Source organism: Euprymna scolopes, chromosome 6, assembly GCF_053919585.1.
Source record: "Euprymna scolopes isolate OS-2025 chromosome 6, ASM5391958v1, whole genome shotgun sequence".
Taxonomy (NCBI): domain Eukaryota; kingdom Metazoa; phylum Mollusca; class Cephalopoda; order Sepiida; family Sepiolidae; genus Euprymna; species Euprymna scolopes.
In genome coordinates, this window is record NC_136487.1 from 58,869,721 (window position 1) to 58,941,809 (window position 72,089).

Genomic DNA, 72,089 nt, shown 5'->3' on the forward strand with positions numbered 1-72,089 from the left:
CTCTACCAGACCAGAAGATCGTGTAGCCCGACTCGCGCTCAACCAGTTGATCTTCACCTGCGAAACGTGTCTCAGAGAGTGCATCAAAATCTATAATGTATCTTTTCAAATCCTAGTCAAAATTGCAGTCTTCCGTTCTAATCTTTTACCATTGTCAATAAGTGTTCTCACATTCCAGCAACAGAGCTGGAGTGGGTGTCGTTTAGCATAATATCTTCGCCAATAGGACAACAAAACAACAAAAACATATATACATACACATTCAGAACATACAGGAGCATATAGACGTACAAACACACACATACGCATAGATTTAGGGACTAAGTAAGTAACCGGAAGTTAGTAAAAGAAAAATACGTGAGTAAGGCGTATTAATAATGGTGCGCTGTATATGCTCGTATAAATGCATAAATAAGTAGTTAAATTGGGTAATATAATCAATTTATGAGTATTCATGAGTATTTAAGGCTATATTTCTAGCAAGTAGGGATGGAGTATGGGTTCTAGATGCTTAAATAGTTGGGTTGGATGGTAGTCATGGGGATCTATGATTATAGAGTTTGGGGAGAGGTCTAAGGTAGTTTGATGGGGGTTAAATATTTCGCTTATATTCCCCATGGTTGATGTATTCGATTTTAAATATATTATAAAATACATTGTAGACTATTCCATGCCCGTACTTATATGGGCATATCTATATAAAATATATACACATGAACATAAATGCAATATTCTCCAACTAACTGAGGAAATTGTATTGGGAATAGGTGTATAAATTTAACTCAAAAGGGCAATGGACGTAGATTACAAGGTAATTGTATGGTAAAAGGTTAAGTGGGGTTTAAAGTGATAATATTCTGAGGTATAGGTTGTTTTGTTGAATTTAAGGGGTTAAAGTGTAGAGTAGGATCTGGTATAGGGAGAATAGGGTAAGGGGGTTTAAGTGTGTAGATGTTATAGTAATTAGTTTATTGTGGTAGATGGTAAAACCTTGTCTGGGGGATGTTTCAGAATGGTGCATAATTGCTAAGGAGGTGGGATTTGTAATGACGACAGTTTATGGGGGTTTCATGTTTCATATTAAGTAATTTACGTCTATCTTTAAAATTAGAGATTAAAAGTTTTTCGTTTAGGCAAAGGAGGCATGGAGAATTTAAAGATTTACATAAGCACAATTTTGAAAATTTCTCAAGTAATGGTTGGTGTACGGTTATTTTGGATTAGATATAGATAGTGGGAAGTTAGTGATGTTTTGTTAAGATAGTTGGGGTTCGTGAAGGAGCATTTATGTACTCTAAATCTGTTTTTAAAAGAGGTTCCGACCAGGCCAATATAGTATTTTTGTCGTTTGGGTTTTCTGTGGAAGCAATTATAGCTTTATATACTACTTATTTAGTAAACATTATTGATTAAGTGGGCGTTTTGATCTGTTGGTGCAATTAAAATTAGTAGATAGGTGATGTCTTTGGCGTATGGTTCATATGAGTTATTCGACAGGGTGAGAGTTATATCGAAAAAGTTTACAGTTTTTAGGTTAAACTTAATATCCACTTTTCTATTCATTTCCTTAATTATTTTTTTTAATTTCTCACATTTAGGGCATTTGATTTTCGACTACGATAAGGTCATCGTCTCTATATAATCCTATGTTTTTGTTATTTAAACTTTTTGTGAGATTGTCCAAAATAAAAAGACCAACTGGATCAGTTGCTTAGCTAATTCTAAGTATCCTATTAACATGTCAAATGATCCGGACTGATTCTTCTTAGTCTATTGTGCGCCTTAGCTGATTAATACTATTTTCCTGTATTTTTTTATTAATTTTTATTTCGGATGGTTGTAAGTCGGAAAGTAGAGAGGCGACATCTAAAACTTCATTAAAAAGTTCCTTTGATATGGAAGGATAACGTCTTTCAATATCCAACTGGATAAAAGGAGCCTTTTTATTTTGGATATTATGCTTAAACATGACGGAGTTATTCGTTTTTCCGATTTTTCGTGATATCTTTTCCATTCGCCTAGCGTTTTTTTTTTTCAGATCGCATATGTATAAAATGACGCCTACAATTTGTTGTAAAACCATATTATTCTCCAGCGCTTTCTATTGGTGTATCCGATTATTATCAGGAGCGATTGTTGTAGTAATCGTTTTATTTTTATTTTCCTTTGACGCCTGGTCTATTTATAGTGTTTTTTATTGGTTATGAAGGTGGGCACAGGATGGTTATGGGCGAATTCTATTTCATTTTTAATTTCGATTTTCTTATTTTATAGTTTATTCATTTAGTTTTTTTGTTAGTTAATAAATATCGTTAGTATATTTGTCCCGGTGTTAAATGAGATCTGGTTAAAATGGGACTCTAATTTTTTGATAAGTATGGCTTTTGATAATTTTATTCGTCGTGTGCAACTCTTAAGGTATCTGATAACCAAAAAAATCTATACATACACTATGCCTCGACAAAATTCATTACGCACTATATGTTGCAGTTTTACAAGAACGTGGTCATAAAAAATAGTTTTTAAATTAAACAATAAATGTCAACACTAAATATAGAAAACGCTTGGGTGTACCACCAACTTAAATATTTAAAAGAACGTCTTTCACTCATCCCTCTTTGACTTGTTTTCTTCTGAAATATTAATCATGATTTAGAATTTTGTATTCCATTGACCGGTGTTGAACGTAAAAAAGTAATTTCCGAATCTAAAATTCTCAATGACCAAGCAGAGAGACTTTCACATTTAAGGATCTAAAAGCAACATTAAACTGCCTTGCTCACAGCTATGCAAGTAAAACAATATCCCCTTCCGAGTTTAAACGGCGCAAAGTATGTTATGCAGTTATTAAAACTCTACCAGAAGGTACACAGTTACTCATTGCTAGACTGGGTAAAAGTTCAGGAGTCGCACTAAATCATCATGATTGTCGACAAAATATCTGTCTAACTGAATGGCACAGAGAAATTCGTAAAATTGGGCCCTGTCACAACTCATTACTCAACAACCATTTTGAAACCAAATTCCCCAAAAAATTAAAGTTGGTTAAAAGTGGAGTACTTCCTTCGAGCACAGCCAGTGCGACTAGATCCTCAGGATCTATGGGCCTATGGTTATACGGCCTACCTAAAACTCACAAAGCAGTTATTCTTTTAAGGATCTTTTTAACTATGGTAGGGTAATCACAGCACAAGGTTGCAAAATGGATCTTTAATATTTTACAACCAGTATTAGAACATTAAAGTAAATACTGCCCTAAAGATTCATTTTATGTTGCGAACTTTATTCAAAAGTTTAAGGCTGTTAATAAATGTATGTGTTCTTGTGACATTAGCAACCTGTTTACATGTTTTCGAATTTTAGAGACTATAGATATCTATACAGATTTTTATATCGCAGCCAGATATCGCCCCCCTCCTCATTTCTGAAATCATATCTATAGGGGCTGATGAAATTTGCCATTACATCTGTTTAATAGTTTCAACGATGTAATCCATCGGCAGGTAGAAAGTGTATCCATGGGCTCAGTCTTGGGACCGACAATGGCGAATATTCTTTTGGGTTTCCATGAAGAATATTTACTGTATAGACCCATAAAACCATTAGCCTATTTCCGATATGTGGACGACACAATTTGTCTTTAACAATATAAACGGAGGCAACGATTTTTCTCCTTACTTAATAGAATGCATCCAGCGTCAAAGTACATTTATGAAAGAGAGGGTAACTCGTCTATAGCTTTCATTGAGGTGCTCATAACAAAAACAGCATCTTGTTACCTTACATCAATATACCTTAAATCCACATCTACAGAACTATATACACGCTGGAATTCATTTTTGCCCTAAAAACGTAGAATTAATTAAACTTGAACTCTAACACATCGTAACCTGATGATTTTTTTCAAATCAAAACTGAATGAGAAATTGAAAATGCTTACCGATCCTTTATCCAAGAATCTTGATATCATTAGATAAGTTATGCAAAGAAAAATTCCTGGGTGTTCCCAAATTAAAGTTAATACGGTGACTAAATATCCAATATATCTTCGTCTACAGCAGTTGAGGACAGTATGATGTACCCCCCCCCGTCGGTTTCGACGTACAAGCTACGCCACAACAATTTAAATTACTCGGAAATCCACACTGACAATTTGTTTATAATGACGAAGGCTTTGTGTAAAACCAACCACATTTTTGATAGAAGTGCCTATCTATGTTGCTATAATGATTGTCACAGGTCAGGGCAGACAGTAGATTTTAAGTTTTACATCAGCGTTTTCCTTCTCCAATGTGCATGTTTTCACAAAGACTGAGTGTGCTTCTCTCCAAATTAAGTAAAAGCCCCTTCAGATACCAATGGTGAGATGCAGAAATATATATATATATATATATATATATATATATATATATATATATATATATATATATATATAACTTCAGGTCTTCGGGCCGAGATCAAAGTGTAGTATCTGTTCCGACAGATACTGCAAGCAAAGACCCTATGTGGGGGCGACCCCACAGATAAGACCTTGGTCAATGTAGGGGAAACCTTTCATACCAATTGTCACTATCCAGCTCCCCTACTCCCCGGGGAGTTGGTCCCCATTTCCCCTTCACTCCTCGCATTAAAAATCAGCCTTGTGCCTAATTTGCTCGGTGGGGGAGCAAATAAATACCATCTGTTCTGCAGATGCTGCACTTAAGGCAATTTGTCCCGATCAATGGAGGGGAAACCCTCTATACTGGGACAATTATTATTTTGGTCACAACCAGAGTGCCCCCCTTTTTACCCTACTTTTATGGGAGCTGGTTTTCACCCCACAGTAAAAACGACCTTGGGTCACATTTGTTTTCGTGGGAAAGCAAATAAATACCTATATATAGTTTCAGGTCTATCTTACTCTACAACAATGCGGGAATATATTCCAGATTATCTTAATATATTTAAATACAATATTAACCAACACAAATTCAAAGGTTTGTTTATTATTAAAATAAGACAATAAGTCGTATGTATTTTTTTTCTTTTTGTTTCTATTGTTTAAATGGCTTTATTCTGTACACGGTCTTTTGTTTTGATACGGTTCGTTTTTGCTTTTGAGAGGTTGATTCTTATACTTCAGATTGCCAATCGTGCAAACTGTATAGACCAATAAAATAATAAGAAAACTATTTTGACTTCTCTGCTTATCTTAATAAATAAAAACAAAACTCTGACTTTATTAATATTGTGCTTAAATGCATTCTTAATTCATTAATATTGTCCTTAAATACATTCAAATGTTGTGGAATATATAAGCACATGTCCGAATATTGATGAACCCTGGCTAGCAGCAACGTTAGAAAATATCTATAATTAACATGGTCTCTTCAAGCATAACTCAATCCCAAAAATTATTAAATATATTTTTGCTTGCATTAAATATTAAGAAAATAATGTTGATGAACTGGCTATTAGTAAAATGATTATTTACACAGGAATCACAACTTATCAAGGCCCGGAAGCCACTGGAGTATAGAGAGATAATGGATTGATAGGAAATAAAATTGTCTACGGTATTTACATTCCCAGTTCAATTTAAAACGGTTCTATAATTTATTATGCACAAATATGGTGACAAAAAGTGTTATCCTCCGATGTTTTAAAGTTTATAGTTTATATTATATCCTTAATAAATTACTCACACTGCATCATTAGTCATAGATATTACAGACCAAACATTAAATAACCTGGCGTGCCTGTGTGCTCAAAATCAGGCAAACCGATAGATCGATATATAGAATACATTAAGAATTAATTTATGTTTAGTTTTATGTTTCCGATTTTTGTTAACGATAATGTATAGTATTTACACGTTTTTGGAATACTACTCTCAACTTGGTTGTTGTTTTGACAACGTTTCAGCCGATGTAACGCCCTATCTTCTTAACGCTGTGTTGTGCTAGCCTTCTAGAGATTGACAATAATATAATAATAAAATAACAGTTCTACCTGGTCATTGATGGTGAAATGAGAATGATATATGTATTTTGATATAAGTAAGGGATCCACTTCGAAAGTGTGTACAGTTTTGCGAGTTCGAAACAAGTTATATGAGAAAAATTTGAGATTATATCGGCTGATACGTTATAGAAATTAGTACCGAAAAATTCAAATTATCGTTTTGTTAAATATAGTTTTTTAATTTAAGTATTCTTTCAGAATTGTATTATCGTAGTGGCTATATTTGAACCTGACATGAGTGTACCATTTCTCTTATTGCAGTATTCTATTTGTTCGTCATATATGAGACATTTTCTTTGGAGTCAATTTATAATAACAAATGGCCTATGATATTAACTATTACTGTATTGACTTTCAAGCAGCCAACGTGTTGTATAATTCTACCAGTTGATCATCTGTTTAATAGTTTCCTGTCTTATGGATCAAATCAACGTAATTGAGTGTTTAAATTACCATTTATTTAACAATCACGCGATCTTGTTCGACAAATCAGGGTCTCGTATTCATTAATCTCCATTACTCTCTAACACATTTGTTAATTGAAACTAAATTTAAAATCGTAATAGAAAGTTACTATTTGTTCTATGAAAGTAGAAAAACACGCTTTATTGAATTGCATTTACATTCTGTCGAAACTCGTGAATATTCAGTATGAACGAACAGAAAGAAATGCTAACCAATGTCCAGTTTTCTTGGCAATGGGAAGAATGTATGCTTGGTTTTGCTAAAGTTCCCCTGAGAAAATTGAAATTTATAGAAACTGCTAATAGAACTTAAGTTATATAAATCGGAGTCCAAATCGTATGACGTTTATTCAATAAACTAAGATTTAATGACCGAACACACATTAAGTGGGCGCGCATACTCTGCACGAATATCAATGGTCATTATTTTTCAGTACTTCGTATTAAGAGAGATATAACACTATCCGAATTTATAAGAAGTAAAAAGAAAACAAGTAACATGTAGAGAGCATAAACAAGTAAAGAAGAAAAGAAGATGAATAATCAAGAGAAGTCGAAGAAAAACAACACAGGAAACGAAGAAGAATAAAAAAGAAAAGGGAATAAAAGTAGAAAAAGAACGAAGAAATAATCATCACGAGGAAAACAAAGACGAAGACTAACAAAGTAACATAAAAAGAAAACAAAGAGGGCGAAACAAGGGGAGGAAGAACAAGGCCAAAAAAATCGATAAGATATAAGAAAATAGACGGAAACATAAAGCGACTAAGTAGTCGTAGAAGGCGAACATAAAGAATATAAGAATAAAACAAGATGAAACAAACGAAGACAAGAAAACAAGAGAAAACGAAAACGAATGATGAGGAAAATAAAGAAAAAGTAGACGACGAAAGAGAAGAAATGAGAAGACGAAGAGGGACAAAATGAAGAGGGATAAAGAACAGAGATGCACGACAATGAAGAAAGAAGAAGTGAAAATAATAGAAAGTAAAAAAAATACCAGCAAAAAAAAGAACGGGAACAAATATCAACACAAAGTCACTTTAAGAATTAAAGCTAACTTATCAAGAAAGATGGAGTTTGTATTCTTGAGAATGTAGTTAGATGAAAAAAGTCCATCCATTAAAATAGTTTGGTAAATTGTATTTTTTTCAGTGTGGAATAATCAAAACAAGATTATCGGCGATCAATATCTTCAATGTCTTATTTGAAATGCAATGGTCTCATTATTATTTTATAGAGTCACATTTTATTTCATTTGTTCTATGTTATCGTTATTTTGACGTGTTTTTCTGTAAGTATTCTGTGGATAAATTTCGTCTTAATGGCGATCGAAAAGATATGTAGATGAAAAGTGCGTATGGGTAAAAAACATTAAAAAAAACATTAAATGACATGAAATCTGATATTCAGATTTTGTCCATATGCTCGTCTGTCAAAATATTTTTTCAGGTAATAAATACATGGCGGAATTTAGATATTATTTAATTGGAATTCATTATTGACATGAATATTATTTATTAATTTATTTATTGCGGACTATTATCCTCATCTTTTTAGTTGTTTTTCACGACGTTTCTGCGAACTATTCCTCTGGTCTTCGTCAGGTGGTAACCGTGACGGGATAGGAATTCCGAATCTCCTAACTGTATTCTCAACAATTACTGCCATCCATAGTTGTTGCCATCTTACCACGTTTTTGGCCAAGTAATCCCTTGGCCGGCTTTGGGTAGGATTGAAACCGCTATCTTCACACAATGCTCACCTGGAACGGTAGAGATTCAACGTCTCTATTCGAGGGGCTATCAAGGTTGAATTTTTTTGATCTTATAAATTCACGTTTATTTATTTTCTGATCTTCCATGGTCGGGTCCGTACCGAATGGTATATATATATATAATATTTAATTGGAATTTATTATTGAGATTAGTATTATTTATTAATTTATTTATTGCGAACTATTATCCTCATCTGTTTTGTTGCTGTTTCACGACGTTTCGGCCAACTATTTCTCTGGTCTTCGTCAGGTGATAACCGCAGCGCTGAGAATGCAGTTAGAAGATTGGGAGTTCCTATCCCGTTACAGTTCTCACCTGTTAGCCGAAACTTCGTGAAACAACAACTAAAAAGATGAGGATAATAGTTCGCAATAAATAAATTAATGGCGAAATTTGTCTCATTTGGAAATATCAGAGATTTTAACTACTTTTAGAAATGGGGAATATGGTATAAATAACAAACCATTAATTTCTAACAAACAGATTGAATACTATAACTGGAAGTTGAAACTTTGTAATTTGAATTCTGAGGCACTACCCATCGACGTATTTAGAGTTACTTATTAATGGAGTGTACAATACTTTAATAAAATACATATGTCTTCCGTATGATTCATGATTTACGTCATGTTTCTAAACGGGAATTCACAACACAAGTAACAACTAAAATATAATAAATCAATGATGAAAAATTACCAACAGCATTAGAAAAAATTAGGATAGTGTAAAGTAAATAATTTAATTAATTTTTATTTATTGCGCACTATTATCCTCATCTTTTCTTAGTTTTTTCACCACGTTTCAGCCAACTATTACTCTGGCCTTCGTCAGGTGGTAACCACGACGGTATAGGACCTCTGAATCTCCTAACTGCATCCACTGTAATTACTGCCTTCCGTAGTTGTTCTCGTCTCACCACGTTTTTGGACAAGTAAGCTTCTTAATTAATAATAATTATAAATTAATTAATTAATAATAATAAAAATAAAAAATATTCATTTCAATAATGAATTCCAATTAAATAATATATATAATTTCTTTTACTTTAACAATTGATTGGTATCAAAAGTCATTTAATTCTTTGTATATAAGAATTAATGAATCGATGCTTTTGTTGTATAAATTCTGAAACAAAAACCAATAATTGTTGCTTTAAGATAAACTAGCAGAATCTGTGGAAATTCCACAAGGGGACTCACTCGTATGTATTATATTAATATTGGCATTCTTTAGATGGTCACCGTAAATCGAGACGCTCTGATAATATTGTAGCTTTTTTGTAAAAACTGCAAAATTATTTATCTTAGCTAGCAGGGTCGCCCGGTGTAGCCCGGTCGTGATATTTTAACTCTTGCAGATTTCGGATACATTATTATAGAGTTTATGTTCTATCGATTTTTATATATTATCAAGTTGCAATTTCAAAAAGAAATATATATATATATATATATATATATATATATATATATATATATATATATATATCCATATGACTTGGGTTCATCAGCTTGAATCGAAACGGAAACTAAAACTTATATGAATATATATATATATATATATATATATATTATTTTTAAAATATAATTATAATAGATTCAGCCGCTCTGATGAGTCGTAGACGACGAAACATGTGTCAGTGGATAATTATATTTTAAAAATAAAAAATATATATGCCGCTCCCCATTTTAGGGGGTATACCAAATTGATCAAAGGGAAAATTATTCCCAACTCGCATTTAGTTAAAAATGCACTTTCATATTAATACTTGAATTCGTTCAAAGAGTATCGCTAACAAAAACAAATAAAAACATACATATATAAATATATATATATATGCATATATACATATATATTTATTTATATATATATATATATATATATATATTTATATATATATTGAGTTCCTTCAGCAATAATCGAAACCTAAACCAAAATTTATGAAGACACTTGATAAAACTATTTATAAAAAAAATAGATTACTGGAGTGCCATCACTTATAATCGAAATCAAAACCAAAATTCATGAAGAATTTTTGGTAAAATTATTTATAAAATAATAATTAACTTTAGTGCCATCAGCTATAATCGAAACCGAAACCAAAACGTATAAAGAATTCTTGGTAAAATTATTTATTACAAGAAATGAAAGCCCATAACAATTAAACGACATTCACTCGGATGAAAGCGTTGCACGCAAAAAAAATACACACACGCTATCCTATTAATATGTAGATAGTTTTGCTATTGACACATTTGATAGTTAATAAGCTTGCGATATTGTAGTCGGCCGGGATGCACGCCAGCGGAACAGTGTTTCACAAGGGTGACAATTCTAGGAAAGAAGCTTTTTCATGGCATTTAGATTTACGTACACATACAGAGTGAGGGACATTGTTGATAGTGGTAGAAGCTAGTCGACTGTTTTTGTGAATATCATGCAAGAGTAAACCAAACAGTGAAGTTTTCACTTGACATGAAAATAACGATAGAGCAGAGCCGGCCTCGCAACGTATCTGTTCCCATTTCATGAGATGCAAGTTTATATATGCAATTTCTATACATGTATGCAGTCTAACTGGTATACACGCGGTCGACTTTTTTAAGGGCCCTTAAGTTGTATTATTGTCTGTAGTTCTTTACTATGCGTGTGTGTCTGTATATATGTAGGCGTTAAGAGTTCACCATAACTTGTATTATCATCTGTCTTTTGGCGTGCGGTTCTTCCCCTCACTAGTCGATGACCTGTAAAGAAGCATTTAAGACAAAAACATGACGCCGATTTTCTAGCCAGAATCTTTTCATCCGTTTATAAGTGGAGCCAGGGGCCTTTTGCATTGCTGACTTAAGCTTTCTTGCGTCTTCGTCGACGCATCTTCGTCTTACTATCCTGGTCTTGAAACTCCAATCAATTTCGACTGATTACGAAGCTTCGACTCCAAATCAATTGGCTACTCCCAGAAATTTCATGTGCGTTTCTATTTATATCAGGGTGTATGTGTGAGGGGTAGTAACACTGCATCCTAAACCCACCGACCCACTTTCTAGCAATTCAAGTGCACGTTGTTTCAATGGAAGTCACTGAGTTTGATATGTGTCACCGGTAATCCCTTTGAACTCTATGCACTTACCCGAGGCTGGGTACAAATTAGTACCGCGTTAACGGCGTTACTAACAGAAACAACATTGGATCAAAGTTTACCATATTAAACCATGAATTTAGTATAAAGCAGTCATTCTAAGGAAACGAGTTATAACTTTTGCATGTTTTAACGGGATAAGATCCAGATAACAAAAATAAGAATAAGAATATGAGGACGAAAGATAAGGGAAAGAAGAATATTAAGAAAAAATAGAATACAGAAATAAAAAGACATTCTTTTGAGTTACGTAAGAATAATGTAATGATGTCATTGAGATTGAATTTCTGAATGAAATCAAAAATAGAATAAATTGTGATTGGGGTTGTGACACACCGCTTACGATACGTTTACTATAATGTATATCGATTATATATCATATTGTTTTTTTTATCGTGAGCAGCTTATTTTTATTGAAGAACAATATTTCTTGTTGTCGTTTTTTGTGGAATTTTAAATCAGAAGCCATTTCTGATCGAACTAAGTGAAAGTGCCATCAACATCAATCTCGTCCAATTTCGTAGATGACGCTTTCATAATAAATTCTTGTAAAAATGTAATTATCTTAGCGAGATGAGTTTTCAGGGCATTTATGGAGCTCTTCTTAAGCGAGAAAAAAAACAAGATTTCCCACGTTTCCCACTGGCTAATTTTCTAGCTGCAAGAAATGTTAACATCATTAGAAAATCGCGTGTTTCAGGTCGTCACGTCAGGACAAATGTTTCCCATGACATTAACGTCAAATAAATTGCATATATAAATAGATTACTTGCTCTGTTCTTATATAGATTTACACTGCCTTTCAAGATATATTTTCCCATTCAAAATTTCACATTCTTAGGTCGAATAAGTGAATAAAGTTTAAGGACACATTTGAACGGACAGATATAATTCAAATCACACAGCAGGTACACACACGCAAACACACACGCACACCTATGACCACACATGTATATAGACATACATATAGTTACACACATAGTCAAACTAGCATACATATCAATTGTATTTTTAGCTGTCTGTTTGTAGCACTTTTTCCGAAAACTATTGCACCGATCTGGCTGAAACTTTCTATGAACTTTTGTTGTGATAAAGTGAATTAGACTAAGTATTGGGATATCCGCTGATATGCAATTACGGGTTTAATTGGGATTAAAAGGGATTTGTCACAATGTCACTTTTATTGTAGAAGTTTTCTCGGAAATTACTAAGATAATTTGGCTGAGATTTTTTGCGTGGACCTTTCTTAGGATAAAGTACAGCGAACTCTCATGGTAAGAGTTTGATGCTAAGTAAGAGTAAATAGGTATTAGTAGGTATTAGTGAGCAAAATACCACATTCATTCTAGAAGTTTCCTTGGAAACTACTGTGCCGATCTGACTGAGATTTTGTATCGGCCGTTTTATGATATAGTGTAGCAGACCAAGTATGATGTAATCTCTTCAATGCACAGTAAGAGATTATTATAGCTTAGTAGTTTATGCCAAAATGAACACAGATTTAATTAGATTCAATCATCAATTCAGCATAAAGAACCCATTATAAATGAACAGGGCATAACTTTTTACCGTTTAAATGAGCTGCAAAGCCTAATATATATATATATATATATATATATATATATATATATATATATATATATGTATATAAATGTACAATCAGCCATTCACAGATAGTTACACGCATAGACACACAGACACATCCATGATACATACATTAATACACGGATTGATGCAAAATTAAAAAATAGATAAACATATCCACATGCACACAAGGAGGCGCATATAATCAAGCTTTCATAATCAATAGTGACACATTTTTGAGCCAGCATTGTTTGAGTTCAGTGGCAAGAGATCTAGAATAATTGGAAACACAGCCGGGATAAGCAGAGACAGATTTGCGATATTTCGGAATTCTCCTTTTTACCAGCCTAGTTATCAAACGTAAATTTCAATCTAGTCTAATCTGATATTTAATTAATAACTGGGGAGGGGGGGCGGTATATATGTTCATACTTTTTTCCAAATCTATAGTGATTTTTAATAAAAGATATCGATTTGTCTGGAGCAAGAATCGATCTCTTCATTCTGAATTCATAGTTGACGCCTGGAACCACCACATTACTTTCACATCTTCTATGGTTATATATACTACTATTGACAACATATATCATTTTTTTAATGTTAATGCTTGAGAGTAGAGTTTACCATACTTTTTAATCGACATCTGTAAGGCAGTATTAGGATTAATACCTTTTCATGCGTGTATACACACGAAAATAGGCACACACACAGTTAATGTTTGTATACATACATCATAAGCTTACAGATATACACATGCACGCTCGCTTTAGTTTCTAGCTTTTCTTTTATGTTTGTCAGTAACGGTCTTTGTGGGATTTAAGTTAATCAAATGTTGCCGTCTGAAATATACAAGAAGATGGCAGATTAACGGAAGTGAATGTAAATGTGGAAAGATAGTGCCGCAGTTGTGCCTCGGGTCATGACCTCATTTCGTGAGCGTCTAATTCTTAAGAGTATTTGCTGACAAACAGTTTTGAAATTGGCTTTTCTTGATAGACTCTCTCCACTCACCTAATTTTCCAAGCATAATTTAATCCAATATCTGCTGAAAAATAAAACATTTTAAGCGGGCAAAGTAATAGAATTTTTTCTATTTGAAAAAAATGCACAAAACTGCATGAAACTTCAAAATATTGTACAAAGTATTAGCCCCAAGTCCATCCTTAAACTCCTCTTGATTTTATTGTATTTATTCTAGTACCTACTTAAGCTCGTTTCTCTGTTTTTAACCACTCTGGATATTTAAAAATTCAGGACTAATTAATTGATATAACCATCCCGCAGGTCGAAATGAACGTCTATAAAGTCAATTAATCTACCAAATATTCATATAAATGACTTATTACATGGAATTAATTGGTAAGCGTGAAATAAGCCTGTTAAAATATTGACGAAGACTTATTTCTAAAGCAGCAGATATTTCGGTCGTATAACTCAAACCTAATCTATAAAGGATCTAACAAACGAAATATCAGTTGTTGAGAAATTTGTCATTATTTTCGCGACTTAGTTTTTATATGAAATAACTCGATGTACTCATTATTTCATATTGTCCACAATTTTATTTCCTATATCAAGCTTCATCATCATAATTATATAAAAATATAAATCTGCAACATGTTTACATATATTTTCCATATCGTTTTTTACGACGGAAATCGGCAACTGATCACATATAGATCTGCCGTAATGAATCAAACCAGAGATTATCTACCTAGAAAATAACAGTTATATTTCGGAATAATTTTAATACGACGAAGTATTTTTATAGACATCGCCACAGACACGACAGGAAGCCACTTGATATAAGGAGCTAACAAGAACAAACGATGCTTATCGCAAAGACATGACATACCTATTGGCCTTAGTCTTAAAAAAACAACGCTACATGTAGGAAGAATGCTCTCTTTAAGGGAAAAGTTCCACAAGGCCATAGTTTATTGTGAGAAACTACTGGAATGGGAAGCGTATTGGTGGTAACCACTAAACGATAAAGTTAAACAAACTACAACAAAAGAAGCGGAAGATAGATATTACAATGCTGAGGAACACATGTCATTTTAGTATTCATAGAAAACACTGAGACTAGCCAAAGAACATCTGAGAAATGGGGATTTCAAAGAAGAACGCGTGGGGCCAATCTAGTAACACAAATGTTTCTGCACGCTCGTTGGTAGAACCGCATGCTTCTGGTATCCATTTATAAGTAATACTTTATTTTGTCCATCTAAATAATTTCTTTATCAATACTTTGTCCATCTAAATAATTTCTTTATCAATACTTTGTCCATCTACATAATTTCTTTATCAATACTTAAAGTTCTCCATGCATGAATTATTTCAATGATGTCTTTTTCGATCTACTTTGAATATTATTCAATGGACTTCTGTCTTTTTATTTGTTCACCATCTTTCAGATTTTACAAACAGCGCGCTCTTCGTCTAGTTTTTGTTTTTAGTTATACCGTACTTTTGGGTAATTGCGCAAAGTCCAGGGTAATTGCGCCAACTAGCTAAAAATGCTCCTTTGGCAATCACGCATATACAGAGCACTTTTTTTTAAGTTGGCGCAATTAGCCCCGGATTTGGCGCCAGTACCCCAAAGTACGGTAAGCAGTATTCTCCAGTATGTGCCAACTGATTCTTTTCTTAGACTAGGTTAGTTCGGCTATTTACTAAAGGCATTTTGTCAATAGTAATTTATCATTCTTCTGGTTTCATTAATGAAACACTGGATGCAATGGTTGATTTGAATGAGTAATAAACAATGTTCTTGTTGTAGTAGTTGGGTTCTGACTGTGGATTGATAAATAAATAATTAATAACTATATGTGGTGATTATATTTTCTGTGATTTCGAATGAAATCAAATAATGTGGTTGCTTTTTTTTTGTTTATTTTTTGTTGTGTATGTTATAGCCACTCTTTTGGGGTTATTCAACGTCAAGTCCAGCAACTTTGGAAAAATGTTTTGTGTTCCAAATTATTAATGTTTTACATATCTATTAATAGATGTAAATTTATTAATTTTGATTTATAGTATGTCAATACTGCTGGAGTTAGTTAATTCCGAATATAGAAATTTACAGCAAAGCCTTATGCTTCTAGTTAGTATACCTTTAGATATTTATCGGTGAAGTCTAATTTGGTTAGTTTTACGTACGTAAACCTTATTTGTGTTATTAAATATCGATTCCAGTAATATTTATGTGATTCACATTCTTTATATCTGAACATATTTATTCATGGTATTTAATTTGATTGTTTTTTTTATTTTGCTGAACATGAGTTTAGAAACGGGAAGAGAAAACAATACCAATGTTTGTTGCATTTTTAAAGCCAACAGTCAAATATCTTCCCTTTTACTTTATTACATTTTCTGTTGTGATTATTTCTCATAGTATTTCAGCAGTTCAGAAATGTCCGCTGTAGACAAGCGAAGAAGAGATAACAGTCATTCACCGTTGTAAATGCAACGTTGATTCAGAATTTTATGCATCTTATTTTTCCTCATAAATAATATACGGTGATTTAAGCACAGAGAATTATATGTTTTGCTTTACAATTTCTAACAGCATAAGTAGTTCATGACAAATGCTTATTATCAGGTGCCATGATGTTATCAGCTCAGGAAATTAACAAGTTTTTATATGTTTTACTTTTGTCTGCTTGTATAATATTATGCACCTGCTGTTCTTCATTTATTCTATTTTTCTGAGTAAAGACGTTGCCTTTCTTTTCGAGCCACCGTCAACCATATGTTAATAGAATGCGTCAGTTATTATCTCCATGCGATGTTGTAATACTACAGATGAGCGTGCTTTTGATGATCAAATGGGTTTGTTTGCATACATATAAACGAGGATGTTAACGGTGGTTAAGTGGTTAACCACACGAGCTGAAAACCTGGGTGGGCTTAGTTCGATTACACTTGGTTTATCATATACCATCAAAAGAAAACCTAGCAGTATCTTACATTGTCCAGTGGAGGTCTAGCCAACGCTCTCTACTCGGTCTTTTCAATTTTTTAATCCTCCTTGGCCCTTCTCGGCTATTTGGTATCACACTTTGAGGGGGTGATGAGGCAATGGAAGGGGATGGGCGAAGGGATGGACAACTTGTAGATATGTAGCTTCAATATTCTTGGTTCTTGTAACGCTCCTTCATGCTTTGCCTCTGCAACAGTTTCTTTGGCCCATGCATGTGGTTTATGTGTGTTAATCTCCGTATTCAAGAGTTTTGCTTAATATTTCAGCTGTTTTCATTATCGTTATTCGTTGTATCTTTGCATCATTTCCTCTGATTCCAATTTCTCCCATTCTTTTTTCAAAGTTTTTCGGAATTGTTCTTAGTGCTCCTACTATTATATATAAGTATTATATATATGTATATATATACATATATATATATAGAGAGAGAGACAGAGACAGAGACAGAGACAGATAAAGAGAGAGAGGTTTTATATATTATATATAGGTATTATTTTGATTTTCTTCATCATCCAAACCCATTTTAGCTCTGTGGTTAGCTCTATGTATTTACTCTACTTTGATGCTCGACCTGATGTCAGCTGGAACAGCAAACTCTACGATTTCATAGGAATTTTCTTTTTTGTTAATTATTACAACACCCCGTCTTCATGCTTGGATGGGTGTATTAGTTTATATGTCCATGTCCAATAGAATTTTGTGATTCGAGTTTTCAAGTACTGTTGCGGCTTATGTTCTACCATTTGTTTGTGCGTCTGGGATGCAGTTTTGAAAAATTCCCAGTGTGCTACCCTCCGTACTTGGTCGTACCTCTTTTTGTATTCCTTTTTGGCTAGTTTGCTTCATTCACTTACTATATGGTTTATCGTTTCGCGCTTTGTTTACAGAGTCTGCATTTTCTGTTTTCTTGTGTTTTGTCGATCTTTACTGTGATGTGGTTCGTTCTTATCGAGTTACCTTGTGCTGCAGCTAGTAGGGATTCAGTTTATTGGTTTACATGTCCTTTTCGCAAGTGTTTTAATTATTCTCATCTTTTGTCATTCTTATGAATCTTCCGTGTACTTGTTTCTCTTTCCATTTTTCGTTTCTCGTTTTTTTCTTTGTCTCTCTGTTTTCTGTTTTGTTCATTTTTTCCCTTCTCTTGCTGCCATAATTATCATTTCAGTAGTTTTTATTATGCATTTTTCTAGTTCTTTTTGTGTCAGTCACATAGTGTTCTATGCAAACCAGTCCTCTCCCGCCGTCTTTCGTTTCACGTAGAGTAAGTCAACATCGTTGTTTGGGTGTAGTGAATTGTGCATGATTATGAGTATCCTGGTCTTCTAATCGAGCTGTCTCAGTTCTTATTTTGTCCACTCTATGAATTGTACAGAGTATCTTACTAGTGATACTTCCCATGTATTTATACCTTTTATTAGGTTTCTGCTATATAATTTGGTTTCTAGGATTTCTTGTTCTCCTGAGGCATTTCGTTTCGAATGCTCTCATTCATCTTTGTTCCTTTGATGGTGTCTGCTTCCAGAATTCCCAAGTATTTTTGGCATCTTGTTCCTCTACTACCCACATCTCCGTTTGGTTGGGTAGTTCCATGCATTCTGTCGACTCCAGTTTTCCCTTTCTTATAACTAGTAATGCGCATTTTTCCATTCCAAACTCAATTTGGATATCCTGGCTAAAGATGCTGGTAGTTTTAATTAGTGTCTCTAGTTCTTTTTCGGTCTTTGAAAAAGTTTTATATCGTCCCAGTACACCAGGTGGTTCATCTTTTTCTCTGTATTAGAGAACTTGTATCCGGTTTGGCACTTTCTCAGTATACTGTTCAGGGGCATCATGGCTATGATGAACAGTAATGATGATAGTAAATCTCCTTGTAAGATGTCTCTTTGTATGTTAATTTCTGCTATGCGCTGTCCATCAGCCGTCAGTTTCACTCTCCATGTTCTTATTCAATTTTAAATCACATTGATGATCTTGCCTGGTTCGCAGGTTTTCAACTAGCTTTTCGTGTAATGTTGTGAATTCCGGTTCTCTTCAGTTTGTCATTTCTCTCATGGTTTCTTTAGGGTTTCTTTGCTGACTCCATTTACTGTTCCTTCTTCTATTTGTTGTAACTATTCTTTCAGGCATATTAGCCATTCGTGATTCCGTCCTTCCTTCTAAATTTTAGTCGAGTAGACTTTCTTTCTGTCGAGTTTATTCGTTCTGTGTTTGCTTTTCCTCCGCTCACATTTCGGTATTATTATTATTATTATTATTATTATTATTATTATTATTATTATTATTATTATTATTATTATTATTATCACCATTATTGTTGTTGTTGTTGTTGATGATGATGGAGGTGGTGGTGGTCGTCGTCGTCGTCGTTTTAGTATTTGTTCCCTTCTCCTTCATTTCAATTCGTATTATTGTCAAGATATTACAGAAGCCTTTCGACATAATGAATTCGGAGTTTATTTCGAGAAAGCGAGAAAAATATTCCAACCATCGCATCCAATTTTCATTTATTTAAGACCTTATATAATTTCGCATCGTAAATAGAATCTCATTGTAGCTGCAAATAACGACTCTTGATATCGTCTTGTAACAAAAGAAAGATAAGTCTCGGTTGTCTAATATTAGTAATTACTTGAGATACCAAATTAGGAAAACGATGGGAAGTAATTTTATTTCGCTCTACACTGATGTTACTGATATCATTTTCTGCAAAAATAGAAGTATTTTTAAACTCAACAACCTGCAGTATTATTCGTAATTATTATTTATATTTCTATATTTGAAAAACACTTCTGAAATTTTGAGATGATGGTTTTATTATTCGTATTACTTGGATTCTTATGACTACTAATCTCATCTTAAGAATTATTTGCACAACGTTGCAGTTGATGTAATTTCCAACTTTATTCGGGAATCTTTTAGTTGAACACAGAAACCTATCCAGAACTTCGAAATTAACCATTTTATTTATTCCGCAACGTTAGCATACTCTTATCCAGGCAATAATGATTGGGTAAAAGTTTTAGACAGTACGTTATTCACGTCCGTTAAGATCCGTGACGATGTTGATAAAGTAGTTGGAAAAGGTAAATTCTAAGTTACACTCATCTAAAGATTTATGTTTCGATCCTTAGTGCAGCTAACACTCAAAATACTACTGCGAATTACCTAGAACTTCCACCCAGTCATGACTGACAGAACGAAAACATGCTAAATTCCGGTATTAAACAATCAATCTCGTTCAGAATTTCGTGCGGAGTTGCGAGTTTAAAAGTAAGATTCCAGAATCGACACCTGAATGAGGTCAGAGGTTGCATCGACCGAAATAACACTAAATATAGAAACAGTAGTTCTAAGGATGCATTCATAGATATATAGTTTTAAGATGGGAAAAATCCCAGTAGATATTGTTATGAATATGGTTATTCTGTACTGAGAGGGAGACGGCCAATCGCTTGATTTTTTAAATACGGGGCAGACTGAAGAAATTTTCCAGGGTTTTTGAAAGCATTTCTTCTTAAAATAACGTTTAAACATCTTTTATGTAGGCGGCTAGTTCGGGTTGAAAATTTCTTAGTACTATAAATAGAATGCCGTTATTGGGATCGAGAGTTTTGATAAACTTTGCAATATCACGCACAATTATTTGTATGTCATATAGTGTGTTTTCAAACAAATGAGAAAAACAGGGGGTTGACGCAGTCCCGATCCCATAAGGTAGAATTTGCTGCAAAGTTATTGGCAAATAGTTTGGCTTTGTCTTATGCTAATGAAATTACGTCAGGTCCAATTATGACTGTTGGGATAGAGGGCACGCTTCGGTCTATGATTCTGTTTGTTATTCGCCAAAACTCTTGAGAACCAAGCCGTTGCTCAGTTACTTTGTACTTGACGAACTGAGCATACAACTCTCTCGCATTCTTATTACACTTTTACAGTGGTTGCTGGAATTCCTAAGGCGTTTTTAGATTCAGAACACTTATTTCGGTGAATGCAGTAGAAATAGCAGTTTCTGTGCGCAACGGCTGTCTGTTGGGTTTTTGCTGGAATTTCTTATAGGATATGAAACGATCTATACAAACAATTAACAATTCATTCAGGTCTGATACTATAGAGGACATGCTTATTTTGAACAAACAATTTCAAATATTATTACATTTTGTTTCTCTTTTAACTAATAAATATATATATAAACGTATAGTGGGCGTCAGTATTGGGAACATAAGTAGGTTCGTGAATAATCTGGGTTAGCCAGGATGTCGTCACTTTTCTCAAGATGCTCTTTAAAATACTAACCCCGCTGTTGTGGGTGCGATGCAGAGAAACTATGAATGTGGTGTTGTGAGCAAATGCTACTCAGAAACACATATAGGATAAATATGGGTGATCTCTGGCGATGCCTCTACTACATGGAAAGCAAATTCTAATGTAGGTATATATTCCATTCTCATTGCGATATTGGGTCCGATTTTTACATAAAACATATTAAGATATCTTTAAAATCGCGAAGTCATCTAGAGAAAGAATCCAATACCGGTTTCGCACAGGAACAATAGGTCTGGTTTGGTTTTCTGTAATTGGATTCAATCTCTGGAATGTTGTAACGTAGACACCTGATGTTAGAGAAGGAGGCCTGGTAGTGGGGATTTGTGTTGGGGGTTGAAGTTTTGGTTTAGCATTATGTTGTGTTTTGAGATTTTTTAAGATTAAATATGAGGATATGTGAACGAGGTCGGCAGAGTTTGTTAGAGCAGAGAGGAAAAGTAAGAGGAAAAAGTGACGAGGAATTTTTTCAGAGCATGAAAAGGTAATGCGTAACATTACCCACTATTATTGTATCGAGAAGCCCCACCAGAACTACTGCCTGGTCAAGAATCCAATTACTCAAATGGCAATACAGAAGATTCAGTACTTAGCACCTGCTGATAGGATGGCCTCCTTGGGTATTAATGCAATGGTCATGTCCGTGACTATGAGGCAGATAAGGTCAGCCCAGTTAAAACGTCTACCTCCAGCACCGGTGTTAGTGGCATGATCATGAGGACAGGAATAGAAATGATATAAAAAAAACCGACATCTCAAGCGACTGATAATGGAAAGAATCTGCCGACTTCAACTACATCAGTTCATGGATTGCAGATAGCAAAAGCACGTTCGAATTGAGCTGAAATGGAAAGCTAAAAGACGATAAATGAGATTTTGAAATCAAAACTGAAACCAGTTAAGAGGAAATTCTTTAGATCAATAATTGAATATGCTGTGTTTGTTATGCCAAAACGTCAAACAAATATGAAAAGTGCAAAAGAATACTAGGGGCTTTCAATAGATAATGCCCTGTCATACTTCATAAAATTATGCAGACGCAATGATATATCGCCCCGTGGGTGATATGGGAAAGTACAGCTCTGAAATCATTGCGGTTTCTGATTTACAGACGTTTGAATTGAGTTATATGAAGAATGGAGCATGTAAAATGTCGTGCAGAATGAACCATTCTAACTATTATATATATATATATAACTGAGAGTTAAAACGGTCGTGGAGAAATATCGAGACTTACTGCGTGACTAAATATTGTCTCAATCAACAGTCTGTCGACCCTAACTTGTTTTCACGTCTTTCTTTGTAAAACTTTCCTAAGGCTACAATCGAAAGTTCACACAAAGACTTGTAATAATAGTGTCTAAAAGAGGCGTATTTTGTGATATCATTATTCCAATATATATATATATATATATATATATATATATATATATATATATATATATAAAATGTAAATCTGACCCCTAAGATCGCCATGAGCATGGAATATGTGCCTACATTAAAGATGGCTTTTCATGTAGCAGGGACAACTTCAGAAAGGTCTCTGAATTACCCTACTTGGGCTTTCGGATTCCACTTGCTTGCACCACTTATATGTGCCGTCTATCTCCCCCGTAACAATGGAGTTATTATATTTAAGAACAAATCTTAGAAAATGTACAACATCCTGTCTGCTCATTCTTCGGCTAACATTCACGTCTGTGAAGACTTCAATGTTCACAATGTTGATTTATTAACCCACTCAAACAATACAGATGATGAGGGCAGGTTCTGTCATGATTTTCATTGCTTTTGACCATATTCAGCTTGTTCACAAATCCATCCATGTACCTGACACTGATGGTCAGTATGCAAGTCTCCTAAACTTTTATCTCACACTTTGCCCTGAGCTGATGTTCGTTTTCCGTTCTATCCCCACTGGTATATTTCAACCATTTTGTTGTCTCCGTTAAGTTATAAACAAAATGTTAGAAGTCCTCCGACATGCTTCTCCCTGGGAACCAAGCCGCTGCCCAGCTATTTTGGACTTTGCGGACTGAGCATACAACTCTCTCGTGTTCTTTATTACTCTTTTAAAGTGGTGGCTGGCAATCCTAAGGCGGCTTTAGTCTCAGTACATCTATTAAGTTGGAAGCAATGGAAATAGTGATTTTTCTAGGCAATGGAAGCAGCACATTCTAGTCATGATAGACTTAGTTGAAGTAGAACGAAATAAAAGTAGAAGATAGAAAATGTTCTAAAAGGTAGACTTAGATTATCATTAGTACACTTGATATTTTAGATATAGGTTCCTTGGACCTGGATTTAACTTAATAACTTGATTTGCGCTCAAAACTATAATTTTTAAGGGGTCATAATAGGGGTCAAAGTTAAAAAAAATTGACCGGTTTTTTTTTCTCGGCATACACCTCCAAATACCCGGCCAACGCCGGGCACCTATGCTAGTATATCTATAAAAGTGAAAGTGTCTGTCTGTGTATCTGTGTGTCTATGTGTTTACATTTCTCTACACAATACCTCTGTCAATTTTAAGTCTACAGACTCGAAATTTTATATGCAGGGTACTGCGATTTGGAAAAATCGATGTAATCTGTTTCCGCCCAGAAATTTTTCGATTAAGATCAACGATTTGACCGTTGAGAACTTTACCAAACTCCTCCGACAATTTTCGGTCTAAACTCTTGTAATTTTAAATATAGATTCCTTGGACATGGATCTAACTTAATAACTTGAGTTGAGCCCAAAACAATAAATTTTAAGAGGTCATAATAGGGGTCAAAGTTTAAAAAAATGACCACTTTTACTTTATTTTTCACTCAACATACATCTCCAAATACCCGGGCAACGCCGGACACCCATGCGAGTATATATATATATATATATATATATATATATATATATATATATATATATATATATATATATATATATATATATATATGATAGTTTATGTATATGCATGTTTATTTATTTTATTTATTTATTTGTTTATTTTCTATTGTTTTTGTTAGTTTTAAAGTTATTTTGTATCTCCATCCTAGAGTAAAGTATATCCTGTGAACACAGTTGTTCGCTATTTCTGTTCTAGCGATATATATACAAAAAACTAACATAAAAACCCCTAACCTAGATTTAAAACAGGTTAAGACACAAGATATCCAGGCTAAATAGAACACACACAAAGAATTAGGTCAACCAGAGGTCAAATAGACCTTTGTCCTATAAGTGCATGTTCATTAGCTGATAGGAAGGGCGCGGTGGTTACTAGAAAGCTGATTGGCTAACTGAAATCTCAATAGAAGGTGCGTATATAAAAACGGCAAACAACCACAAAATTCGCGCATAAGCCTGAAGAATCCTAGAGTGGATAAAACGCGGAATATTCAGTGTAGTTTAATCACCATATATATTTTATAAATTACTATATATATATATATATATATATATATATATATATATATATATATATATACAAATGCACTTTACAGTGCACAAGTATTGATTCCATATAAGTTGACAATTAATCTTTAGGCATCCTCTTTTTCTTTCTTTCTTTCTTAGTAGCGCTTCATTAGTAATATGGGGTGTCGTGCAGAAAGAGTTACGCGATCCCTCTTAACTTCTAACTTAGAAATCGCACGCTCAACCGAATCACTCTTACTGACTGACTAACTGATTTTCGTTTTTTGGCTCTGCACATGATTATATAGTGCGGGGCGGGATGACGTGGGGTGTTTTCTCTCACCAATCAACCAGGGCACTGTATCTTCCGCCATGTCTCGATTGGTTACCTTTAGAATTCCAACCTGCAAAGGTTGCGAGCTGTTTACCAGACCTTCAGGGCCACACTCGTGATCTTTAGGTCGGGTGAGCTCTCCTCGAGATGTAAATATTCATTCTCCAAAATATGAATTCGCATTGTCCCACTTGCTCACCGCATATGTTTTAGCTTAACCTTTAAAGTGACATTGTCGTTGACGGATAAAACATATATGAATAAAACACAATCATTTATTATTTTATTTTTTCTCTCAGCAGAGATTGTTGCTGTCGCCCAGTTTATCATATTTAATAAAGAGTCACGTTTGCCCGTTTTTATAGTGAATTTTACGTTTTTGCTCCCTCCTCTGGGGAGCTCAACCGCCCTTTGGTTCGGTCATGTCACAAAAGTTATGACATCATACCTTAAGTCATTAGACATTAGTGGATTAAATTTGATGATATGGCCTCCTTGTTTTCCAGATATAAACCCTCTTGAACAGTTATGGTCAATAATAAAGATGAAAGTTTATGAAGGAGGTGTTCAATTTTCGTCAAAGGATGAACGTTGGAGGAAGATTTTGAAAGTTTGCTAATACATCGCACAATCTCAAATCCGCCGATCGAAATCGTCAGTTGACAAGAAACCATTCCACGTATTTTTGACGGATAGGAGTTATTTTGATAAATACATATTTACCTTAAGCAAAACAATGTGAAATTCATTCTTTTTTGTAGTTTATATTGTTACTGGAAAGAACATTATTTCATATAAATAAAAATATGAAGTTAGAATATTGTTTTATTACCGGAAGTATACATTTTTAGACACTTGCAATAAAGTGATACACACTTAAAATTACTAGAAAATAGAAAGATTATCATAACTTTCAAAATATTTATTAAAATTTCACGAAAATCAGGGAAATAAGACACCTTGTTGTGCTCTTCCGATTCATGTTATTTAACTTCTCTGTGTTGCATAGCAATTGTAAAATTGAAAAAATATTGACCTGCAATAAACCGATACACAGTTAGTCTTTCATCTTAGATTATTACAACAGGTAGTTATATTTTCCAGATAATTTATTGTTTTTATGGATTTTTGTTGTTTTTTTGTTTTGTTTTGTTTTGTTTGTTTTTTTTTGCTTTTTTTTTGGGGGGGGGGTATTTTGCTCGGTAATCAAATCCCGAGGCTGGTGCTACTATTTCCTATAAAGTTAGTTTTTTAGATCATGTTGTTGCCAGGATCAAAAAGCCTTCTCTTTTGTATCTTTCTGCTTGTCTCACGTTAGAATAATCAATTCTTCTGATACTCTCGGCCTTGCATGTATATGCGCACGTATGTGCGTATATATATGTGATCGGAGAGTTTCGTGTACTTTAAGGTGATTGGTGTAATGTATACTATCGCAGACAATGCAAATAAAACTAAATCCTACGTATTGTGAGAACTAAACGAATTTAGGTGGAAGAATGTGAGCAGATGATATCAACGCTTACTAATATTTTATCCAGTAAATGAAACCAAATTAAGATTATAACAACGTCTAGTCAAATCTATAGAAATGAAGATGAAAAAATAATATATATAAAATGCTTCACCATTTAAATATGTACGAGATATGTTGAGACAGACTTTTGTATTAAAAATAAGAAATCATGATTTTCTGTAATGATAATTCCATAAAAGATTAGGCGTTTTGAATAAAATCTATTTAATCCTGTAAAAAATGTTTAAATACATCAAATTCTGAATAGATTTCAAAAATGTGGCAAATAAAAGCAAGAATGAATTTGAGCAGTTGAGGATTAATAAGAATAGTTAAAAGTCGAGAAAAGCGATTTTGAGACAAATAAAGGGGAAAAGTAGATGAAAGTGAGATGGCGAGAAGATGTCGTTGAGACATTTTATGATTAGTATGATAACAATAATAATAACAATAATAATAACAATAATAATAATAATAATAATAATAATAATAATAATAATAATAATAATAATAAGAGAAAATGGAATCAGAGGAATTACTGGAAAAATACAACTACCAACAACAGCTGAAATATTAAGGAAACCCCTTGAAAGTTAAGACTAACACACACGAACCACAAGCGCAGACCAGACAAACTACCACAGAGACAGAAACATGAAACCCTACATGGAACCAGGAACATTGAAGCTGCATACCTATAAGTTCTCTAACCCACCCCCACACCCCTTACCATGCTCCCCTCCTCCTCCCTAAAAAAGCGAGAGACCGTATAGCCAAGTAGTCAAGGAGGAAGGAAAGTCCGAGGAATGATCACTAACCCGACTTCCACCTGATAAGAGCTAAGAGAACTGAGACCTTGAGGAGGCTTATTGCCACTCAAATTTCAGTAACGACCAACGCCCGCTGCCAAAAAAAAACAATGGAAAGCAGCTGTTGCGATCATGCAAATTTATTTGCAAATGTTTTCGAAGGCAGTGGAGATTACTGGAAAATCTGGGAAGGCTTGTTGTCACTCAGTTTCCAGGGAACACCACAGGATGTATCCAATGAGATCTTTGATGATGATGATGATGATGATGATGATGATGATGATGATGATGATGATGATGATGAAGAAAGTCGTTATAATACCAGTAATTGAGGGAACACTAGGAAGTGTCTTCATAAGTGCAATAAAAGCTAGGGGAAACGAGAATCAAAGAGAAAACTCTATGGCAAACATCAGTGACAAAAACAGCTGAAATTTTATGAGGTCGAATAGGAATTTGGGATTTCTGACAGAAGATATGCGTAGAGATTGAAGAGAGCAAATAAGAGTATCTCGAAGTCCGGTTAAAGTAAGTTATTTTAATACACCATATATTTAATTAAGATACCCCTTGCTTTTATTTTAATGTATTAAATATTAAATACATCTACAAAAGAGATGAAAAGTTGAAGTTTCGTTTTTATTTGTAATCAAATATTCCCAGTTCGTCCCCTTTTTTCTGGACTATTATTGTGTAGTTTTGTTTGGTGTAAGTGTCTCCTTTTCTTTAGATCATGTGTTAGTTCACTGTGGTGTAAAATATAAAGGCTTTGAAGCATGTGATCTGTTTCGCACGTTGCGCACTCGAATTTCAGTTGAATAAAAACTTATGTTTGTAGTTACATTTTTCATGTGTTCATCATTCGCATATGAAGACAGAAACTACTTTAAGGACGATGAACTGAGGTACTGAGTTCGTTGAATTTTTGACAACCAAGAAAGAACATTGGAACTGACATTTGGCAGTATTTATTTCAGTATCGTTGAACGGGAGTTCGTTAATTTTCTTACAGGATTACATATTCCTCATCTCGGACTTTCGTACTGACAAGATTTATCCATGTGACAAAATGTGGCATATATATATATATATATATATATATATATATATATATATATATATATATATATATGCAACAATATAGAATATCATAAAATAAGAGGCCGTAGAAAGCAGAGGCAATATCTGACTGTCATGGTTGGAAACTATTCCCTCGGTGGCCAACGTCATGTAACCGGTTAACTTTCTGTGAATATTGGCTGCTGTGATTTCAATAACAAGAACAAGCAATATATATAATATCAATTGCGTCAATAAAATGAACATTACACGGGAAAGCAGATATGATCAATGTATCAAAGAATAGCGTATATAAAAAAAGAAATACTGTATAAAAGAGAATAGACTTGTAAACGAGTTCTAATATAGAAATGACTCAATGAAAGCATCTCTCTTTAAAAATGATTTAGCGTCGATGTAAGAAGACTGTTAATTAACCCCCATGGAAAGAAAAAAAAATAATTATATAACTGTGCATATAAAAAAAACCTACAGAGTATTGGTTAACAGTACAAAGGACTCTAGAGCAAGCGGGACATACAATCAAACGAGAGAGAATAGTATCCAGAGCAAAAACTCATCGAAATAAAAGAAAGAGGTGTTTCATGTAGCAGCTCACCGGGTAACGTCACAAATAGACAGAAGCAATGAAACTGGGACCGATAGATATGAAATCATAAAATGCTCCGATGAAGAATCCGCAGAAATAAATTATGAACAAGGATACAACGACTTTCATAAGAAAACAATAATTATAGATATTTAAATTAGAACCAAAAAGTGGCACAAAACTCACATATATCCAAATAGCAACTATCACATATCTAAGCAACATAATATATGTAGGAACTGAATCAGTAATTCCAAGACTTAATATAAAAAGCCAACGAATCGACTAAACGAATAAACTGCATAAGTTAAATCTGTATCTTAGACAGAATAGGGTAGACTATTTAGAGAAAGTGAAAATATAAAAGAATAAAAAGATAACATGGAAAATTTAATAAAATATATAAATAAAAACGGACGAATGAGACCATATCGACAAAAATCGAAACAGTATAAGGAATACAGAACGATGAAAGTAAGTTTATATAAAACGTAAACGGAGGAGGAAGAGGAACAGACTAACCGAACCTGAGAAAAACAGAATGGGAGGGAGGGGCTTGTACATTAGGACACACAAAGACGTTTGAAAATAGACTATTTGATTAAGGTGTGACGGTCACTGAGACAAAGTTATAGAAGTCAATATAATTTGATTTAATTTGCGGGCATTTTTGGAAGTAAAAGTCAATCCTGAAATAGCTTACAAAACTAAGGAACAGTTAACAAGTCTTCAGTTTCGACTGTTGAGGAGAGTATACAGTTTGGGACAGTTGAAAGAAGGTTATAGCTTGGAGCAGATGAAAAGATGGATTGACTAACAGACTGAAGAAAATGGCCTCGTTGGATGATCACAATATGAACGGTAACGTTTTTAGGGTTGTTATCCTTATAAATGTTACTGGAAAATACAATTATGAATAATTCATTCGTATTTAGTCAACTACACATTATCAATATACGCCACAACACGAAAACAATTACGTTCTATTGAATGTCGAGTCATATGTGCATTTGTAAACGTATTGAAATGCAGTGTACACGTATTGAAACAGGCGGCAATTCCATACACAACATTAAATACATAAGAATATTATAGCAAATACTTTGGAATAGCTGAATGTACTAAAAGCTTAAAACAAAATGCAAACAATGACAGAGAATTTTAGGATGATAAGATAGTCTTCGTCATTCCGAAAGACGAACATAATAATTTCAACAGATTTAAATATGAGAAAATAAAATCTCCCAATGTATAGCAGAGCTGACATATGTCTTATGAACGTATATCTGCTTAAATCAAAATATTTTGAATAAGTCACCTCAAGCGAAAATATTTTGATTCTGAAAGGAGGTAAGTGTTTATATGTAGTGCAGCGGGGGTTGGGTCATATCAGAGACACATAATACAGATGATAATTACATTTATATACTGTTTGCATCACGACGACGACTGTGACGATTCTTTTATCATATCATAATTACGGAGATGAGAAAAACATTTATATAAAACTCTTAATTCACCAGAGGGGAGATAATTATTTACAATGATGGCGGAGAGGACACGTAATACTTTGAGGGAGTTATACAAAGTTCGTTTACAAGATAGATAAAACACATTTACCTTTTCCTTTTGGTGGCATGAGAACACACGAAGACAACAGTTTACAAATGGAGATAATTCTTTATTCATAACAACTGGTGATCATGATGGTCAGTCTTTACCACTAGATTGACCCCTCCCCCCTTCCAGGGCATCAGCTCTGAGTAAGTCACTCTCCGACTCTCGTCTGGGTCTGAGTCTTACTGTCTCTAACTTCAAACCCTGTTTCAATATATTGAGAATCTCTTATCTTGATAACATTAGAGGCGTGGTCAAACAATATGACTCCCTCACGTTTCAGATTACACGTGCGCTTTTCATATGCATTTATATGCTTCTGCTAAACAAAGAAATCCCTAAATTAATTCTTTCATTTATAACCTATTTATTTCAAAATCTAACCAATTTGTTAATCATTACGAGGGGGTGCAATAAGTAACGCCCCTGACGCACTTCTAGTTGTCTGATCTAGCTAAAATTTTGCATATGCAATGATTTATATCTCTAGGGATCATGTGGCAAATTACAGCTCCGAACTAATTGTGTTTTCTGTTTTACAGGTGTTTGAACTGAGTCAGGTGTGAAATGGAGCCTGTTGAATGTCGAGCAGTGATTCGGTTTTTGTATTTGAAAGGATGCACACCACAGGATACTTTTGATGAAATAAAATAAACTTATGGTGATAATGCCCCATCATATAACCTTGTACAACGCTGTCATCACGAATTCAAACATGGCCGGACGTCTGTGGAAACATCCCCCAGACCTGATCGCCCCCCTTCTGCCATTGATGAGACATCTGTCCGTCAAGTTGAGCCTGCCATTTTGGAAGATCGGCGCATTAATATTCGCCAAATAGCTCAAAATGCCAAGATTAGTACAGGGTCTGTGGAAACTATCATTCATGATAGATGAATTTCCAGGTTGCTCACACCATTCCAGAAGCGAGAACGCGTCGAATACTTGAGGATGAATTTGGAGATGTGCCAAGAAGATGAGTCAAAGTTTTTCAAAAGACTGATTAGACAGGATGGAACCTGGGTCCATCACTATGATCCAAAGACCAAAGCCTAGTCAATGCAGTGGAAGCACTTGGACTCACCACCTCCAAAGAAGGCAAGGGTGCAGTCCTCCGCTGGCAAGGTCATGCTCACAGACTTTTGTAACCAGGAAGGAGTAGTGATGACAGATTTCTTGACAAAGAGTACCACAATTACAAGAGCCTATTATGCTTCACTTTTGAGGAAAGAGGCGGGGAAAGATCAGCAACGGCTCCCTCCTTCTGCAGAACAACGCTCCGGTCCACAACTAGTATGTCGCCAGATCAGAAGCACGGGCGTGTGGTTATGAAATCCTCCCCCATCCTCCCTACTCTCCTGACCTTGCGCCCTCTGACTTTCACCTCTTCCCAGCCATGAAGTTGTTTTTGAAAAGAAAGCGTTTCCCAGATGATGCAGTCTTGATTTCTGAAGTCATGTCGTTGATAGAGGACCAACCTGGGGTGTTCTACAAAAACGGTCTCGAGAGCTGCATCAAACGATGGGAGAAATGCATAACTCTTGGTGGTTCCTATGTAGAGAAAGACTAATAGCTGTGCCAAGTTTCGTTTCTCTACTACTATGGAAGTGGGTCAGGGGCATTATTATTGTACGGCCCTTGTATTTCTAAACTGCATTGTTTGTATTTAACTCTGACATAAACAATATTTAGTTATTGTCAAGAATAATGACAATCGTTCTACATTACTAAGATTTCAATATGTATTTTTTTAAACTTCTTTTACTGGGTTTGATTATAACCTTTTTAAAATATTATTTTCAAACATATCTAGTTTGCTCTTTTACTTATTGGGGTCCGTCCTTTTTTACATAACATATATAGTATATAATACTCATATTGCTTTATATAAATGATCCAGATACGAAGTCTTTTTATCGGACAAAATGATTACAAAACATCTATTTTATATTTGTTTTACTCTGATTGTCTATCCGTATAACTTTTCCCCGGACACTACAGGGGGTGATCTGGCTGCAATTTTCCATGGTACTCTTTATGACTAGACACAGCGAACGGAGTATTATGATATCCCCCTTAGTGCGAGTAAGAAATTAATAGGAATTAATACGGAATAACTGTAACGTTAAGTGGCGTTACACTTTAGTAATTCATAAAAATAAAACGGTAAAGAAAGAAATATTCGGGTCGTCATAGTTGTTTCTATTTTAACAACAGTTTTTATTACCGTTACTCTCCTGTTTAGACACTACTTAAAAAGCCTCTCGCTTCTTTGACCGCATGCCGGCTACAGCTGGGTCATTTTCGTTCTCAACTTTACACGTTCATTTTCTCCGACGTCGCATTTTGCTTCTCTCGACCATGTGGGAATTTTTGTCTCCTGTTTCCCCTTTTTCTCCTCGTACACACTTTCTGCTTTGCATATACACGTTTATCGGTTACTGTTGCTGCTAATCCCTTCGCATGCCAGCCATCCTTCGCTGCTGATGATATTTCCCCACTAGCTCATATGCACTCTGTTACATAAGCATTACAATACTACTTTAGAAATTTTATTGGAAAAAATGCGTCGATCTGACTGAAATTTCTATAAACCTTTCTTAGGATAACATGTAATGAATTATATATGATAGTATCCGTTCGATGAACAGTTACAAAGTAACAGGGATTAGTATTTAATGAAAAATTAGCACAAATGTTACCTTACTTAAACATAAATTTGGTATAAAGCACACATTATAAGTCAACATTATTCTGGTTTTAAACGGGATAAAAAGTTTTGTTACTTTAAATAAATGATCGCCTTGCAAGGAATGTTTACAAAATAACACATTTCTATCAAACAAAACGTTTGCTAAACATTATCACTCCATTTTTAGTTAATGTCGACATTAAATAGCTTAACCTGGTCCATATGTCGTAAAACAAAAGAACAAACCAGATTTAATAAACATGACCGTTCACAATGAGTTAGCATCGATATATCAAGACTATTAACTTAAACGGTCAGAAACGGAGATAAATTTGAAATATTGTGTAACATCCCAGTAGACTAAACGCTTTCTTTAAGTGGCCAGTCTTTTTATTCTGTCACAAGCAGTGACGTGGAAACTTCAGATATATTATGTGATTTGATATTCGTCACCAAATACTCTCTGTATTCGCTGGTATCTATCTTGGAAACCATTAAGATAATCACGCTTGGGTGCGACACCTTTCAGTTTAATCTCATAATGGGATCGCCGACTGTCCGGAATGATTTAATGCAAAGGCTTACCCATAAATTATGACTGTCGTCGAAGGCGGGCCCGAGGCGTTGAGAGATGGGCGCGGCCAATATCCATTAGAGCACAAATTAAGAATAGGATATCGTTGCGATGGCATTACATTTCACTGACATCAATTTGAATCAACGCTCTCAGGTATACTTAGTAAGATGTACACTTAAGTAAAATTCGAACACGCCCCCACACACTAACAGTCTTTTTATCACACAGAGTGAATATCTTGATGCTCGTCTGTCGGAATGACGAAAACTATCTGATCATCCTAGAATGCTTGATGGATGACACGCGCTGAATTGTGGGGCAAGGATTCCGCAATCTCTAACCACTTATCTCCTGGGTCTACACTGCTTGATTACAGTGGCAAGCAGAAGTCCTGAAAGACTGAAAGCAATGCCCACATAAGCGGAGAGCGCACACACCACTAGCCATTCCTAAATTGTCATCCATTTTAGTACTGACTATACTAAATGACGTTTAACTTCGGCGATGTAATGGGAACTGATGTGCTAATGTGATTATGTCATATACTGTGACTATTTGAATACGTGTTGATTATGAAAAACGATATAGATTCGGTCTGTCACCAATCCTAAATCATTATTAAAATACACATCGATTGCGGAAAACTGATGGTTGGTTGCTTTTGTTTTACAACATATCAACCCTTTTAAGGTTATTTAATCCAATGATTTTAAAGAGAATTTTAAAAATAGAATATATTTTTTCAAGTCTATTTCTATTATACACATAGTTGGGACTCTAACAGGTACTACAAACCCGGATCAGAGTGGACCTGGGAGCAATGGCAATTAAGGGGTGGTTGCACGCTCCCCAAAGCTCGCAAGATGGGGCCTCACCATCGGATATAGTTTAAGGTCATTTCCAGGACCAGACGGAAAACTGTACTGGCACAGTTTATGACTCATGCTAAAACCGACTTTTCGTCGGCATTTACTGCTGGAAGATAATGAATTAAAACGAGGCGGCGTAATCAAATTGGAAAGAATAATGTAACATTTAAAGCAAAACAAAATAAACACTCACTTTATGAAAAAGTATTTTGGATGAAGAAAATTTTATGCAAAAACTGTTATAATATTTTTTTACGAGAACGTTTTTTTTTTTTTTTTCATGAAAGTTTGTTTGATTGTTATTTTTGTTTCAGTTAATTCTTTTGTTTTTTGTACATGCACAGTTTTTGAACCACGCCGGTTAGTTTGTGGTTAATTCAGAATTTAGTTGATATTTAGTTTATATTAGGGTGAAAATAAAATCAACAGTTATATTATATTATTTTAGGTTAAGGTTTAGCGTGGAAAGTGTTTTTACAGATTTTTCTTTGAGAAGACTAAATAGGCTCTCGTAAAACGCCGAAAGTAATTATCTTAAACCTGAAATCAAATGCCTTAACTTAATGCATTGTACAACTTAGTCAATTCATAATTATCAAATTATCTTCAATTGCAATTTTGATTGGTTTAGTACTTCGCCCTCCTCTGGCTTTTTACGTAAACTGATGGAAGATGCTGTCTAAAAGTCGGTTTTTGCATGAGGCATGAATTGTACCAGTACTAGGATAAGTTATGTAAGAGAGGATTATAATGTACTTTTGAATTCTGCTGACACATATTCAATAATAATATAAAAAATAATAATAAGAAGAAGAAGAAGAAAAAGAAGAAGAAGAAGAAGAAGAAGAAGAAGTAAAAAAGAAGAAGATAACTATGCTCCTCCCAAGAAAAATTAAGTATCGACATCGGCAAGAGAACATAATTAAGAAAAATACTTTTTTATTGTTAAAATAACAATTGAAATAGAATTACTAATTACTGCGGATTACAATCATATTAAAGCTAAAACAACGGAAATGTTGACTCTGTGAACAAATAAACGAAACGATAGAGGACAGTGAATGCAGAAAACCAGCCCAAATAAAAACAATAACAGACACAACTGAGTCAAGGAAAGCAGTACACTGGGAACTATACAAATGACTGCATTTTTAACGTAGAGACAAATGGTACAGGCATAAATTAGAGTTATTAATAAAAACGGAACTCACAGAATCTCTTGAATCATATCGGTGCAAACAAATAAACTCATTTAAGCAAGAAAATTGGATGACATTATAGTTTAAAAGCAAGATAAAGATAAATAGAACAGAAAAAGAAACAAATGCAAGGAATTCGGCGAAAACACTAAAAGGCATATAGCACATTACATAAGTCCAAAAAATACCAGTAATGGTAGTAGAACTACGAGTAGTCCTAAAAATCTGAACAAAAACTAGGAGAAATTGGAATCATAAAGGAGATTATGACAATACAAAGGAAAACAATGATTACAAAAAAAATATCAAAATTCTCGAATGCGACATATAACACACAACAACAAATACTAATAGAAGATGAAACAAAATGGTAAAACGAATACTGTATGAATCCAATGCAAATGAAATAAATAGAAATCATATATATATATATATATATATATATATATATATATATATATATATATATATATATATATATATATTAAAGGAGATTAGAACAATAGTCTAAAGAGCAGAGTGTATTTTAATGTAATAGTAAAATTACTAGTTTAATTAAAATACAGGGAAAGAAAAAGTGCTCGTTGTAATTTAAATATATAATAAGCTCGATCAATCACATTACTAAATATATATATATATGTATATATATATATATATATATACATACATACATATATATATATATATATATATATATATATATATATATATATATATATATATGGACCACCCTAAATACCATCAGTTTAGGATGATAACGCACGAAATATATGTGAAATGCCAAATATGATGAAAATATTGATGGAGGATAGCAAGAACTGGGACCTTGGGAAGGCATATTGTCACACAAATACCAATAAAGACTAATGGTTAATACCACCGAGAAATCAAAAGTAAGCGACTGATACGATGATGCAAAGTATTTTACAAAGTTAATCGAAAGAAGTACAGCGTATTGAAAATCTGAGCAGATTCGCTGCCTGAAGACTTCTCGAAATATTATCGGTTATTATCAGTGGATAACCTCCGATGATTACCTCTGTGAGAATTCCTAGCGGATATAAATTATGATGAAACAAAAACGAATTGTACATTTCGCCGTTACAGAAATTCAGAGATCTAACATGAAAGCGATACACAGATAAAGCAAATTTATGCAAATTAACACATAAGTAAAAAGTATAGGAAAACGTGCGGAAAGCCAGCAGAATAGCGATTATACAATAATAATAAAGAGTACTAAAAACAACGCAGGAAAATGTTAGAAAAAGAAACGTGATAAATTGGAACTTAAGAGCTAATACAATGGTGAAAACAGCTTAAATCCTCATAATAAGATTATTGAGAGCGTTAGGTTTTTGTATGGGCTTAGTGCCACTGACGGGCAGAGAACGCCAATCATTGTTATTGATAAGAAATCAAAGGTAAACAGCTGCTTAAATGATGCAAAATGATTGACAGCGATTATTTACATATGCAGAAAAAGCTGAAAATATGATGAAAATGACTTACACTAAGATTCTAAGAGAAGAACTTGCCATTGTATGTGAACAATAACTGACAATTTATTATTTTCTCTTATTAAATAGTAAAAACTAGCAGGACCAGTGGAAATTTTTACAGCAGCATCTTTCATATGAAATATATTGTTGCTGGGCATTCTGTGGACATTCAGCGTGAATGGAGACCTGGCAATATTATTCCAGCCCTTGAATAAAAACTGTAAAAGTATTTATCTAAGTGATCCTGGTAATGTAATGTCCAAATATATCTGGTTATTAGAGTTTATGGCTAGTATCCATATTGGAGTCTGTGGCATCGTATAGAACCCTGGCGCAAACAGAAACCCCACGATATGATTATACCATCTTTACACCAAACAAATACTACCCTCGCATCCAAGCCAGAAGATCAAGACGGTATATCTTAGATTTACGTGCGGCCCAAGAGCGACATTATTTATTTTTTATTAAATGTTTTACATTGGATATTCGGTGACCGTGAGGTCCTATTAATAGAAAAGAAAGATATAAGAGGGGAAAATACTATGAAGATACGTAATACGTTAAATGTACTACGTTATTAATATAAAAATTACTTGAAATAAATCAAACTAACGTCAAAGCAACGGAAGGCACATAATTACCCAATCAAGAGCACTAAATAAACGGTAGGCATCAACACCTTAACATCGTGAAAGTTGCTATCATCAAGGCTAGAGTGTTTAAACTGCATTAGTTGAAAAACAAAATAAATGAAACGAAATTATTATGTAGACACTTAGAAAATCATAAATAATTGAGCAGCTATCTTAGTAAGATAATCTAACTCTTCATTAATTGAACACGAACTAATGTTCTACAAAACTCAAAACAAATGACCATATTAAATGCACTTCACACGAAAGATATCACTGATTATTTTAATGTAAAAAGGTAAAGTCTGTGAGAAAACTGCTAATATAGAAAACTATGTTAACAATGCGATAAAAGGGTAAGAAAACTAAAGCATAAAACTGCATAATGGTCGATTAGTGTTGCTGAAACCACCGTCAATCAATAGAGGATTGATTCAACTATAATACATATGCAATCTGCATAAATTAGAATATCATGTTTAAGCTTATTATACGACAGGGCAACGCCCGGCGGATAGCTAGTCTGTTTATAAAGGAAATAGCTGCTTTAAGGATAAAGCATGGTGAAGGGCAAGTAATCGAGTGTTTGACAAATAATAGCAAATATCAACGGTGAGAATTGGTGGTTTTTTTTTACATGGAGGTCACCACTTATCAAGGCCGGGATGCCACTCAGGTGTTGTATTATGGTGTGGCTCCCAGGTTGGGAAATCGTAATAGTGCGTAGGACTCCCTGGTTGTGGTACATAGCAGTTTTAGTTACGTCGGTCGTCCGTAGGTTCACTTGTTTACTAAGCGGTTGTGATGACAACGAGTTAAGACTAGTGAGTTATCTCACCTTAGATTGGCACTTTTTCCTTATCTTGCCTCTCGTCAATTGTCAAAAATGTCATAACAACGTTGAACCTGAAAACAAAGCGGTTGACGACTTAGAACGATCAGCTGTAACTTAAAAATATGCATTAAAAGACGTAAGTCACAATTGTTTTTGTTTTTGTATAAAATTATATTTTACAATATAGTTACAATTTAAAACAGATCGTCTTTTTTCTTTTGGTGGTTCTGAAGTTCACAGCGATAGTAAGTTTTCTCACAGTGCTCTGAGGAGGGAAAATGACGCTTCAACGATCCGGTCTTCAGCAACACATGCTGTTCCGTGTTTCTTCTCTCTCTGCTCTGCTCGCTCTGCTGATTCACCGTTTTTATTGGCATTTTGTCGCTTTGTTTTTTCTATCCACGCGTCCTGTCAATCGGTTGATAGATAATAGAACATGCGTTCTTAAGTCACGTTTTGACCTCAGAAGATCATTCGATTTTGTCTTCAACGGAGCGACACGTGAATTACCCACTCATGCCAATATCTGTAATTCCAGAGCTTACGAGGAATGTCACGTTTCTTTGTTTTGTAAACAAAAAAATCGTCGTCCGATTTCTCTGTTTATGACGTAAGCCCTTCCTCTTTTCAACCGGTAGACAATCGATTATTCGATGCCCACTCTTTTAAATCTTTTTATTAAAGTTGTTTCTTTTCAGTTATGTATGATGGTTCCAGCCATTCATTACATAACACCCCTCTATTAACCATTTTTTTTTTTCAATCGTCTATCGGTCCATCGACATTTCCAATAATGTTTTTAATGTCACAATTTTTTTCTCATCCCTTTTACTGTATTTTTTTTTTCGTTTAACTTAGAAAAAAATAAAAATAAAAATAAAAATAAACAGCAACACGAAAAGCATAAGGTCTTCTTCGGTATAAGTGCATCGGCCGCACTTAACAGCAAAATATACGCTGCAAATTTACCAATTTTACCGAAGTGGTCGATTTGTCCAATATTCTCCACTACTTCGGCTCTTTAATTAATATGACTAATTAACTAAATACGAGTCTTACATTTTAATGACTTGTTTAAAATGTGGGCAGCATATAGTACAAAAATTTCGACCAGAACGCCAGGATCCTAAATATTGGTGGCAACTCCGAACTCCCTATGATAAGGATGTTGCCTAACATCAACAGAGTAATTTTCTTAACCCCTCCAAACATCCTGTTCCGCGCTCCCGACCCGCAGTTCGATTATAACCTGAGTTCCCAACCCCCGTGCTAGCCCTAGCTACGGTTGGCTGATCCCTACTATCATAATCAACTCTGCACGACCTGGGCACTAAGTTATATATATCTTCCTTCGATATTTCATCAACTTCTTTAGCCCTTTCAGCCGTCATGCTACGCGTGATTATTTTCCGTTCCATCAAGGGGACCCTGTTTTCCTGACTTGGGGATTCTCGTTGATGGCGATTGCTCTGTTGGGGATAATTTTCTTCCTCCCCACTAGAGGATTCTTGATTTGAACTACTATCCTCTACCGGTGCTGACAGGGTAGTTTTTCTACAGCCCTCTTGCTTGTTGGGGATATCCCATTCCTCCAGTTCTGCTTTCCGAAGGTGTTCCCCATGGGCTTTTGTTACTGCCCCCGTCAGTTGACTTCTAATTCTATACGAGACTGGCCCCGTCTTCTCTATTATTTAATATGGAGACCATCTTATGTCTAGCTTTCCCTTTTTTCTATTATTTTTATAATAAACTAAGTCGCCAACTTGAAAATCGACTGCTTTTGTTTTCTCGTTGGCCCTATCTATCATTTTCTTCCTAGCTCTCTTTACATTGTTCCTGACTAATGTAAAGGTCCGATGCATGTCCTGCAGAGCGATCTCATGATCCTCTTCCCCGTAGTAAATTCTACGCGGCCTCAGTATGTTGTCTAACGGCAAGACAACGTCTCTATTATAGAGCAAATAATAGGGGGAGTACTTTGTTGTTTCGCTGACATGAAACCTTACAGCAGCCAGCATCTGGTTCAAGTACATGTCCCATGAACGGTCATTGTCCCCTATTTTCTTTGCTAGTACGTCATGCATCGTCCTATGGAATCTTTCTATTTTCCCGTTACTTTGCGGGTGGTAAAATGAGGTGGTCACGTGATCAACATTAAGCTCTTCTAAAGCCCTTTTCATGATCCCATTGACGTTCTCCGGTCCGTTATCCGTAAGTAACTGCAATGGTGGACCAAATCTGGGAAATATTTCCTCAATTAAGAGATGCACCACTGTCTCTGCCTTTTTATTAGGTACAGCGAAAGCCTCAGGCCAACCACTATACATGTCGATGAACGTGACTATGTATTGATTGCCTGACAAAGTCCTCGGATAGGGTCCGGAAATATCCAATGCAATCTTAGCAAAAGGAAAAGAAGGCATGTCGGTCTCCTGCATTTGAGGTTGTTGCTTCCTCAAATTTCTGGTCTGGCATGGGACGCACTTCCCTATGTGTTCGTTTACCTTCTTGAACAAACCAGGCCAGAAATACTTCTGTTTAATGGAGTGGAACGTTTTCTCCACACCCATATGACCATTCTCATCATGGTATTGTTTCAATACCTTCATCCTCAAATGTGACGGAATATATAATCTAATTACAGGATCGTCGTCGGGTGTCGATAAATAATATACGATATCGTCCATTATGATGTACTTTTTTTCTTCCATCTTGGACGTTTTACCGCTCCTCATCCGTTTCTTTAATTCGACGATCTGACTATCGGCGTCTTGTTCTTTACACATATCCAAACCTGATAGTGTAGGACGCTCGCTTACTACCGGTGAGCCTTCGTCATCCTTATGCGATACAAACTCTCTTGGTTCAAAACGATTCGAGTTTATCGCACTCACCGTGTAATTCCTATCATCTATTTCTACTGGAAGATCGTCTTCATCCCGACTCGCATTTACCGCACGGGATAAGAGATCCGCACAGACGTTATCTTTTCCTTTTAGGTACTGTATGGTGCAATCATAGCCAGCCATACTTAATGCCCACGTCTGTATCTTCCTATTCTGTATCGGAGATTTCAGCAAGTACTCCAATGGTCTGTGATCCGTGTAGATGGTGAACGTAGCACTATGCAAGTAGTGATTCAACTTGTTTAAGGCATAGTGAATCGCATATGCTTCTTTCTCTATTGTTGACCATCTAGTCTGGGTATCAGACAACTTATGAGATAGAAAATAAATGGGTTTCTCCATCTCCCGACCCTCCTCCGGGTCGTAGACCATTTGAAACAAGGTTGCTCCGATCGCATAATCGGAGGCATCTGTGTATAACCTGTATCCTTTGTTAGTGTCCGGGTATGCCAGCATCACCATCTCTGCAAGCTTCGATTTCAATCGATTAAAAGCAGACTGACACGCATCGTCCCAACAGAAACGTGCATGCTTCCTAGTTAACCGAATTAACGGTTCGGCGATTACAGAAAAATCCTTGATAAATCGCCTGTAATAGGATGTCATGCCTATAAAGGATCTAACCTGCTTCACAGTGGTTGGGGTCGCAATTGCCTGAATTGCTTTAACCTTGTCCCCCTCCGGCTGGATACCTTTCTCACTTACTCGGAATCCCAGATATTGCACTTCCTTGCCGAAAAACTCACACTTCGCCGTCTTTAACCTTAAATTATGCCTACGTAAACTACCTAACACCTTTTCTATATGCCTAACATGTTCCTCCTTTGTTTTGGAGAATATCAAAATATCATCCTGTTGTGAAGGAACATAACTGGCTATACACCGGTTACAAACTGTATATATATATTGGACTGTTGGGCAGACAAGCAGTCGCAGTAAGACGGATAGTCTTACGTGTTGATTATCAGACTTTCTTCCCCATACTTGTTACTATGTACTTCTATTTACCTTAGGCGAGCAGCCTTACGTTTCTGTATTATAAATAAACCCCATTACACATACCACTCGGTGTAACTCACGTTTGTCTTTATTTCCTAAGTATTTAGGAATATAACAATGGCGACGAAAGGATGTTCTTTCTCTTAACAGAGATAAATTACCGTACCAAGGACTGTGTACAATGCAAGGATTTTTTGTTTTACGAAAAAAACAAACTACACAAGGATTTTTGACCACGTGCGTCAATGAATTTAAAAATTTTTCCTACCTAAAGTAGCGAAAAGTACGGATTTTTCTTCGTAAAGAACTCACAAGAAATTATAGAAACATGTTCAAGGTAAAGTGGAATTTATATTTATTTTGACAAGTAAAAAAAAAAAAAAAAAAGGTCGCAAGTTGAATTCGAAACTACACTAAAGGATTACGAGTTTCGAAAGAAAAAATATAAATACAACGACTATTGTACCATTTTATGCCACGTGGGAACGGCAGCCATATATTTTTTTTTTTGGAAAATTAATTGTTTGTTATTGCCTTTATATAAATAATTGGAACTATTTGTCGTGGGAAGTAAGAAATATTTTGTGTATGAACGTACGTTGTTGAAAAAAAAAAAAAAAAAAAAAAAAAAAAAAAAAGAATTATTTTACAAAGCCTGTTGAATTACTATGGATGAACTTTGTTGAAACGTGTTGTGTCTGCATATTGCTACTAATTTACGATATACGTAAATTTACGATTTTTCTTTGGAATTATTGTGTAGAATTCGAAAAGACATTTTTGTACTAGAAGCTAACATGGAACAATTAGCAGAGTTAACTAAGGCTCTAGCCCTTAGCATCCAGGAACAGACAAAAATGACTCAACAATTTTTAGCGCAACAACAACAACAACAACAAATTCAACAACAACAGCTACAGCAACAGCTGCAACAACAACAAGAAAGAACACAAAAAACTTTAGAGGCACAACAAGAACAAACAAACATACTACAACGACAAATGTCGACACAGCAAAAGAATTTAGAAAAGCTAATTCTAACGTCGACCGGGAAGAAGACTAATTTTTCTGCCGAGGGTATTTCAAATTCACTAACGGAATTTCGTTACTCCCCGGATACTGGTGTTACTTTCCCTGCATACTACAGAAGATACGAAACAATTTTTACGAAAAGATGTTTAGACTGGACCGATGAGGAAAAAGTTACCCTGCTACTACAAAAACTGGGTACTGATGAAAACACCAAGTATGCAAATCTAATTCTACCAAAAAAACCGGAGGAGGTTTCGTTCGAGGAAACAATTAGTACCTTGTCGAAAATATTTGATAAAAGGGATAGCCTATTTCACTCTAGATACAAATGTTTGAACATTCAGAAGGCAGAAGCTGAAGACTATCTAGAATATGCTTGCACTGTGAACTGTTTATGCGAATCATTTAAATTGAATGAAATTTCCGCAGACCAATTTAAATGTTTAATCTTTGTACAAGGTCTCACAGCACCAAGGGACAAAGATATACGTTCACGGATCCTAACAATTATGGAGGCGGATCCTAACATAACATTGCAAAAAGTCACTGAAGAGTGTCAACGTCTGATTAACATAAAGAAAGACAACACTCGCATTGAAGAGAAAAATATTTTTAAGGTGCAGCAAGTAAAAAGGCAAGGGACCACAAGAAAGTCCAGGTTCCAAGAACACAGGATCCTTAAAGGATACAAAGACCCAAAGCTAAAGTGTAAATGTTGTGGTAGTTTAAGACACAACAATAAGACCTGCTGGTTTAGGAACAAAATATGTTATGAATGTGGTCTCAGAGGTCACAAGGGAACATACTGTGCCCAGAAGAAAAGACAAGGGACCGATAATGTAAATACGCTTCGCATGAATAAAGAAAAAAGCTGCGAAAGACGGAAATATGTTGATGTTCGGATAAATGGACATCTGGTTACATTGCTTCTGGATAGCGGTGCAGATATTAGTATTATAAATGAAGATATATGGAAAAGGATAGGTCGACCTGAATTAACGAAAACCAGAAAGACGGCGAGAAGTGTGTGCGGCAAAAGATTAGAGTTCAAGGGAGAATTAAAATGCAAAGTGACATTCGCTAACCAGACTCATAAATCCAAAGTGTACGTCGTACCAGGAAAGAATACATGCCTGTTTGGGGTAGATTGGATTGTCCTGTTTAATTTATGGGAGAAACCCATAAATTCGTTTTGTAACGTTTTAACTGCAGAAAAAGCAAACCAAAGGGAAGACTTCCTGAAGGATTTGAAAACTGAATTTCCCAATGTTTTTGCCGAAGGACTAGGACTCTGTATTAAGACAGAGGCAAAATTTGAATTAAAGAAAAATGCCACTCCAGTATTCAAACCTAAAAGGAATGTGCCTTTTTCAGCGATGGACGCAATCGAAAAAGAGTTGGATAGACTTCAACAACTGGAAGTCATTGAAAAAGTTAACCACACAGATTGGGCAAGTCCAACCGTGTATGTAAAGAAAAAAAATAACAGAATAAGGGTCTGTGGAGATTTTTCAACGGGTTTAAATGACTGTCTATTGGACCATAATTATCCCCTTCCGTCCGCAGAAGATCTGTTCTCTAAGCTTAACGGAGGAAAAAAATTTTCTAAGATAGACCTCTCAGATGCTTACTTGCAAATTAAGATCAGCGATGAATGCTCCAAATACTTAGGCATAAATACTCATAAGGGCATTTTTAAGCTAAAGAGGCTTCCTTTTGGATTAAAGGTTGCTCCTGCTATTTTCCAGCAAATTATGGACACGATGCTGGCAGGGTTGGAATTTTCAATGGCCTACCTTGACGATATCCTAATTAAAAGTGAAAATTTGCAAGATCATAAGAAGCGTGTAAAAGAAGTATTCAAAAGAATACAGGAATTTGGTTTTAAATTGAGCCCAGAAAAATGCGATTTTTTTATGAAAAAAATTAAATATCTAGGTCAAATAATCGACAAAGAGGGTCGAAGACCGGATCCACAAAGGACTGAAGCAATTGAAAAGATGCCTGCTCCAGATTCAGTGACAAAATTAAAATCGTTTTTGGGATTAGTTCAATACTATGCAATTTACATCCCTAACATACATAATTTAAGAGCTCCTCTTAACGAGTTACTGAAAAAGGGTGTTAAATGGAACTGGAATAAGGAATGTGAATCTGCTTTCCAAAATATCAAAAGATGTCTACTGTCAGACTTAGCATTGGCACATTTCAATCCAGAAAAGGAACTAATACTAGCAACGGACGCCAGTGATTACGGTGTTGGCGCTGTATTACTTCACAAGTATGAGGATGGTAGGACAAAAGCTATCGCCCATGCTTCAAGAACGTTGGTTGCAGCGGAGAAAAATTACAGCCAAATTGAAAAAGAGGCGCTGTCGATAATATTTGGAATTACAAAGTACAATCGATTTCTCCATGGACGATCTTTTATTTTGCAAACCGACCATAAACCCCTACTTACCATATTTGGATCAAAGAAAGGCATTCCCACACATACTGCGAATCGATTACAGCGATGGGCTGTAACCCTCTTAAACTATCAGTTTAAGATGGAACATGTATCCTCAAAAAAGTTAGGACACGCAGATGCATTATCACGGTTGATCCCTAAAAGAAGCGAAAGTTTCGAAGAAACGGTAATTGCTGCGCTTAAAGACGAAAGTGAATGTACAAGTTCAATGTGTAATATGATACGTGAACTTCCGGTAACTTTCGAAAAAATAAAAAAAGAGGCAGTAAATGACATTTTCATTAAGAAAATGAAAAATCAATTGGGATGGATAAAAAAAAATAAAAAGGTAGATCAAACAACGCCTTTTTCCATCTGTGAAGATGTGCTCATGTATGGTGAGAGGATCGTAATTCCACTAACGTTACAGAGGAAAATTCTGAAGGAATTTCATACAGGTCATCCGGGCATTTCGAGAATGAAATCCCTTATGAGAGGATATGTGTACTGGCCTGGTATGGACAAGGAAGTTGAAAAATGTGTCAAGACATGCAGAGGATGTCAATTAGCAGCTCGAGATCCTCCAGTAAAAACGACGCCATGGCCAAAGACGGACCTACCCTGGTCACGTCTGCATATTGATTATGCGGGACCTATAAATGGTTATTTTTACTTGATTATTGTAGATTCTTTTTCAAAATGGCCAGAAATATTTAAGTTTAGACATCCAACAGCAAAAAACACTGTGAGTGCGCTTAATGAAATTTTTAGCCGTTTTGGAGTGCCAAAAACCTTAGTGAGCGATAATGGAACAGCATTTACTGCTCATGAATTCAAAGAATTCTGTGACTCACTAAATATTCTACATATGACAACACCTGTGTACCATCCACGATCGAATGGGTTGGCCGAAAAATTTGTAGATACGTTTAAAAGGGCACTTAAGAAAAATCTTACTACGGACACAGACGAACAATGTATTCAAACATTTTTAGCAATTTACAGGGTGACACCAAATCCTAATAATAATGTCAATTCTTCCCCGGCTGAGCTAATGTTTGCAAGAAAGATAAGATCTGTCTTCGATAGGCTGCTACCAGAGAAAAAGAAAGTTTTCAAAAAAGAAAACCTTAATACCAAGTGCTTCTCCCCAGGTGAAAATGTATATTTCAAAAATTTTCAAAATGGACGAAATCAGTGGGTTGAAGGTATTATCAAAAAAAGGATTGGGAGCATGGTCTATACCATCCAAGGATTAAGTTTTGTCTGCAAAAGACACAGAAATCAAATACGTCCCAGACTGTCTCCAAATGTGGAAGAGACACCAATGGAAACATTGTGCGATATTTTTGATATACCAAAACCAGCGTGTGTACCGCAAACAATGAATATTTCGCCTGAACCGACCATACGGGCTGGACAGAAACCTTTACCCCGGGTAACGCTGACCAGAAGGAAAAGCGCAAGAAAGAGAAAAGTTACCAGGAGATTAAGCCCTGACCCTAAAAGGAAGAGGTATTTAAGTTAAAATCAGGAAGATTTCAGCTTCAGGGGGAGGTGTTGTGAAGGAACATAACTGGCTATACACCGGTTACAAACTGTATATATATATTGGACTGTTGGGCAGACAAGCAGTCGCAGTAAGACGGATAGTCTTACGTGTTGATTATCAGACTTTCTTCCCCATACTTGTTACTATGTACTTCTATTTACCTTAGGCGAGCAGCCTTACGTTTCTGTATTATAAATAAACCCCATTACACATACCACTCGGTGTAACTCACGTTTGTCTTTATTTCCTAAGTATTTAGGAATATAACACATCCAAATAAGGCACGGCGAATTCTTCCTGTCCCTGTAACACTATGCTCCTCCCAAGAAAAATTAAGTATCGACATCGGCAAGAGAACATAATTAAGAAAAATACTTTTTTATTGTTAAAATAACAATTGAAATAGAATTACTAATTACTGCGGATTACAATCATATTAAAGCTAAAACAACGGAAATGTTGACTCTGTGAACAAATAAACGAAACGATAGAGGACAGTGAATGCAGAAAACCAGCCCAAATAAAAACAATAACAGACACAACTGAGTCAAGGAAAGCAGTACACTGGGAACTATACAAATGACTGCATTTTTAACGTAGAGGCAAATGGTAAAGGCATAAATTAGAGTTATTAATAAAAACGGAACTCACAGAATCTCTTGAATCATATCGGTGCAAACAAATAAACTCATTTAAGCAAGAAAATTGGATGACATTATAGTTTAAAAGCAAGATAAAGATAAATAGAACAGAAAAAGAAACAAATGCAAGGAATTCGGCGAAAACACTAAAAGGCGTATAGCACATTACATAAGTCCAAAAAATACCAGTAATGGTAGTAGAACTAGGAGTAGTCCTAAAAATCTGAACAAAAACTAGGAGAAGTTGGAATCATAAAGGAGATTATGACAATACAAAGGAAAACAATGATTACAAAAACAGCTGAAATATCAAAATTCTCGAATGCGACATATAACACACAACAACAAATACTAATAGAAGGTGAAACAAAATGGTAAAACGAATACTGTATGAATCCAATGCAAATGAAATAAATAGAAATCATATATATATATATATATATATATATATACATATATTAAAGGAGATTAGAACAATATTCTAAAGAGCAGAGTGTATTTTAATGTAATAGTAAAATTACTAGTTTAATTAAAATACAGGGAAAGAAAAAGTGCTCGTTGTAATTTAGATATATAATAAGCTCGATCAATCACATTACTAAATATATATATATATGTATATATATATATATATACATACATACATATATATATATATATATATATATATATATATATATATATATATATATATATATATATATATATATGGACCACCCTAAATACCATCAGTTTAGGATGATAACGCACGAAATATATGTGAAATGCCAAATATGATGAAAATATTGATGGAGGATAGCAAGAACTGGGACCTTGGGAAGGCATATTGTCACGCAAATACCAATAAAGACTAATGGTTGATACCACCGAGAAATCAAAAGTAAGCGACTGATACGATGATGCAAAGTATTTTACAAAGTTAATCGAAAGAAGTACAGCGTATTGAAAATCTGAGCAGATTCGCTGCCTGAAGACTTCTCGAAATATTATCGGTTATTTGCAGTGGATAACCTCCGATGATTACCTCTGTGAGAATTCCTAGCGGATATAAATTATGATGAAACAAAAACGAATTGTACATTTCGCCGTTACAGAAATTCAGAGATCGAACATGAAAGCGATACACAGATGAAGCAAATTTATGCAAATTAACACATAAGTAAAAAGTATAGGAAAACGTGCGGAAAGCCAGCAGAATAGCGATTATACAATAATAATAAAGAGTACTAAAAACAACGCAGGAAAATGTTAGAAAAAGAAACGTGATAAATTGGAACTTAAGAGCTAATACAATGGTGAAAACAGCTTAAATCCTCATAATAAGATTATTGAGAGCGTTAGGTTTTTGTATGGGCTTAGTGCCGCTGACGGGCAGAAAACGCCAATCATTGTTATTGATAAGGAATCAAAGGTAAACAGCTGCTTAAATGATGCAAAATGATTGGCAGCGATTATTTAAATATGCAGAAAAAGCTGAAAATATGATGAAAGTGACTTACACTAAGATTCTAAGAGAAGAACTTGCCATTGTATGTGAACAATAACTGACAATTTATTATTTTCTCTTATTAAATAGTAAAAACTAGCAGGACCAGTGGAAATGTTTACAGCAGCATCTTTCATATGAAATATATTGTTGCTGGGCATTCTGTGGACATTCAGCGTGAATGGAGACCTGGCAATATTATTCCAGCCCTTGAATAAAAACTGTAAAAGTATTTATCTAAGTGATCCTGGTAATGTAATGTCCAAATATATCTGGTTATTAGAGTTTATGGCTAGTATCCATATTGGAATCTGTGGCATATTTCCATCGTATAGAACCCTGGCGCAAACAGAAACCCCACGATATGATTATACCATCTTTACACCAAACAAATACTACCCTCGCATCCTAGCCAGAAGATCAAGACGGTATATCTTAGATTTACGTGCGGCCCAAGAGCGACATTATTTATTTTTTATTAAATGTTTTACATTGGATATTCGGTGACCGTGAGGTCCTATTAATAGAAAAGAAAGATATAAGAGGGGAAAATACTATGAAGATACGTAATACGTTAAATGTACTACGTTATTAATATAAAAATTACTTGAAATAAATCAAACTAACGTCAAAGCAACGGAAGGCACATAATTACCCAATCAAGAGCACTAAATAAACGGTAGGCATCAATACCTTAACATCGTGAAAGTTGCTATCATCAAGGCTAGAGTGTTTAAACTGCATTAGTTGAAAAACAAAATAAATGAAACGAAATTATTATGTAGACACTTAGAAAATCATAAATAATTGAGCAGCTATCTTAGTAAGATAATCTAACTCTTCATTAATTGAACACGAACTAATGTTCTACAAAACTCAAAACAAATGACCATATTAAATGCACTTCACACGAAAGATATCACTGATTATTTTAATGTAAAAAGGTAAAGTCTGTGAGAAAACTGCTAATATAGAAAACTATGTTAACAATGCGATAAAAGGGTAAGAAAACTAAAGCATAAAACTGCATAATGGTCGATTAGTGTTGCTGAAACCACCGTCAATCAATAGAGGATTGATTCAACTATAATACATATGCAATCTGCATAAATTAGAATATCATGTTTAAGCTTATTATACGACCGGGCAACGCCCGGCGGATAGCTAGTCTGTTTATAAAGGAAATAGCTGCTTTAAGGATAAAGCATGGTGAAGGGCAAGTAATCGAGTGTTTGACAAATAATAGCAAATATCAACGGTGAGAATTGGTGTTTTTTTTTTACATGGAGGTCACCACTTATCAAGGCCGGGATGCCACTCAGGTGTTGTATTATGGTGTGGCTCCCAGGTTGGGAAATCGTAATAGTGCGTAGGACTCCCTGGTTGTGGTACATAGCAGTTTTAGTTACGTCGGTCGTCCGTAGGTTCACTTGTTTACTAAGCGGTTGTGATGACAACGAGTTAAGACTAGTGAGTTATCTCACCTTAGATTGGCACTTTTTCCTTATCTTGCCTCTCGTCAATTGTCAAAAATGTCATAACAACGTTGAACCTGAAAACAAAGCGGTTGACGACTTAGAACGATCAGCTGTAACTTAAAAATATGCATTAAAAGACGTAAGTCACAATTGTTTTTGTTTTTGTATAAAATTATATTTTACAATATAGTTACAATTTAAAACAGATCGTCTTTTTTCTTTTGGTGGTTCTGAAGTTCACAGCGATAGTAAGTTTTCTCACAGTGCTCTGAGGAGGGAAAATGACGCTTCAACGATCCGGTCTTCAGCAACACATGCTGTTCCGTGTTTCTTCTCTCTCTGCTCTGCTCGCTCTGCTGATTCACCGTTTTTATTGGCATTTTGTCGCTTTGTTTTTTCTATCCACGCGTCCTGTCAATCGGTTGATAGATAATAGAACATGCGTTCTTAAGTCACGTTTTGACCTCAGAAGATCATTCGATTTTGTCTTCAACGGAGCGACACGTGAATTACCCACTCATGCCAATATCTGTAATTCCAGAGCTTACGAGGAATGTCACGTTTCTTTGTTTTGTAAACAAAAAAATCGTCGTCCGATTTCTCTGTTTATGACGTAAGCCCTTCCTCTTTTCAACCGGTAGACAATCGATTATTCGATGCCCACTCTTTTAAATCTTTTTATTAAAGTTGTTTCTTTTCAGTTATGTATGATGGTTCCAGCCATTCATTACATAACACCCCTCTATTAACCATTTTTTTTTTTCAATCGTCTATCGGTCCATCGACATTTCCAATAATGTTTTTAATGTCACAATTTTTTTCTCATCCCTTTTACTGTATTTTTTTTTTCGTTTAACTTAGAAAAAAATAAAAATAAAAATAAAAATAAACAGCAACACGAAAAGCATAAGGTCTTCTTCGGTATAAGTGCATCGGCCGCACTTAACAGCAAAATATACGCTGCAAATTTACCAATTTTACCGAAGTGGTCGATTTGTCCAATATTCTCCACTACTTCGGCTCTTTAATTAATATGACTAATTAACTAAATACGAGTCTTACATTTTAATGACTTGTTTAAAATGTGGGCAGCATATAGTACAAAAATTTCGACCAGAACGCCAGGATCCTAAATATTGGTGGCAACTCCGAACTCCCTATGATAAGGATGTTGCCTAACATCAACAGAGTAATTTTCTTAACCCCTCCAAACATCCTGTTCCGCGCTCCCGACCCGCAGTTCGATTATAACCTGAGTTCCCAACCCCCGTGCTAGCCCTAGCTACGGTTGGCTGATCCCTACTATCATAATCAACTCTGCACGACCTGGGCACTAAGTTATATATATCTTCCTTCGATATTTCATCAACTTCTTTAGCCCTTTCAGCCGTCATGCTACGCGTGATTATTTTCCGTTCCATCAAGGGGACCCTGTTTTCCTGACTTGGGGATTCTCGTTGATGGCGATTGCTCTGTTGGGGATAATTTTCTTCCTCCCCACTAGAGGATTCTTGATTTGAACTACTATCCTCTACCGGTGCTGACAGGGTAGTTTTTCTACAGCCCTCTTGCTTGTTGGGGATATCCCATTCCTCCAGTTCTGCTTTCCGAAGGTGTTCCCCATGGGCTTTTGTTACTGCCCCCGTCAGTTGACTTCTAATTCTATACGAGACTGGCCCCGTCTTCTCTATTATGTAATATGGAGACCATCTTATGTCTAGCTTTCCCTTTTTTCTATTATTTTTATAATAAACTAAGTCGCCAACTTGAAAATCGACTGCTTTTGTTTTCTCGTTGGCCCTATCTATCATTTTCTTCCTAGCTCTCTTTACATTGTTCCTGACTAATGTAAAGGTCCGATGCATGTCCTGCAGAGCGATCTCATGATCCTCTTCCCCGTAGTAAATTCTACGCGGCCTCAGTATGTTGTCTAACGGCAAGACAACGTCTCTATTATAGAGCAAATAATAGGGGGAGTACTTTGTTGTTTCGCTGACATGAAACCTTACAGCAGCCAGCATCTGATTCAAGTACATGTCCCATGAACGGTCATTGTCCCCTATTTTCTTTGCTAGTACGTCATGCATCGTCCTATGGAATCTTTCTATTTTCCCGTTACTTTGCGGGTGGTAAAATGAGGTGGTCACGTGATCAACATTAAGCTCTTCTAAAGCCCTTTTCATGATCCCATTGACGTTCTCCGGTCCGTTATCCGTAAGTAACTGCAATGGTGGACCAAATCTGGGAAATATTTCCTCAATTAAGAGATGCACCACTGTCTCTGCCTTTTTATTAGGTACAGCGAAAGCCTCAGGCCAACCACTATACATGTCGATGAACGTGACTATGTATTGATTGCCTGACAAAGTCCTCGGATAGGGTCCGGAAATATCCAATGCAATCTTAGCAAAAGGAAAAGAAGGCATGTCGGTCTCCTGCATTTGAGGTTGTTGCTTCCTCAAATTTCTGGTCTGGCATGGGACGCACTTCCCTATGTGTTCGTTTACCTTCTTGAACAAACCAGGCCAGAAATACTTCTGTTTAATGGAGTGGAACGTTTTCTCCACACCCATATGACCATTCTCATCATGGTATTGTTTCAATACCTTCATCCTCAAATGTGACGGAATATATAATCTAATTACAGGATCGTCGTCGGGTGTCGATAAATAATATACGATATCGTCCATTATGATGTACTTTTTTTCTTCCATCTTGGACGTTTTACCGCTCCTCATCCGTTTCTTTAATTCGACGATCTGACTATCGGCGTCTTGTTCTTTACACATATCCAAACCTGATAGTGTAGGACGCTCGCTTACTACCGGTGAGCCTTCGTCATCCTTATGCGATACAAACTCTCTTGGTTCAAAACGATTCGAGTTTATCGCATTCACCGTGTAATTCCTATCATCTATTTCTACTGGAGGATCGTCTTCATCCCGACTCGCATTTACCGCACGGGATAAGAGATCCGCACAGACGTTATCTTTTCCTTTTAGGTACTGTATGGTGCAATCATAGCCAGCCATACTTAATGCCCACGTCTGTATCTTCCTATTCTGTATCGGAGATTTCAGCAAGTACTCCAATGGTCTGTGATCCGTGTAGATGGTGAACGTAGCACTATGCAAGTAGTGATTCAACTTGTTTAAGGCATAGTGAATCGCATATGCTTCTTTCTCTATTGTTGACCATCTAGTCTGGGTATCAGACAACTTATGAGATAGAAAATAAATGGGTTTCTCCATCTCCCGACCCTCCTCCGGGTCGTAGACCATTTGAAACAAGGTTGCTCCGATCGCATAATCGGAGGCATCTGTGTATAACCTGTATCCTTTGTTAGTGTCCGGGTATGCCAGCATCACCATCTCTGCAAGCTTCGATTTCAATCGATTAAAAGCAGACTGACACGCATCGTCCCAACAGAAACGTGCATGCTTCCTAGTTAACCGAATTAACGGTTCGGCGATTACAGAAAAATCCTTGATAAATCGCCTGTAATAGGATGTCATGCCTATAAAGGATCTAACCTGCTTCACAGTGGTTGGGGTCGCAATTGCCTGAATTGCTTTAACCTTGTCCCCCTCCGGCTGGATACCTTTCTCACTTACTCGGAATCCCAGATATTGCACTTCCTTGCCGAAAAACTCACACTTCGCCGTCTTTAACCTTAAATTATGCCTACGTAAACTACCTAACACCTTTTCTATATGCCTAACATGTTCCTCCTTTGTTTTGGAGAATATCAAAATATCATCCTGTTGTGAAGGTACATAACTGGCTATACACCGGTTACAAACTGTATATATATATTGGACTGTTGGGCAGACAAGCAGTCGCAGTAAGACGGATAGTCTTACGTGTTGATTATCAGACTTTCTTCCCCATACTTGTTACTATGTACTTCTATTTACCTTAGGCGAGCAGCCTTACGTTTCTGTATTATAAATAAACCCCATTACACATACCACTCGGTGTAACTCACGTTTGTCTTTATTTCCTAAGTATTTAGGAATATAACAATGGCGACGAAAGGATGTTCTTTCTCTTAACAGAGATAAATTACCGTACCAAGGACTGTGTACAATGCAAGGATTTTTTGTTTTACGAAAAAAACAAACTACACAAGGATTTTTGACCACGTGCGTCAATGAATTTAAAAATTTTTCCTACCTAAAGTAGCGAAAAGTACGGATTTTTCTTCGTAAAGAACTCACAAGAAATTATAGAAACATGTTCAAGGTAAAGTGGAATTTATATTTATTTTGACAAGTAAAAAAAAAAAAAAAAAAGGTCGCAAGTTGAATTCGAAACTACACTAAAGGATTACGAGTTTCGAAAGAAAAAATATAAATACAACGACTATTGTACCATTTTATGCCACGTGGGAACGGCAGCCATATATTTTTTTTTTTTTGGAAAATTAATTGTTTGTTATTGCCTTTATATAAATAATTGGAACTATTTGTCGTGGGAAGTAAGAAATATTTTGTGTATGAACGTACGTTGTTGAAAAAAAAAAAAAAAAAAAAAAAAAAAAAAAGAATTATTTTACAAAGCCTGTTGAATTACTATGGATGAACTTTGTTGAAACGTGTTGTGTCTGCATATTGCTACTAATTTACGATATACGTAAATTTACGATTTTTCTTTGGAATTATTGTGTAGAATTCGAAAAGACATTTTTGTACTAGAAGCTAACATGGAACAATTAGCAGAGTTAACTAAGGCTCTAGCCCTTAGCATCCAGGAACAGACAAAAATGACTCAACAATTTTTAGCGCAACAACAACAACAACAACAAATTCAACAACAACAGCTACAGCAACAGCTGCAACAACAACAAGAAAGAACACAAAAAACTTTAGAGGCACAACAAGAACAAACAAACATACTACAACGACAAATGTCGACACAGCAAAAGAATTTAGAAAAGCTAATTCTAACGTCGACCGGGAAGAAGACTAATTTTTCTGCCGAGGGTATTTCAAATTCACTAACGGAATTTCGTTACTCCCCGGATACTGGTGTTACTTTCCCTGCATACTACAGAAGATACGAAACAATTTTTACGAAAAGATGTTTAGACTGGACCGATGAGGAAAAAGTTACCCTGCTACTACAAAAACTGGGTACTGATGAAAACACCAAGTATGCAAATCTAATTCTACCAAAAAAACCGGAGGAGGTTTCGTTCGAGGAAACAATTAGTACCTTGTCGAAAATATTTGATAAAAGGGATAGCCTATTTCACTCTAGATACAAATGTTTGAACATTCAGAAGGCAGAAGCTGAAGACTATCTAGAATATGCTTGCACTGTGAACTGTTTATGCGAATCATTTAAATTGAATGAAATTTCCGCAGACCAATTTAAATGTTTAATCTTTGTACAAGGTCTCACAGCACCAAGGGACAAAGATATACGTTCACGGATCCTAACAATTATGGAGGCGGATCCTAACATAACATTGCAAAAAGTCACTGAAGAGTGTCAACGTCTGATTAACATAAAGAAAGACAACACTCGCATTGAAGAGAAAAATATTTTTAAGGTGCAGCAAGTAAAAAGGCAAGGGACCACAAGAAAGTCCAGGTTCCAAGAACACAGGATCCTTAAAGGATACAAAGACCCAAAGCTAAAGTGTAAATGTTGTGGTAGTTTAAGACACAACAATAAGACCTGCTGGTTTAGGAACAAAATATGTTATGAATGTGGTCTCAGAGGTCACAAGGGAACATACTGTGCCCAGAAGAAAAGACAAGGGACCGATAATGTAAATACGCTTCGCATGAATAAAGAAAAAAGCTGCGAAAGACGGAAATATGTTGATGTTCGGATAAATGGACATCTGGTTACATTGCTTCTGGATAGCGGTGCAGATATTAGTATTATAAATGAAGATATATGGAAAAGGATAGGTCGACCTGAATTAACGAAAACCAGAAAGACGGCGAGAAGTGTGTGCGGCAAAAGATTAGAGTTCAAGGGAGAATTAAAATGCAAAGTGACATTCGCTAACCAGACTCATAAATCCAAAGTGTACGTCGTACCAGGAAAGAATACATGCCTGTTTGGGGTAGATTGGATTGTCCTGTTTAATTTATGGGAGAAACCCATAAATTCGTTTTGTAACGTTTTAACTGCAGAAAAAGCAAACCAAAGGGAAGACTTCCTGAAGGATTTGAAAACTGAATTTCCCAATGTTTTTGCCGAAGGACTAGGACTCTGTATTAAGACAGAGGCAAAATTTGAATTAAAGAAAAATGCCACTCCAGTATTCAAACCTAAAAGGAATGTGCCTTTTTCAGCAATGGACGCAATCGAAAAAGAGTTGGATAGACTTCAACAACTGGAAGTCATTGAAAAAGTTAACCACACAGATTGGGCAAGTCCAACCGTGTATGTAAAGAAAAAAAATAACAGAATAAGGGTCTGTGGAGATTTTTCAACGGGTTTAAATGACTGTCTATTGGACCATAATTATCCCCTTCCGTCCGCAGAAGATCTGTTCTCTAAGCTTAACGGAGGAAAAAAATTTTCTAAGATAGACCTCTCAGATGCTTACTTGCAAATTAAGATCAGCGATGAATGCTCCAAATACTTAGGCATAAATACTCATAAGGGCATTTTTAAGCTAAAGAGGCTTCCTTTTGGATTAAAGGTTGCTCCTGCTATTTTCCAGCAAATTATGGACACGATGCTGGCAGGGTTGGAATTTTCAATGGCCTACCTTGACGATATCCTAATTAAAAGTGAAAATTTGCAAGATCATAAGAAGCGTGTAAAAGAAGTATTCAAAAGAATACAGGAATTTGGTTTTAAATTGAGCCCAGAAAAATGCGATTTTTTTATGAAAAAAATTAAATATCTAGGTCAAATAATCGACAAAGAGGGTCGAAGACCGGATCCACAAAGGACTGAAGCAATTGAAAAGATGCCTGCTCCAGATTCAGTGACAAAATTAAAATCGTTTTTGGGATTAGTTCAATACTATGCAATTTACATCCCTAACATACATAATTTAAGAGCTCCTCTTAACGAGTTACTGAAAAAGGGTGTTAAATGGAACTGGAATAAGGAATGTGAATCTGCTTTCCAAAATATCAAAAGATGTCTACTGTCAGACTTAGCATTGGCACATTTCAATCCAGAAAAGGAACTAATACTAGCAACGGACGCCAGTGATTACGGTGTTGGCGCTGTATTACTTCACAAGTATGAGGATGGTAGGACAAAAGCTATCGCCCATGCTTCAAGAACGTTGGTTGCAGCGGAGAAAAATTACAGCCAAATTGAAAAAGAGGCGCTGTCGATAATATTTGGAATTACAAAGTACAATCGATTTCTCCATGGACGATCTTTTATTTTGCAAACCGACCATAAACCCCTACTTACCATATTTGGATCAAAGAAAGGCATTCCCACACATACTGCGAATCGATTACAGCGATGGGCTGTAACCCTCTTAAACTATCAGTTTAAGATGGAACATGTATCCTCAAAAAAGTTAGGACACGCAGATGCATTATCACGGTTGATCCCTAAAAGAAGCGAAAGTTTCGAAGAAACGGTAATTGCTGCGCTTAAAGACGAAAGTGAATGTACAAGTTCAATGTGTAATATGATACGTGAACTTCCGGTAACTTTCGAAAAAATAAAAAAAGAGGCAGTAAATGACATTTTCATTAAGAAAATGAAAAATCAATTGGGATGGATAAAAAAAAATAAAAAGGTAGATCAAACAACGCCTTTTTCCATCTGTGAAGATGTGCTCATGTATGGTGAGAGGATCGTAATTCCACTAACGTTACAGAGGAAAATTCTGAAGGAATTTCATACAGGTCATCCGGGCATTTCGAGAATGAAATCCCTTATGAGAGGATATGTGTACTGGCCTGGTATGGACAAGGAGGTTGAAAAATGTGTCAAGACATGCAGAGGATGTCAATTAGCAGCTCGAGATCCTCCAGTAAAAACGACGCCATGGCCAAAGACGGACCTACCCTGGTCACGTCTGCATATTGATTATGCGGGACCTATAAATGGTTATTTTTACTTGATTATTGTAGATTCTTTTTCAAAATGGCCAGAAATATTTAAGTTTAGACATCCAACAGCAAAAAACACTGTGAGTGCGCTTAATGAAATTTTTAGCCGTTTTGGAGTGCCAAAAACCTTAGTGAGCGATAATGGAACAGCATTTACTGCTCATGAATTCAAAGAATTCTGTGACTCACTAAATATTCTACATATGACAACACCTGTGTACCATCCACGATCGAATGGGTTGGCCGAAAAATTTGTAGATACGTTTAAAAGGGCACTTAAGAAAAATCTTACTACGGACACAGACGAACAATGTATTCAAACATTTTTAGCAATTTACAGGGTGACACCAAATCCTAATAATAATGTCAATTCTTCCCCGGCTGAGCTAATGTTTGCAAGAAAGATAAGATCTGTCTTCGATAGGCTGCTACCAGAGAAAAAGAAAGTTTTCAAAAAAGAAAACCTTAATACCAAGTGCTTCTCCCCAGGTGAAAATGTATATTTCAAAAATTTTCAAAATGGACGAAATCAGTGGGTTGAAGGTATTATCAAAAAAAGGATTGGGAGCATGGTCTATACCATCCAAGGATTAAGTTTTGTCTGCAAAAGACACAGAAATCAAATACGTCCCAGACTGTCTCCAAATGTGGAAGAGACACCAATGGAAACATTGTGCGATATTTTTGATATACCAAAACCAGCGTGTGTACCGCAAACAATGAATATTTCGCCTGAACCGACCATACGGGCTGGACAGAAACCTTTACCCCGGGTAACGCTGACCAGAAGGAAAAGCGCAAGAAAGAGAAAAGTTACCAGGAGATTAAGCCCTGACCCTAAAAGGAAGAGGTATTTAAGTTAAAATCAGGAAGATTTCAGCTTCAGGGGGAGGTGTTGTGAAGGAACATAACTGGCTATACACCGGTTACAAACTGTATATATATATTGGACTGTTGGGCAGACAAGCAGTCGCAGTAAGACGGATAGTCTTACGTGTTGATTATCAGACTTTCTTCCCCATACTTGTTACTATGTACTTCTATTTACCTTAGGCGAGCAGCCTTACGTTTCTGTATTATAAATAAACCCCATTACACATACCACTCGGTGTAACTCACGTTTGTCTTTATTTCCTAAGTATTTAGGAATATAACACATCCAAATAAGGCACGGCGAATTCTTCCTGTCCCTGTAACACTATGCTCCTCCCAAGAAAAATTAAGTATCGACATCGGCAAGAGAACATAATTAAGAAAAATACTTTTTTATTGTTAAAATAACAATTGAAATAGAATTACTAATTACTGCGGATTACAATCATATTAAAGCTAAAACAACGGAAATGTTGACTCTGTGAACAAATAAACGAAACGATAGAGGACAGTGAATGCAGAAAACCAGCCCAAATAAAAACAATAACAGACACAACTGAGTCAAGGAAAGCAGTACACTGGGAACTATACAAATGACTGCATTTTTAACGTAGAGGCAAATGGTAAAGGCATAAATTAGAGTTATTAATAAAAACGGAACTCACAGAATCTCTTGAATCATATCGGTGCAAACAAATAAACTCATTTAAGCAAGAAAATTGGATGACATTATAGTTTAAAAGCAAGATAAAGATAAATAGAACAGAAAAAGAAACAAATGCAAGGAATTCGGCGAAAACACTAAAAGGCGTATAGCACATTACATAAGTCCAAAAAATACCAGTAATGGTAGTAGAACTAGGAGTAGTCCTAAAAATCTGAACAAAAACTAGGAGAAGTTGGAATCATAAAGGAGATTATGACAATACAAAGGAAAACAATGATTACAAAAACAGCTGAAATATCAAAATTCTCGAATGCGACATATAACACACAACAACAAATACTAATAGAAGATGAAACAAAATGGTAAAACGAATACTGTATGAATCCAATGCAAATGAAATAAATAGAAATCATATATATATATATATATATATATATATATATATACATATATTAAAGGAGATTAGAACAATATTCTAAAGAGCAGAGTGTATTTTAATGTAATAGTAAAATTACTAGTTTAATTAAAATACAGGGAAGGAAAAAGTGCTCGTTGTAATTTAGATATATAATAAGCTCGATCAATCACATTACTAAATATATATATATATATATATATATATATATATATATATGGACCACCCTAAATACCATCAGTTTAGGATGATAACGCACGAAATATATGTGAAATGCCAAATATGATGAAAATATTGATGGAGGATAGCAAGAACTGGGACCTTGGGAAGGCATATTGTCACACAAATACCAATAAAGACTAATGGTTGATACCACCGAGAAATCAAAAGTAAGCGACTGATACGATGATGCAAAGTATTTTACAAAGTTAATCGAAAGAAGTACAGCGTATTGAAAATCTGAGCAGATTCGCTGCCTGAAGACTTCTCGAAATATTATCGGTTATTTGCAGTGGATAACCTCCGATGATTACCTCTGTGAGAATTCCTAGCGGATATAAATTATGATGAAACAAAAACGAATTGTACATTTCGCCGTTACAGAAATTCAGAGATCGAACATGAAAGCGATACACAGATGAAGCAAATTTATGCAAATTAACACATAAGTAAAAAGTATAGGAAAACGTGCGGAAAGCCAGCAGAATAGCGATTATACAATAATAATAAAGAGTACTAAAAACAACGCAGGAAAATGTTAGAAAAAGAAACGTGATAAATTGGATCTTAAGAGCTAATACAATGGTGAAAACAGCTTAAATCCTCATAATAAGATTATTGAGAGCGTTAGGTTTTTGTATGGGCTTAGTGCCGCTGACGGGCAGAGAACGCCAACCATTGTTATTGATAAGAAATCAAAGGTAAACAGCTGCTTAAATGATGCAAAATGATTGGCAGCGATTATTTAAATATACAGAAAAAGCTGAAAATATGATGAAAGTGGCTTACACTAAGATTCTAAGAGAAGAACTTGCCATTGTATGTGAACAATAACTGACAATTTATTATTTTCTCTTATTAAATAGTAAAAACTAGCAGGACCAGTGGAAATTTTTACAGCGGCATCTTTCATATGAAATATATTGTTGCTGGGCATTCTGTGGACGTTCAGCGTGAATGGAGACCTGGCAATATTATTCCAGCCCTTGAATAAAAACTGTAAAAGTATTTATCTAAGTGATCCTGGTAATGTAGTGTCCAAATATATCTGGTTATTAGAGTTTATGGCTAGTATCCATATAGGAGTCTGTGGCATATTTCCATCGTATAGAACCCTGGCGCAAACAGAAACCCCACGATATGATTATACCATCTTTACACCAAACAAATACTACCCTCGCATCCTAGCCAGAAGATCAAGACGGTATATCTTAGATTTACGTGCGGCCCAAGAGCGACATTATTTATTTTTTATTAAATGTTTTACATTGGATATTCGGTGACCGTGAGGTCCTATTAATAGAAAAGAAAGATATAAGAGGGGAAAATACTATGAAGATACGTAATACGTTAAATGTACTACGTTATTAATCTAAAAATTACTTGAAATAAATCAAACTAACGTCAAAGCAACGGAAGGCACATAATTACCCAATCAAGAGCACTAAATAAACGGTAGGCATCAATACCTGAACATCGTGAAAGTTGCTATCATCAAGGCTAGAGTGTTTAAACTGCATTAGTTGAAAAACAAAATAAATGAAACGAAATTATTATGTAGACACTTAGAAAATCATAAATAATTGAGCAGCTATCTTAGTAAGATAATCTAACTCTTCATTAATTGAACACGAACTAATGTTCTACAAAACTCAAAACAAATGACCATATTAAATGTACTTCACACGAAAGATATCACTGATTATTTTAATGTAAAAAGGTAAAGTCTGTGAGAAAACTGCTAATATAGAAAACTATGTTAACAATGCGATAAAAGGGTAAGAAAACTAAAACATAAAACTGCATAATGGTCGATTAGTGTTGCTGAAACCACCGTCAATCAATAGAGGATTGATTCAACTATAATACATATGCAATCTGCATAAATTAGAATATCATGTTTAAGCTTATTATACGACCGGGCAACGCCCGGCGGATAGCTAGTCTGTTTATAAAGGAAATAGCTGCTTTAAGGATAAAGCATGGTGAAGGGCAAGTAATCGAGTGTTTGACAAATAAGAGCAAATATCAACGGTGAGAATTGGTGGTTTTTTTTACATGGAGGTCACCACTTATCAAGGCTGGGAGGCCACTCAGGGATAAGTGTTATTGCGTGTACAGTAATCAATGAGACAGTATTGTAGTAATCATTAGTATTGGAGATTTGATAAAGTGTCTTACTTAAGGAGGCGGTTTGTCAGGAATTTGTTTATGTTGGACTTGAAGACATCCAAGTTGTAGTAAGGTGGGAAACAGGTAAACGGAAGAGAGTTCCACAGTCGTGCACTTCTGAGAAAGAAGCTCTGCTCATAGAATTTACGTTTGGATTTAGGCACAGATAAAGAGTGGGGAAATTATTGACAGTAGTTTCAGCCAGACGGGTGTTTCTCGTGAAAGATTGGCGAGGGTGGACGATAGATTAGAGCTCAGACGAACACTTGTCATGGAAATGACGATAAAACAAAAACGGGCTCGCAACGTCTCTTCTTTGGGAGAGGGGCAGCAGGGAAGAGAAAAGGGCATCCCCCACTAAACCACGAAGTCTATTTTGTACTCTGTCAAGGCAGGATAGGCTGTTTTTAGCAGCTCCCAGATGTGGCAGCAGTACTCCATCATTGGACGTACTTGCCTTTTATACAGATAGAGAATTGCATCAGTAGTGAGATATCTTCTGGAGCGGTAGAAGGATCCCACCATTTTGCTAGCATCCTTGGTAACAGACCTGATGTACGTGTTCTATTTCAGATCAGGAGTAAAGGTCAAACGCAGAAGCTTGTCAAAACATGGAGCCTCCCTAAGACGAGAGCCATCCATTTCAATTGATGCCAGATTGGGGATCAGAGCGTTGATGATGTAAAGATAGAAGCTTGGTTTTGGATGCATTAAAAGTGACCAGCCACCTCTTCCCCCTCTGTACCACGCGCTCAAGATCAGAGTAAGGAGAATTAGAGAGAACTTTGTTATTTACGGCCTTTGGTGTGTTGCCATAGATGGTCGTGTCATCAGCATAGATGTCAACGAATGATTTAAGTATGTGTTTTGGGAGATCATTGATGTAGATCAGGAAGAAAGTTGGGCCCAGGATGGACCCCTGAGGGACTCCAGCATTAATACTGTGGGCCTCTGATTTCTGCCCATCAGCCACTACTCTTATGAACCTATCGGAGAGAAATAATTTAATGATTGAGAAAACATTTCCAGTGATACCGTAGCTGGAAATCTTGTGAAGTAGGTCCTTATGCCACACCTTATCGAAGGCCTTCGATATGTCAAGAGCAATTGCCCTGGAAAGGAAGCCTTTGTCGAGAGATTAACTAATCATATGAGATATAATCGCTAGCACATCTGCTGTAGATCTTGCGGAGCGAAAACCATATTGCATGTCACTAAGAAGGTTGTTTCTGCTAAGGTGGTTGACTACTTCTTTATTTAATATGGATTCCAACAACTTACTCATGACACACAGGAGACTTATTGGTCTGTACTGAGAGGGAGATTACTTTTCACCTGAGTTCTTAAATACAGGGCATACGGATGAGATGTTACAGGGTGTTGGAAAGCAATTCTCCTTAAGGCAACGCTTAAACAGTTTTGTAAGTATGGGGACATGTTCTGGTTGGAGCTTTTTCAGCACTATAACTGGAATACCGTCAGGGCCAGTTGTTTAACTGGAATCAAGGTTCTTGATTAGCTTATCGACCTCACGCACCGATATTTGTATGTTGCATAGCGTGCTGTCTGTTATAGGGGGAAATACAGGGAGTTGATGGCCTTCGTCGCATAGAGTAGAATTAGTGTTTTTAATTACGGTGTAAGTGAAGAGGGGTTCTGTTAGGTATTCTTTCTGGATGACACTGCTGGCGAAAATTACGGCGTTAGTGAAGAAGAGTTCTGTCATTGTTTTTAGGAAGGATTACAAGATACGATAAAAAAAAATGTACCGTTACCAAAATTTAATGTGTCGATATGGTGTATAATTGTGTGTTCTTTAGTTATTCGCGCTTGCGTTGTATCTCCTACAAATCAATTGTTTCATACAGCATAGACTCGATTCAATCTTACCTGTAAAACCGAATTGTTCTTTCCAAGCACACTTGACTGATTTCACTTGGTAATTTTAAAATCGTATATTTTCTTTTGTAAAATGGTGTTACGAATTATATTTTAATATATTTTCGTAAATGTGTTTTTCTCTTTTGCCATTGTGCATTCATAATCGAATTTACTTTTCCTCAATGAATTGATTTTTTTGTTTCATTCTTAGTGGTTTGTTTCATGCCGTCAATGTTTTTTGTGATAATTTCAGTCCTTCCTCAATTATGGCACAATCTCGTCTATTCCCACCTTGTTGTTATCATTTGTGTTACTGATACTGCTCGTCATTCACAAAATTTAATTTCACGTTAATTGGATATTTTATGTTCTCTCCTTATATTTTTTATGGTAATCATGTTTTTAGTGTTTTCGCCTATTGTACTTTTTTATCTGTTTCTATATTATTGTTTTTAGTCCGAAATTACCTCTTATTACATTTTTCATATTTTTGTCTTCTTTTCTTATCTTTCTTTTTAATTTTTTTGTTTTTCCTTTGCATTTTTCTTTTCTTCCCTTTTTCTTTCTTTTTTTTCCATTTCACCTGTTGTCTTTGAATAGTTTTTACGTATAGTTTAAGTTCAATATCACACTTCTTTTTCTCTCACCTTCGCCTTTTCCTCTTTTTTACTTTATTTTGCGTTTTATTTCTTCTGTTTTATTTTTCTTTTTTCCTCATTCGTTCCTGTGTTTCTTTTTTTACTTTCTGCTGTGTGAACCACCGTACGGATAATAATGAACCCTTCTCAATTTCTAATAAAAAAAACAAGAGTATATGTTTCTCGTTATTATGTATCAGTTATGTACACTTGGCACTCAAACTGAGGGATAACCACTTCTCTTCATTTGTTGTATTTGCTGTTCTGCCTTATATATTTTGTTTCCACCACGTACCGATTGTGTCTTTCTACTGAGGCTTATCAAGTCCATAAAACTTTGCTTCTTTATTCTATCTAAGTCACATTGCCATCCAAAGTATTCTGATCGTACAATTAGCAAATATGTGTGTTGTATAAAAATGCCCCCAGCCTTTACGTCCTCTCTGACAAGAGGATTAGTTTATTGCTAATCGCGTGGAGTGCCTTCCGATGTATCCGTTCAGAAAGGTTTTGTAGAATAGATTATGATCAACCTTGTTCGCTGGTTTCTAGAAACCAGACTTAATTTCAATTTTGCCCTATTGGAAAGGAGGTGGTAATTTGTTGTATCAAAAGGACAAGGCATTCTATCATTATGGTTTTCAAATTTATTACTTAATAGAATAGCGTTATCTGTGAGAACAGTGGTTCATTTATATCATTTTCAATTCTTGTCACGCGCGAAGTAAAACTCTACGTAAAAAAACATGAAACATCAAGTTAAAACCTGCTAACGAAAATTCAACGAAAAAAGAAAAAAAATAATTAAACAATTTAATCACAAATAAATGCGTTGGCTAAATTTTACGTTGAGAAAAATATGGGAGTAAAATTTTACAGGATATATTTCGCATAGTAGAAAACAAGCATGCAATGGACGGGAAATACGGCGATAAGAAATTACAAGTGCCGAATTCTTAAAACATACCAAGCAGCAAAATAAAACAACTATTTCTGACATGCAAATAATGACGACACAATATAATCCTGAAATGCGTGGTGATTTGCGATAAAACACCAATTTAAAAACTAAATAAAATATATAAAATGATCAGATCGCGAAAAGTAGTTCTAATTAGAGGAATGGTCAGTGTTGCAGTACGCGAAATAAATCTTACTACAAAAACAGAACCAACGAATCAAGGTAAAAAAATTTTAAATGTAAAAATAAGGACGCGAGTTAAATCTTACTTAAACAACAAATACCCCCCCAAAAGTTTTTTTTTACATAGGCGTCACCACTTATCAAGGCCGATCGGCCACTCGAGGATAAGGGTTAAAGAGTGTAGAGTAGTCAAAAGGACAATATAGTAATCAATAGTAATGGAAGTTCGGTAAATTTGTTAACATAGGAACGGCTCATCAGAAAAGTTGCACAAATACATACATATATATATATATATATATATATATATATATATATATATATATATACGTGGTTTTGTTGATTTTTTAAAACGATATTAAGGTTAGTATCTCCGCATCAGAGAACCGGTATTTTTCTTAGAAAGTCGCCCAAATTTTATTTGGACGTATTTATTTATTAATTATTTTTTTTTAAAAAAACAGTAATCGACGACCACGCGTGTTTTGGCTTCCTACTCCTCATCAGCGTAGCTTGACTGTTGGTAGGATTTGAACCCTGGACCTTATGTATTTCAGTTCAGCGCCTTAATCTATTACGCTATGATGCCATAGACGATTTCATCGCTTCGTTTTTATCATTCATCTGTTTACGTGGTTCTGTTGATTTTTAAACGATATTAAGGTTAATGTCTCCGCCTCGGAGTACCGGTCTTTTTCTTAGATAGGCTCGCTGGACTGAAATACATAAGGTCCAGGGTTCGAATTTAAAGGAATAATTTTGAAGAATATAATTTATAGAAAACGAAAGAATAAAAATTGTAAGAATTTCATATACTATAAAACTCCCTTAAACTAGAAAAAATCCCCCAAAGAAACCAAACTCTATGTAAATGTTTAAATTTTAAATATAATTTAATATAGAATAAATAGAAATTTAATTTGTTTTTTATTGTTTTTCTTGAAATTAAAAGCGGAAAGTTATAATTTTTAAATTCAAATTAAATATACATTTTAATATTAAATTAATATAAATATTTTTTTAATTAATTAATGCTAGGATTTAAATTTAATAAAATTGTCTTATCTCATCTAAACTTTCTGTTATTAAAAATATTAATAATATGTTTTTATTTTCTGAATTTTTTCTTATAATTTAGCAATTTGCTGGAATTCTTTTTCTCAATATATATATAAATATATATATATATATATATATATATATATATATATATATATATATAAAATGAGTTAAGAAATTCCAACGAAAGAAAGATGTATATTTAAATAAGAGGGTAGTCACCAACAATGTGTATTTTTTAACATTATTTTATTATTCCGTGTCTTGGTTTCTCAGTGAGAATTATGTTTATAATTGCAATAATGCTTTTAAATCATTGAAATCGTTTCTCAATTATTTAAAAACATTATTACAATGATCTAAACATAATTCTCAATGAAAAACCAAGACACGGAATAATAAAATAATGTTAAAAAATACACATTGTTGGTGACTACCCCCTTATTTAAATATATATATATATATATATATATATATATATATATATATATATATATATATATATATATAATCAGCATACAGTACTTTGTCGCCGTTTGCATCTCATCAGTGCTTCAAGCCGGGACCGAAACCTAGATGCCAACAATGTAAACATCTTTGCAGTTAGTCGGAGAGCTCAAACCAATTTTACCCAATGAGCAATATCTTGACCCACTGAACGTTACCAACCTAGGGATTAAAATCTCGAAGAAAAACGTATGAACTAATTTTTTAATTACAATGATATATAATCTCGAAGAAAAATGAAAGAATAAAAATTTTACAAATATAAAATATTTGTTCAAATTTAGCTAAACGTCCTATGAATACTAATTAGTTCAACATATCGCCACTTTACACTTGCGTAAGACGACTTATCTCTAGGAAATTTACAATTACAAAAGGTAACAGTAAAAAACAAACAAATAAAAAGCCTTATGCCAAATTGTAAAATCTCTTCAGCGTGTGAAAGAGCCATGAAATCCATGGCGCTAAAGTGAAAAATACCACTTTCTTAATACAAAAAAATGTAGTTGTTATTCAATTTTAATTGTAGTATTATATAAATTTGGAAAAAATAATTTTAATATAATATATTCGGAGACATTTCCAGGTTGGTATCTGGCGGCATGTTTAATTAACTGGGAGAAATTCACCTCCAGTCACCATTAAGACATGCATCAAGGAGATGGAAAAACTCAGATGTAAAACCTGAGGGCTATGGTCTATTCTTTCTCGTCGCAACCATTGCATAGACAGAAATTAGCGCTTGCACCATGAAGTGTTGTTGACTCACACACACATATATGCATGACATATATATATATATATATATATAGAGAGAGAGAGAGAGAGAGAGATATAGATAGATAGATAGATAGATAGATAAAGAGATAGATAGATATACCACATTTTTAGCAATTGTATATATCCCAAATCTCATCGACTATTGATCAGTATTTAACAAATGTACGCTCGGTGGAATGGTAATGACTCTAATTGTGTAGGAGGGCCATGTGACTAATTGTATAGTGGACTATGTGACATTTGCCCTTAAGATTGCACATTAAGGGCATCACCCATCACCCGGAGCTTATTTTTTTAACTTGTTGCGCTATACAATGTTTCAATCATCGTCATTTGTTTTCCTAGTTTTGCATTGGAATTACAAACTATCTGATATTTCCCCAGAACCTTTGGCCGTGATAAAGGGGAAAATAAAACTTGCTGCTATGATTTCGTTTCCTGGGATTTAAACTGTTGTTTTCGTTTTCAGCACCCTCGGAAACCTATAAAGTGATAATTATAAAATATTTTTTGTAGGTGGAAAGATACTGCATCTTTACCAATATTTCAATCATAGACATTTGTTTCCCTAGTTTTACATATGAACTACAATATATCTGATATTTATCCAAAACGTCTGGTCTTGATTGAGAGTGGACTAAAACTTGCTGCTATGATTTCAAATGATCTGAAATAACAGCAAGGCAGGACTTCATCCCAAATATTTCTTATGTTATCTCTCCCCTCTTTGATTTTCATACATAAATAAATTTCACAGTGTATAAACATTATTTTATACCAGCAATATTCATAATAGAACCATATTTCCAAAAGAGTTGAAGAATAACGTATAAGAAATATTTGGAATTAAGTCTCCCGTTGCTATTATTTCAGACAATTTTTAGATATAGTACCAATTTATAGTCTTCTCTCCATCACGGCCAGAGGTTTGGGGAAAATATATACGCAGTGGATCTAAAAGGAGGTCCGCACTTGTCATTTCTCAAAAACTGCAAATTCCAGCTAAATTTAATGTAATTATTTAAACAACCTATACATCATTTTATTCGTTTTTTATTCCACTATAATTTTAATTGTTCATATGTTATTTTTACTTAAAATATCCTAACGTTCACATCAATTTAAAAATTTAACTTCAAACACTGAGAAGGTAAAAAAGAAACTCCGCAGCAACAAATTAGCTTATATATATATATATATATATATATATATATATATATATATATATATATATACACTTTTTAAGCAAAGATATCCACATTTTAGGCAACAAAGCATCTCCAATCGTAATTGTTGTTGTTTCATTTAGTCCCTCATAATTTTATTATACCATATTTCTTCAAACTGAAACATAATTATCAAAGTATACTTATGCAGATAGATATGAAAAGTCTTTATTAAAGTCTGTGCCCATTTTCATTCTATGGAGGCCAGGCGCGAACGCAGCCCCCACAATTTTATTATATTATCCCTATTAAAGTTAGAACATACTTATCAAAGTATTCTTATGGACATCTATATCAAAAACAATTGTAAACTTTTTTTTTAATTTTTAAATTTTTTATTTCCATGTTTTGTGGACCAGTCGCGAACGCAGACCCCACAATATTAATGCACCACCGTTCTGGCAGATCAAACATACCCATTCCTGTGTCTCGATACATCTTCTATCATTATATATAATCAGTTTTTTTTTAAATAGTCCACCATATAGGAGCCTATTCCTGACCAGACACACACACACACACACATACACACACAGACATTCAGCTTTATATTATAGAAGATATATCCTTCAGTAGCTTATTAGTTTTCTTCATCGTTTAACGAACATATTGAACCTTCAATCTCCAAAAGAGAATCACCTAAAACTGCATTTACTTTGTATAATATTCGTTCCGACCCGGATCTGTGATTACATCGGCCGAAGAGTTCTGAGAATAGCATTCAAGCTTTGAACTGTAGTCCGAATGATCCTAATAATGCTTACTAGCACGTGCTTATTTTTCGTATTAGTGAATTGAAAAATCATACAGGTTAGCATTTTCTACCATTTTTATTTGGAAGTCGCTTTCCTCAATATAACTCTGATCTGCGAACATTTGTTTTGACTGAAAAAAATAAGTTCACTTCTTTATTGTTTTATCCAATTTTTATCATTATCGTACCCAATGACATATCTACTCATGCAGGAGATGAGTG